Raw genomic sequence first — 72,089 nt, 5'->3', positions numbered from 1 at the left:
TGCGTTGGTGATGGGAACTCCATGCAAACTTTACTAAATTACTAGTCTCGGATTAAATTCAAGACTAGTAAGGGAGGGAGTGAATCTTTGAAATAATTTGTGAATGATTTCAAAAGTGGGTTCCGATTCTATTAAATAAGTCATTTTAAATGCTTACTTATTTATTATTATTCAAAATAACCCATAAATAACTCATGGGGCGGGAGTAGAGGCAGCCGGGCTCCCACTATTGATCAAGTGCAAGAGCCCATGCTGCCCTTGGCTCCATTGCGCAGGTGCCAGTGATATACGTACATATATGTATACATACACACATGCATACATACATATATGAAAACCATGACCCACATGGGGGTCCCCATGGGACCACCGGGCCTACCCAGTGAGCCAGTCCAACTTGGTAGATCCCCGTCAGCCTAATACACAGCCATGCACCAAATGGACGTTTTGGAACAGCACCACCAGGGACCGACTCTCCTCAGTACTCCTACAATCTCATACCCGCCTATGGGCACTCATCCTGGTCATAAAAGCTACCGAAAAAAAGCAGATCCAAAAACCCACCACGTGTGGTCCTTAACTAATGATATATTAACTTTGGTTAAGTCATACCAACTTCATCATTAATTAACAAGAATTAATGACAAATTTATGATAAATGAACGATGAATGAAACATATTATTTAAGCATTAATTAAGCGTTCATTATGTGTATGAATTGGTATGAGCAAGTGTTACCCTAAAACTAAATCTAAATTAGCTGTCAATATTCTTTTAGCACCCTATCATGTGCTTTCCTTAGGTAACACAAAGACACAGTGTAACAACTTTGACCTTACATCTCCATCAACACTCTCAGGGCCTGTAGTGCTCTTTCTTGGCATAAAACCATATTGCTGTTCGCTAATTGCCATCTCTCCTCTTAGCGTAGCTTCTACTATTCCCCCATAGCGTCATGCTGTGGCTAATGAGCTATATTACCTCTATAGTTATACGACTCTGTACATCGGCCCATGTTCTTTGATTGTGTTGAATAATCTTATAGGAACTCAACTCCAGTCTCAATCCTACAGAGCACCATGCAGACTGCTGTTTTTCTGTCTATGGTACTGAAACACTGTTACATGTTTGCTTCAGGTGGGGGCTCTAAAACCAATGCCTTGATCAAGGTCATTGACAGGAGTGTTACGTTATTATCCTAGTCTAATAATAACGAGGCAGAGAGAGAGGTTCTGTTCAGTTTACTTCACATGAAGCCAGCATATAATCACATGACATGTATCTTGTATATCAAGCGTTCTCATTGGCTCTCACACGACACTGGTGCCCTTTACACAACATCTCCCCCTTTTAAGTAAGAAACACTCCTGTTATCTTAGCAATGAACATTCAACAAAATACTAATCTTCTGAAACAGTAAACTTAGAATAATACACGCATGGCAATTACTTCAGCATTTCTTCCTTTTACATTCATTTTATTTTTTTATTTTTTAGTATCACAGCATTGTATCTTTATAAGTCCAGTCTCTTGGGTGGACAGGATGTGTCTCCCTGAGCTTGTGACATAGTGTGGTGTGGCATGTGGATCACCCGCAGTGTTGACAGCACCACCAGAGTCTGCGACAACTGGAGTGTGTGTTTGTGCATCAGATGGTGGCTGATGAGTTGCACGCAGGTGCGTACTGGTTCCTCTCAACAGTCCATTCTCTGTTCTGACGAGGTATAACCTTGGGGCTGCTGTCGGTTGTATGACTGTCCTGTGGGTGTTTTCTGTGGTGATCCACACTCTGACCTGGGTGCAGTTCTGGTTGAGTGTGCACTCTGGGGCAGTTGTTGTAGAGTTGCTCTTGTTTCCTCTTCGCTTGCATCTCCATGCTGCGGAACTGCTTGATGTTGGGCCAGTGTGGAGACAAGGCTTTGGGTACCTGAGGTAGAGTGGTCCTTAGTTGTCTCCCCATGAGGAGCTGTGCTGGAGAATAGCCATGCAGTGGAGTGGCTCGATAACTGAGCAGAGCTTTAGCGTAATCTCCTCCTTCCTTCCACAAGCCCTTGACAGTGGCCACAGCTCACTCCGCTTCCCCATTTGCTTGGGGGTACCGTGGGCTGCTTGTTATGTGAGTGAATCCATACTCACTGGCAAAGTCTTTGAAGAGAGCACATGCATACTGTGGCCCATTATCAGACATAAGGAATTCTGGGACCCCATGCCTGTAAAAGATGTTCTTTAGAGCTGCTATGACTGTGATGGCTGTTGCAACATTGAGGTGGGCAACTTCAATGTAACGGGAGAAATAATCAACTGCTTCAAGATAGGTCTTCTTGTCCCAGATGAATAAATCTGTCCCTACGCGTTGCCATGGTCTCTCAGGTATAGGAGTTGTCAGCAGGGGCTCTCTCGGGGTCGGATGACACATGTGTCTCTGCACTGGGTGAGTCTACACAAGGACTCTGTCTGAGCTGAGTTCTGTCTTCAGCTTCTGAAAAGCCTCTCGCTGCGGTGCTCCCCAACACCATCTTTCAGAGGTTGTGTGAATGATGAGAGGTGAGGGAGGAACTTGCCCAGGTAATTAGCCATGCCCATCACTCGTCTGATGTCAGAAACACAGGTTGGTTCTGGCATTTCCAGAATGGCTTTTACCTTGATTGCGTCCGGGTTGACTCCCTCTGTGGTGATACGATGTCCGAGGAACATGATTTTGCTCCTGGCAAACTCACATTTTTCCATATTTAGATTTAGCCCTTCATGTCTCAGTCTCTTGAGAACTTGGTGCAGTCTGCCATCATGTTCAGCCTGATCCTGGCCAAACACCAATATGTCATCGGCGTGGCATACTGATCCTTCACAGCCCTCCAGCATTTGTGTCATCCGTCGCTGGAAGTGTTCTGGGGCTGAGGAGATCCCAAACGGCAGCCTGTTGAAACAATAGCGACCGAATGGGGTTATGAAAGTGGTTAGTAGGGCACTGTCTTCAGTCAAGGGAATCCTTGACGTGGTGTCCAATTTGGTGAACACTTTTGCTCCTGTGAGCATGGCTAGTGTGTGGTCCACAGCTGGATATGTCTCTCTCGCTTGACCCACTTATTTAGGGGCGTCAAATCCACACACAGCCTCAGTTTGTCCTTTAATTTCCCTTTTGGTACAACCACTAGGCCTGCACACCATGGAGTGGGTTCAGTGACCTTAGATATCACACCCATGACCCATCGCTTCCATGCGATCAAATTCTGTCCTCACTTTATCCCGCAGTGGCTGGGGGACTCGATGTGAGGCAGAAAGAGCATGTGGTGTGGCCCTGGTTCCAGTTCAATTTTGTATGGGGTTTTCAGCTTTCCCAGCCCTTTGAACACCATGGGGTAAGGGTCCTTTCACACGGCAAGCGGCCAACGTGCCTATGTAATTCATTTTCAATGAGAGGCGGGCGATTATTTGGGACGCGCGGAGAAGTTCAGGGGCGGTGAGGCGAGCGGGCGCAGTCCCGTGAAATCTTCGCGCGCGTGCTCGTTTGTGCACACGCGTGTGGGCGGCAAGAGCTGGATTGTGGTGAGATTTTCTTTCTACCGCACCGCACAGGAGGAAAAAAAGAACAATGATCGCGGCGCGATCACCGCTGATCCGAGCGCTACCGCCTGCGTGAACCGCTTCCTTGCACATCCAGGCGCTGTGTGCCCGGACCATTTTTGGTGGCTGTAATGCCCCATGCTTCTTTTTGGAGGATTGGTGGCTCGGAATAGCTGTAACTCCAGCTCCAGTGTCTATTTTGAACTCAATTGTCTCACCATTCAGTTCCAGAGCTTCTCTCCACTCATGTTCCACATTGTCCATGTCAATTATCACCTCTCCTAGAAAGTCAATTTCTTCTCCATAGTCTGAAGATTCCCCTGTGATGTCATTGATGCCACCGGCTGACCAGCACTTTCTCCAGGCTCCTGGTTGCGCCTGTTGAAACGTGCACGCTCAAAAATAATATTCTTCTTGCTCACACAGTGTTTCTTAAAAGCCCTTTTCACTTCTTCATAAGACTTTCTCTGATTATCATCCAAGGGCAGGACATTCAAGATGTCTTCAGCCTCGTCCCCTAGTGTGCATCAATGTGTTCACTTGATACTCTTGTGACTGTTTTTCAGTTGCACACTGCTTACTGAAGTTGCAGCTGCTACTGCTTCTGGTGCTGCGGGGGCCGCCTGGCCGTGTCCGTCCATCTTTTCACTTTTTTTTCTTTCTGACACCATGTTACGTTATTATCCTAGTCTAATAATAACGAGGCAGAGAGAGAGGTTCTGTTCAGTTTACTTCACATGAAGCCAGCATATAATCACATGACATGTACCTTGTATATCAAAAGTTCTCATTGGCTCTCACACGACACTGGTGTTAACCCTTTATACAACAAGGAGGTTCTTCCTCACATGCATGTGTTTTGGTGTGTGAGGAAACCCAAGTGAGCAGTGGGAGAACATACAAACTGCACACTATATAGCTATTATTTACTCCTCCTGATAGATCTGCCAGCATGACATACTGTATACTGTACTTAAAGGACAACTTTGTTTTTTTTTACAACCAAGGTTTATATTTGAGCTTCTAATTAAAGTAAATAAAATAAGATGAGTGTTATTTTTTTTTTTCATTTACTGCTTTCTATAGTTTTAGCAATTTTCACGATATTTTTCTTACAGTGGGAGCGGGGGCATTCTGTCTGATGGCTAAATATGCCTTTTTACACAATAAAAAAGGTCCTGTGGTCTTTGATGGCCAGATGTGAGTTATTGGGGGCTAGAAGAGCTACTGTAAATAATAATAAAGAAAAGGCGGGGTTATTGTGTAAAAAAATACATTTTTAGCCACCGGACAGAATGCCCCCGCCCACTGTAAAAAAAGATCGCAAAAATTGCTAAAACTATAGAAAGCAGTATTTTTCTTATTTTTAACACTCATCTTTAATTTACTTTAATTACAATCTAAAACATAAACCTTGGTTGTAAAAAAACAAAGTTGTCCTTTAATAACAATTGACTTGCTGCAGTAGGTGTATTTTTTTTAATTAATAAATCTCCCATTTTTATATTGTTTCCTTACAGATCAGTCCAACAAGGTGGAGAGAGACCAACTAGTGAACAATTACAACCAAGTACAGGCCAGGAACACCAACCTGACTGAAGACCGAGAACAGTTACAGACCAGTTTTAACCTACTGACTAAACAGAAAGAACAGTTACAGAGCAATTCTGACGACTAAAGACCAGTTTTGACCAGCTGCAGACCAGATACAGATGTGCCACTTCAAAACTTCACATGTCCTGCCATCGCCAAGACAGTACATTTTCAGGGGATTCCCAGGGCAATAAGAGGGACAAAGAAGGGCATTTAAAATGCTGAATTATTTTGATGATCACTGCTTTTATGATGCTAATTAATTTGAGCAACTGGTCAAATCACCTTTCGCCTCATAATGAGTCTGACACCTTATTCAACACACATTCTTTTGTTCTCATGTATATGGATGTCTGTTGAAGGGAAAAATGGGGGTGTGTAGTGACAACTTCTTTTCAGGGGCAAAACAGTGCATTTTAAGGGCAGAAAAGGGAGGAAAACAATGCATTTTCAGGGCACTATCAGGGAAAGAACAGTAACGTGTGAAGTTTTGAAGTGGCACATCTGTATAACCTACTGACTAAACAGGAAGGCCAGTTACAGACCAGACATAACAACTTGACTAAAGAGCGAGATGACATGAAGTTGAGGCTCTGTGGTGAGTGAGAGATCACAGTTTTTATTCATTGTTACATCATGTTTTTGAGAGAGAGAGAAAACAAATAAACAGTGTCCAACTTTATTGTTTTGTTGTTAGAATCACCTGGATGGCAGAAGAAAAGAGGTTGTTATTACATCTCTACTGGGATGAAAACCTGGGAGGAGAGCAGACAGTGGTGTAGAGACAGACAATCTGACCTGATTGTCATAAAGAGCGAAGCAAAACAGGTAGTGTGTGTGTGTGTGCGTGTGCGTGTGCGTGTGCGTGTGCGTGTGCGTGTGCGCGCGCGCGTGTGTGTGTGTGTGTGTGTGTGTGTGTGTGTGTGTGTGCGCGCGCGTGTGCGCATGTGCGTGCGTGTTTGTATGTGTGCATGACTTGGCTTCACACATGTGTGCATTGTATCCTATTCCACTTAGTGGAGACACACATCTACTGTACAGTTTGTAAATCAGTAACAATCAGTTTTTCCGTTCAGGACTTGTTTGCCAGTTTCAACAAGAGAGTGTGGCTGGATTTGACCGACAGAGACAGAGAAGGATCTTTCCAGTGGGTAGATGGAACACGACTGACCACACCAACGTAAGACTTATCATCTTTATTTTACCTTCATAATTCTTAAGGGTATTAAATCTTTACAAAACTACTGCACTGTCACTAATAGTGGCCCTCATTTACTAATGGAGCCTAAAAAACGGCTTATATTTTCCATAAATTCGGCCGTACACCAATGTCAAAGTCACATTTATGAAGCGATCCTATACAGCCAATCCTAGCGTACATTTGGTCAAAGCCTTGATAAATGTCACGGCTGAAAGCAAGAGTCATGTAAATAACACGCCCTTAAATATTCTCGAGGAACCAGAATACGACCAAAAAACGCATGGAAAGCCAATAAGAGAGTTTCCCCCGCTCGCCTTCCTGCCTTTCATGTCCGCATCAGACGTACACACTAGTGTTTAACACGCGGGAATCCCGGGAATTCGGGTTTTTTTACCATCCCGGGAATTCACTTCGGTTCCCGGGCTTCCCGTTTTTTTTTTCTTGTTAAAAATTAATACTAATTAGTAGAAATCCCTATCTACAGCGTGGAGGAATTACTATTATAATTAGGCAAGTTACTTGCCGCGTTGCCGACCAGGGCAGGGTCCCATCGTCCCGTTGTGAACCAATATGGGACGCACTGAATGAATGTAACAGTAATGAACAAAATAAAACACAAGTGGCCGTGATGCCCCATGCCTGCCCTGCGCACGCTGATTTCACTGTTTCCTCTGCTGTCAATATGGTAGACACCAGTTGACTAGTTCAGATTCAACATCATCAAGTGAAACGCTGCATAAACAGTAATTTGATCGAGCCTATATTCCAGCTTAAAATGCGCACAAGCCAAGCAATGCTTTTGATAGAGAGAGGACAGACCGGAGAGCTGGAGAGAGAGAGCGCAAGAGAGAGCGCGTGCGAGAGAGAGAGAGAGAGAGAGAGAGAGAGAGAGAGAGAGAGAGAGAGAGAGAGAGAGAGAGAGAATTAGACCGATGTGGTCCGATTTTTTTATCATTAATGTAGCCTACCCTACCTACACTTGCATTTTAGAACGTTCAAACTACCATTTTACTAGAACTACCCAGTAGAACAAGTGAACTGCACAACAGCTGTCTGTCTCATTGATTGTCAGTGCTGGCAGCGCATGCATGTGCACATCAAAATCACACTACAAAACCCCACATTTGATCAACAACAAAATATAGATTAATAGACAACATACAGCCAACATCCCAAAATGGAGTCTTATAATATCCAGCAAGTAGCCTAATATAAATTAATAACTGCAAACAAATGACAAGTTTAGGCTATCAAATCAATATCCTACAAAAGTAGAGAAAAGCTGTGACCTCACCGGCGCTCTGATGGACAATAAATACATATTCCTTTGCAAATTAAATTCTCTTGTCAATAATGATACAAATGGAACGTTTATTTCAGCAGCTAGAGTTTGACATTGTTTGAGTGCGTTTTGAGCGCAGCTCCTCGTTAAGTTAATTGTCTTCACCCGCTGCGCAACAGGGCAGATCTTCGCCAGGGCAGGGCACTATAGGCTATTATATTTATATATTATATTTATATGATTTAAAAAAATCAAATTAAGTCATTATTAGTGCAAGTTCATAGGTGGACACAATAGGGACATTTGGGCACCTCGGTGTAAAATTGGCTATTTAAGTATCTACATATAATTGCATTTTAGTGGGCACTTTTTTTTTTTTTTACCCTTTAACGGGAATTCCCGGGAAGCCCGGGAAAAGGTCTGAAAATTCCCGGGAATTAAAATTAGCTATTTCCCGGAAAATGTTAAACCCTAGTACACACACACACACACACACACACACACACACACGCGCGCGCGTGTGCACCTACTTGCAACAAGTGTAGCATTGGCACTCTGTGGAAACAGCAGTCTTTCATGTATTATATCTGTAGTATGAAGAATAACCTGCGCTGGTCAAAGATTTGGAGGGTTTATATCCTCAACCCAGCCCAGGTTGTGTAACTCCATATAGGACACACTACTGTAAGTTTGGAGACCACGCTGTCCATGAAAGATTACAGCGGCGCGGCCGCGCCAGTCCCGACTCCCGAAAATGCTCTTGCATAAGCGCTCGTATATTTTTAAAATAGCAGATCTACAAGCTCACAACACGTCGCGCTATGACACGTTTTGAGCTGCTGTTTTCAAATAGCCAATGCAGCCAGATCTGCAAGCTTAACCGAATGACTGTTAAAGCAGTTTGTTTAAATGAGTTTATAAAATGTTATCTTTTCACAGGGATTATTTATTATTGTGTTAGATATACATTTTGGAGTGGATACATGTGTCCAGATGCCTGTCAGACAATCAGACAATGCTGCTCTGCAGGTCTAAGATGGAACGAACGGGGGCAGCCAAAGTCAACAACTGCTCGAGACCTGACGTGAGATTTGAGTGGGCGGTACACTAAAGTCAAAGTCAGGATATATTGATAAATGCCGAAAGTTCTCGCCGTACGCCCATTATTTGGCCTACACCACGTCGATAAATGAGGACCACTGTGTCTGTGTCTATTTCACTATCCAGTTAATTAGCATCTAATATCTAGAACAGTGGTTCTCAAAGGGTGTGTCGAGGTACACTGATATGTACCATCGTGATGCGTTGTGGGCTTGTAGATTGGATATTTTCACCATTTTAAAATGTTTTTAAAATAATAATGAAAAAGAATGGTTTTGACCTGGGTTTCCACCTGACAGCAACGATATGGAATATGAAGAAAAACAGTAAAAGTAATAAGCTAATATAATGTGTAAGTAATATAAAGGCCAACACACACAGGCGGCGAACGGCGCGCGTCAAAACAGCCACCCCCATTATTTTCGATGAACCTACCCCACACCGGCGCAGGCACGCGTTCACGACTCGCCCGGTGCTCCGATACGGCACTGTTTTATTTCCAGGCGTCGCCGTGTATGAAAATAATTAAAAAAATGATTAACACGACTGTTAATGTATTAATTTAAACGACTGCCTGCAGGAAGGGATGGTTCAATATTTTGTGAGTACACGTGTTGGGTATTTAGGCTATCAATAAAACATTTATTTTTTGCTATTAGCCTATAACTACCGCCATCATTTAGATTCTAATACTTCAAAGCCATAATGTTTAAAAAACGAGAGGCTGTTATTTAAAGTAAGAGTGTGTTTACTTGACAATGTGACGTTCATGGTTCAAATTATTTGTTTACTGTGTTGCTGAAACTCGGCGAGGCGACAGGCTGACTTTAATCATTATGCTTAAATCCTGCGTCCCTCATGACTGCAATGGGCTGCACATGTTTGGCCATAAAGACCCCAGTGTTTTAGTTATGAGTTTGATGTGTCTGATAATATCATCTGCTTGAAGACGCTGTATGGGTAGGTGTTCTTTCCTACCCGACTCTCCCCTCCTTGTTCTGTCATCAGACACTGGGAGGATTTCTCCATAAAATGGTAGCCTATATTGAAAGTAGACTATTATAATCCATAACGTGTTAGTTGGACACTGATTGCAAACAGTTTTATCCTCCACGTCTTGTCATTGTCGTCACCCGTCATATAATACTTATTATATTAATATAGTAAGTGAATCCATAAAGTGTAATGATGGTGTCGTTTGCCGATCAAGCACGTGTCGCATTTAATTTAATGACAGACGTATATGTGATATAGTATAAACTTTACGCAGCATGTCACTGCACTGTTATCTAGTAGCCTATCTAGTTAGTTGTCTCATCCAACATCGCACTCCTAGCAGCACAAAAAATGCACACACACACACTCAGACGTGCACTCGCATCAACGTGCACGGTCTCCCGTGCACGGTTATTATTTTTGAGGCATTTGAGCCACGGACCATCATTTGATGAGATTTAGACTCTCAGCCCCAAGATTTAGAATATTTAGTTATCGTTGGATAATAATTTTCTCCACAATTCCATGCTGTATTGATGTTGGTACCATAGGAGAGATAACAGGCAACCGTTGATCAAAATAACAATTATTCTACATTATTACACGGCTTGGTTGAATGCTCGATTCTGATTGGTCAGTCATCGGTCATTATTTCTGGATAATGACCGCTGAGCTCAATAACGGACCGCTGTCTAATCAGAGACTCAGAACACCTGCTCATATCAACCTGCGCTGCTTGATTTTATGCTTTATCCAACATGACAGCCATGTAAACAAACAACCAATGTCATTTACAACTAAACGTTGCTCTCAAGAATGTTTTTGAAAACATTTGAAGTGAGAAATAGACGATGCAATAACCGAAAAGTCATTCTATTTGATCCACTACACTTCCTTGTTTATCGTGGCGCAACAACGGGGGAATACCAAAACGCTCGCCCCAAAACATAGTCGCCCCGGGGCAAATCCGGCGGTATTACAGGCAAATAGAATGGGGGGCGAGTTTTTTTCCATTTCGTCATTTGTTTTTGCGAGGCGAACTTGTCCGCCCAGCCCAATACTTATGGAATACTTTCATTGCCGTAAGCAAGGAAATACTTCGTTTTGTTGTTACTTTTGGGTAAATGTATTTATGTATTTATTAAGTAGCCGTGTAATAAGCGGGATAATGCATGGGGAGGTAGTCATTATTGAAATTTAAAGCCCTTCAGGGCGATTAACCACCTCGGCTGCGCCTCGGTGGTTAATCGCCCTGTCGGGCTTTAAATTTCAATAATGACTACCTCCCCATGCATTATCCCTTGCTTATCTAATTGTGTTAGACTTCTTGTAAATTAAGTAATGCAGATGTTTAACAATAATTGAACTCTTGAGAGCGTAAAATGGAAACGAGTCCATTTGGTTTCATGCAATAATCTCAATAATTGAAGATCTAATAAGGGTCCATTTGGTTACTTTAGCTGTTCCAGAGAGTGGTTGAATTTTGTGGTATTTGATTTTATAATTTTTCTGGAAATATGAAAAGTGAATATTGTTTATTTGGGGTAATATACTGTATTGTATGTGCATGGAGTATGGTGATATAGTGCCTTCCACTGTTCTCTGTGTTGTGGCCTGCTGTAGCAGATATCACGTGACACCAATCATGGCAGCATTGGGTTCACCTGTGTGAGCCTAGGTTCTGGTAATCAGAACAAACAGGGTTTCAGAGCTGTGAGGAGCTCTGTGTCTGTGTCAAGAAGAAAATATATAAAATTATAAAAAGTACTCCTGAGCATATCTGGGCAGAAGGCGCACACGGTATGTCACTGTTTATTACACGGCTTGGTTGAATGCTCGATTCTGATTGGTCAGTCATCGGTCATTATTTCTGGATAATGACCGATGAGCACAATAACGGACCGCTGTCTAATCAGAGACTCAGAACACCTGCTCATATCAACCTGCGCTGCTTGATTTTATGCTTTATCCAACATGACAGCCATGTAAACAAACAACCAATGTCATTTACAACTAAACGTTGCTCTCAAGAATGTTTTTGAAAACATTTGAAGTGAGAAATAGACGATGCAATAACCGAAAAGTCATTCTATTTGATCCACTACACTTCCTTGTTTATCGTGGCGCAACAACGGGGAATACCAAAACGCTCGCCCCAAAACATAGTCGCCCCGGGGCAAATCCGGCGGTATTACAGGCAAATCGGCAGTAAATAGAATGGGGGGCGAGTGTGTTTTGGGGCGAGTTTTTTTCCATTTCGTCATTTGTTTTTGCGAGGCGAACTTGTCCGCCCAGCCCAATACTTATGGAATACTTTCATTGCCGTAAGCAAGGAAATACTTCGTTTTGTTGTTACTTTTGGGTGAATGTATTTATGTATTTATTAAGTAGCCGTGTAATAAGCGGGATAATGCATGGGGAGGTAGTCATTATTGAAATTTAAATTTCAATAATGACTACTTCCCCATGCATTATCCCTTGCTTATTTTGTTGGTCTGTACAATGCTTGTTATTGTTGTTTTGTTGTGTGTGTTTATGCAACTAAAAATGGACATTTCATGTGTTATGTGGACGTTTCATGGACATTTAAAAGGAATACAGCATGGCTGTCAACAAGGACATAATTCATGTTTATAATTCATTGTGGTTAAAAAATATTATTTGTTTTATGTCATTTCATTCACAGTTTTTCACGTTGTCTACATTGGGGTTACAATAAAAAGCCCTCGTGAACATCAGTTGGAGCGTGGGTTACTATGCCTCAGAAAAAGACAGTTTAGGAGCAGTTATAGTTACCAACTCTCCATCATTTAGCTGGGGACCACCTGGAACCCCCTCAAGGACCACTGGTGGTCCCTGGACCACTGGTTGAGAACCACAGCTTTAGTGCATCAGCATTCCCAACAGTGCCATCTACTGGCTTGAAATAGTCAAGACACAGCAAATTCCTGCAGAGCAAGGCACTTCACACACATCAATAGGTTACTGCTCCAGCCTGTTTGATACCAACTAATAACTTATATAATTAGTAAGGAATAATAAGTAACTAGTAATTTATTACTATTCCTGACTAATTATAACCAACACTGGTCATGAGATCCAGGTGAACCTGAAATTTGTATTAGTGAAATATATACAAATAGGCTAATTATAAACTTTATTTTATTGTATTTACTTTATCAGTACTTTGTGTGCACTCATTTCTCAATCCTAAAATAAATATTTGAACTATTTATTCATTCGTTCATCCATGTATCCCACACATTTTTAAAAGTGGCAAAAATAGCCGATCTACAAGCTTACAACACATTGTGATTGCAATGCAACGTGTTGTGAGCTTGTAGATCGGCTAATTTAGCGATGAATACGTTTGAAAACAACTGAATATAAAATGAGGTGATGATTAAAAAACAAACGATTTAGAGTGAAAAACAATCCTTGTAAAAGTATTGTATTAATTATATGTTCCTACTTCTACAGGTACTGGTTCCCTGGTGAGCCTGAAGACAACAACTACCCTAATGCAGAAGAAGACTGTGTTGAGTATTATGATGGGTCTGAGTCTTCTGCTCATAACAGAGGATGGAACGATGCACCGTGTTCTATCACTAAATACTGGATCTGTGAAAGAGCTCTGTGCTGAAACCATCATGTTCACAATGTATCAGTTAGCTGGTGTGTTGGTACAGCTACATGATGGCTGTGTTTACATGTGGTAGTTTGGGTGTTTGCTTTGGTTTGTCTGCCTTGCAGTTCTACCCAATATGCACTGTAAACATTATATTACAATTCATGTTTTCATTATTTAGTTAAAGGGGAGCCAGTAGAATGTGAATAACATTAATCTAACAGCCACCTGTTCCATTTCAATACCATGTTTCATGTAGTTTCATATAGTGTTTGTTCTGTTGTCTTAAAACAGTGCAGTTCTCATCTATTTCTCACCAGTATTAAGCATTGTATTTCATTTCATTTGCCATATTTGCCTTATTGATTATGTGCTTTACATAACCACTTAAGCCCTATTTTATACTTTGGCAATTATAAAATAGCAGATCTACAAGCTCATCGCAATGTGTCGTGAGGTTGTAGATCTACAGGACCGCAATGAAAACAAGCCCCTGGGTTTTTTTGTGTTATCCTTTTAGCATCATTGTAAAATCTTACCACTGTAATATTTGCAAACTCTTAATAAAGTATTCAATAAATCAAATACTATTTTCATTTTTTGGTTAAGATTTTCCTCTTGTAAAGAACTGGCCCGATAAGCGGCTGGAAACAGCACAGAGTCAGGAGGTAGATTGCAACCAAACGTGCTTTTATTCAGCCAAAGTGCACATGCAGGATAAAGGCATCGGCAGCAAAAGGTGGCATGGTGGTGGCATGGTGGTCGGCAGCTACACCATGTCCTAATACTAAAACTAAACTGAGTATGTTTGTTTCTGGCAGCCTTTTATACTCCTGAGCCAATCAAGTGTGAGTCAATCAAGTGTGGGTTCAACCATGTTGCAGGTTACCTCAAACACGCAACACATCTAAACCACACATTCCATTAAACATCTGCATCAATACCCCTGGTAAATACATATAACTTATGCACCACAACCTATTGCAAAACAAACAATATCACATTATTAGCAGCTTCCTATACACAACACAAAACCCCCCTCTCTCTTCTACTGTGGTCCAGTCCAAACCCATATATGGTGCTCGGGCACCCTGGGGACTCTTTTGCCCGAACACCCAAATATAAGTAACGGAGGACTTCTTTGCTACACCTCTTAATCATTATTTTCTATTCTAATATGTTTTAACGTAAAGCACTTCCTACAGGTTCTGTTTTATTTTTATTTTTTATAGCCAAATAAATGTAAAATGACACAGATGCGTTCCCGGATTGAATGGGTTAATGTCCTGCTTTAGACTGATGCTAGTTAACTGAGACACTACACTCTCTGTGTTCTATGTATGTGTTTACCTTGTTTACTGTAAGTCACTCTATAAGATCGTCTGCTAAATGCCTACATTGTACATTGTAATAATATTGTAATAGAGCTAAAGTGGTTAATGTATGTTTTATAATATAATAATGTATATCTGCAAAGTAACTAGTAACTCAAGTTATCAAATAATTGTAGTGGAGTAAGGGCGCGCTCTCACCAAAAGTTGGCTGGCCGCTGTTAAACGCAGGTTGTGCGCGGCCAGTTTTTTGCAGCCAGCGGATTCTAAAAAAACGCTGTGACGCACCTGTCACTCACATTCAAGACCGTCCCCGTAGCCCGCACCGCCACTAGACACTAGCCACTAGACAAAAAAATGTCTTTGCACTTTCACACTTGGGGTTCATACATCTACATACACATTCAAATTTAAAATATAAAGTACTTACTCCATGGCCACGGATGTTACAATCATGTAAGGGCCCTCATAAGTATCCGTATCTTCCGTATTGTTCAATAAAAAGCATTTTAATCCAATCAGTGGTCATTTTCTCCGTATGCTTTCAACTGCGCGATCCTAGCGGTTGAGAGGTGTATTGCACTGTTGGTACATTATAACTATGGGAAAATGGCCACCAATCGGATTAAAATGCTTTTTATTGAACATTACGGAAGATACGGGTACTTCTGAGGGCCCGTACTTGATTGCAAAATCCGTGGCCATGGGGTAAGCACTTTATATTTTAAATCTGAATGTGTATATAGATGTACGAACCCCAAGTGCAAAAGTGAAGACTATTTTTAACTGACAAGGCTATTAAATTTATAGTTAGAGTAATATAATTACACTAAATATATTACATTAACCTGAAGCCTTTGCGACCGCACTGACTCGTAACCAGGCCAGTTCTTTAATGCCAGTCATATGGAACTCTTTCATGGTCAAATCATAAAGTACTGGGTGAGATGCAACAGCTACAACCAGTTGGTCCACTGAGAGCACCGTGTTGCTTCCTGAGTCTTGGGACGGTCCGCCTTCGATTCACCTGATTGGACAGAGGGGGAAAATCAGCTCCTGCCTCCAGCAGTTTTCTGCTTCTTCGTGTAGAGCGGATAAACGCAAGGTCTGCGCGACAAGCGGAAAAATCTGCTCTTGCGTGAATCCACGCATTTGCATTGACAAAGCATTGGCAGATTCTGCCCCAGAGGTAAAATAAAAGTGCGGTGGGAGCGCGCCCTAAAAGTACAATATTTGCCTCTGAGATGTAGTGGAGTAGAAGTAAAAGTATTGTAAATTGGAAATACTCCAGTAAAGTACAAATACCTCAAAATTTGACTTAAGTAAATGTACTTAGTTACTTTACACCACTGCATGCAAGTAGACCCACCTCTTTTAGACTGAGTACCACCTCAGAAGATATTTTCAAAAGATTTGTATACATTTTGAAAACGTGAAAAGGGACATTCTGCATAATTAAGTGCATTTTGATGACAATACTTTTGTACTTGTACCGTACATTTATAATCCCGGACTTTTACTTTTAATGGAGTATTTATACATTGCAGTATTGATACTTTTACTTAAGTAAAACATTTGAGTACTTTTTCCACCACTGACAAAAACCATACAGTGCTGATCCTGTAACCTCGGTGTTAACTCTACATTCAGAACATGTATTTATCAATAGATGTGTTTTAATCCCATCTCTGACTTAAAGTCATTTATTTTCCTCGTTTACATCCCGTTTACATCGAGTGTAATACCGGCTTTCACCTGATGCGCCCCCACCACTACCGCCCAATGAGGAATACAGAGAACTTCTGACAGAATGTGATAGTATAGTAGCATTATATTAATGTTGAATATAGTCTATAGTAAATACAATACAAACACATCACATTGATTGATTAAATCATTTATTAACAACATTATTAGATTAAGGTACAGTTACAGGTTATGCTTGTTTCAATCCTTTAAGCTACGCCCACTTTTATGTTGAATACAATATGACATCCGTCATGTGATGAACTTTACATTGGATATTTACACTATCTTTTTTTTTTCTTCCTTTTTTTTAATAAAAAAGGAACGGTTTTGGACATACAAGGTTTCTACCCGACAACAACAACTTACTTCATGCTCACACACACGCATGGTGACAAAAACTCAAAAAAGTAAAAAAAATAACAACTAAAATCATAATTATACAATATCAACATTAACCAAAAATGAAATAAAATACAAATAATTCTGATATCAAATGTAGACCATACTGACAGGAGAGATGATCAGAGGAGCAGAGTTTGTACCACCATTATTAAGAAAAGGACTGAAGTATGGATATAGTTTCTCAGTGAAGGTGCAGCCAGTAAAAGAGTAGAGTTGAACTCTGACCTTCACATCATAAAAGGAGACCAGGCCCTCCTCATAATCCACAAACACTCCCACTTTCTGGACCTCCTTTCTTACAGGGAGGCGGACAGGAGGGCTAGCATTAGCCTCGTACTCATTTCTATTGCTCAACCCTATAGTCCAGTAACCATTGTTGGGGCTCAGTGTGAACGTTCCCTTCCTGTTGATGGACTCTCTGGCCACTCCTAGATCCCACCCAGTCTTCCCTTTAACCTTAACCTCATAGTAAAACCTTCCTGAGGAGAAGCTTTGTTTTCCTAAGACACAGGGATATCTAGAGAATCTCTCAGTGTTGTCTGGGAGATTATTCATTTTGTCTCCATCACTCACTTGTTTTCCATCCTCAGACAGGATGAGTCTGGGATATGCTGTATCAGGGTCCAGAGTCACATCCACTGCATATCTCTGGATCATCTTCAGCTCAACATCTCTCAGCTGCTTCATCTCTTGACCGAGTGTCTTCACCAGCTGAGCCAAAGCATGTTCCTCCAGTTCTTTAATACGATCCTTTAAATCAATGACATCATAGGTTAACGTGTGATAATCATCATTTACTCTTACTTATTACTCTTACTCAGTGATTCTCAATGTTGTGCATTTCAAGGACCCCCAGTTGGATATACATTAGACCATGGACCCCCATTTGATATGATTTATTTAAATCCCTGGGACCCCAATCTACACTGTAAAATGCTCAGTGTTTATGTAACTCTGAGAGTGTACAAATGGAACCAAATGGACCCATAAGGGTCCATTTGGTTCCATTTGTACACTCTCAGAGTTACAGAGCTGTAAGGGTTCATTTGTAACTCTGGTGGTTCCCAGACCCAACGTTGGGAACCAGTGAAGTAGATAAACATTAAAATCATATTTACTCTTACTTTTTATTAATGACTTTGTGGAAAATAAAAATACCTGCTGCTCTTTGATCTTCTGGTCAGAATCACTCAGCTTCTTCTCCATCTCTTCCTCCAGTTCTTTAAAACGATCCTTTAAATCAATGATATTATAGGTTAATGTGTGATAATCATCATTTACTCTTACTTAGTACTCTTACTCAGTGATTCTCAACGTTGTGCATTTCACTGTACAAATGGAACCAAATGGAGCCATAAGGGTCCATTTGTTTCCATTTGTACACTCTCAGAGTTACAGAGCTGTAAGGGTTCATTTGTAACCCTGGTGGTCCCCAGAACCAACTTTAGGAACCAATGAAGTAGATAAACATTAAAATCATAATTTGTTATTACTTTTTATTAATGACTTTAGGGAAAATAAAAATACCTGCTGCTCTTTGATCTTCTGGTCAGAATCACTCAGCTTCTTCTCCATCTCTTCCTCCAGTTCTTTAAAACGATCCTTTAAATCAAAAATGATATTATAGGTTAATGTGTGATAATCATCATTTACTCTTACTCAGTGATTCTCAATGGTGTGCATTTCAAGGACCCCCAGTTGGATATACATTAGACCACGGACCACCATTCATATGATTTATTTAAATCTCTGGGACCCCAATCTATACTGTAACATGCTCAGTGCTTATTTAACTCTCAGAGTGTACAAATACTAATTTCTACTGACGTCAAGCCAAGGAAGCTGAACAAGATTAATCAGTGATATGCATGGGATTCAATTTGGTGAGCGGAGATGAAAATGTACTGTTGTCATTGACATTCACCAGTACTCTACGAGGCAACCAATGTCACATGTTGTAAGCAACAGACTTTTCTTTCCATAAAAGGACAAAATTGCCTAAAACAATGCCCAACATTGTTCATTGTTCAAATATGTTTGCCCCTCCACCAAAGCCAAAATAAACATTGAGAGGAGCTATTGGCATGAGAAAACATACGTTTGCATTGCCAAAGCAAGTGTCAGAACATAATAAAAACAAATTAAGAAAACAATGGGTTAAGAATGTACAGTTATAGGTGGTAACTAAAGATGTGCTTGTCCTGTCTCTGATTACAGTGTGTGGGCTGTAGCAAGGCAGTTGATCACTGTTGCGTGATTTGGGAGCGTACGGGATTGCTTGGCAGACCACGCCCCCGCAGTGCCGCTGGACACAAGTGTTTTTTAGGGGTATTAAGGTGTGCTGAATCCAAATCTGCTGTGTGTCAAGCTAAAAAATGGAAGCTAAGCCCTCAAAAAGTACGCATGGAGTGCATTGAAGCGTGCAATTGCAAGAAACTTGGCAACACCTGCCAGAACACTGAGGATGACTGGGACTAATAAGTGGCTGCTGTATGCAAATACAAGTCAGAAACACAAATTAAGGCAATTATACATCTTTAAGCAATTATTCATTACCAACCACAAAAAAAAAACATTATTCATTACCAAAGAGGCCAATTTTCACAATATAAATGAAATAAAAGTGGTATGAATGAGAGTAGTGAGAGTATGAATCCCTTCTCCGTTACCTTACCTGTTTTTTGATGGCTTCTTGAGCCTCCTGGAACATCTCTGCGGTGTAGCATCCTCTTCCATTCTCCTTCACCATCTTCTCAACCTTCGTCAGCAGATCACTGACTTGTTTTGGGTTTTCATCACGGTTGTCGAAGACGTGGTACCTTCCTCCACAGTCATCAATCAGCTCCCTAAACGCAACATCACACTCCTTTTTAATGTAGTATTCAATGGACTGACCCTCGTGCTCTAATGTGTCTCCTCTTGTGAAAAGAATGATGGTAAAATTCTTGGAAATGTTTCCAAAGGCTTTCTGGATCAGCTTCAATGACTCTTCATCCTCTGCTGTGTGTCGGCCAATTGGAACCGCCAACAGGAACACATGAGGCCCCGGGGACAGCAGACTGATGCATTCTATCCTCTCCTGATTAACCTCTTCCTTGGACAGACTTGTATCAAACAAACCAGGTGTGTCAACTACAACAACATGACGGCCATCTACCACACCCTCTGCTTTATCGCAACTCTTAATGACTGAAATTTGACTGGATTTGGATTGAAATCTATACTTCTGACCCAGAATAGTGTTTCCTGAGGCACTTTTTCCATTGCCTGTCTTCCCTACCAGCACCATCCTGAGGCAGTCTCTGCTCTGGTTGTCGTTATCACCTGAAATATAAAGAGATATTCAATTACTAGTACAATTGTTACATAGTTAAAACTGAAGTTTTTATTTTGATGTGTCCTTTATTTTTGCCAGGACATGGTCCACATAAAGTCCATATCAAGTCAAGGTTAAAAAGGAACAATGACAGGTTTCTTTTAAGGTGGTTTGTAAAACACCTTTACATTTATGCAAAGGTTATTCTAAAGTAATCTGCAGCTCATTGTATGTTCAATCTGCATAGACAGACAAAGCTGTTTTGATCTAGCACAGTAGTTGCTGGGAAATTTGAAGACTAGAGAGGGAAGGTATGTGCAAAACAAGGCCTATTAAATAATGTGCATTTTTCTCATAAACTACCCGATTTAAATGAAGTGCAGTGGTGAGCCTGTCTGACTTTTTAAACAGATTATCAATATGCATAACAGATGAAATATGACACACAAAAGCCAACAAACTAAATACTCACTTCTGCAGTTTTTTTCTGCCTGTAGCTTGGTGATGAGTTTGTCTTGTTGAATGCGCTTTTCTATCTGGGCCTTGAGCAACATGTCTCTTGTGAAGCAGAGTGGTCTACCCTCCAGGGGTCTCAACTTTTCTACAGCATCTAACAACTTCGGAACGTGTGTACTGTCCTTAATGTTGAAGACAAAGGATTGGATTCCAGGGGTCTGGATGTCTGTGTCTTCATCTGCTGGAGTGGTTGAATCAGACTCTACAGTATGCAGAACCATGGTGAAGTCATTGACCTCAGAGCTGAATACATCCTGGATGCTCTGTAGCTCTCTCTTGTCTTCATCAGTGAGAGGACCCAGAGGAACGGCCATCAGGAAGGCATGGACGCCTTCAGGATCACAGAGAGAGACACATCTGCATGCATTGTTCATAAATGTGTCCTTAGATGTTTCACACAAGGCAGGCAGGTCCACCAGGGTCACCAAGTGCTCACACATCTTTTCCTGTCTCTGCACACACTCTGTAGAAGGACCAGACCCCGGGTCTTTGGTTTGACCCAGAATGGCGTTGGCAGCAGAAGTCTTCTCAGCTCCTCTTCTGCCACACAGCACCAGGTTCACTGTAGGTGAGTCAATATATGAAAAAATGTCACTTAACCCCCAACAAAAATTATTCAAAAGGTTTTAAATGGATTCTGGTAGTATTGGGCATGCTGAATAACATACTAAAAGTTTACCAAAATATACTCCCCAGAAAGACGCCATTTTCAAGATGGCGTCCCAGATGGCTGCGGGGAGCTTAAAATGGCTATATCTCAAATGGAAAAAATGTTACAAAGCATTTTCAACTGATTATGGTACCTCTATGCATGCTTAAGTGCATGCAAAAACTCTAGGCAAGTATACCGTCATGTTTAAGATGCCGTCCAAGATGGATGCCGGGAGATTAAAATGGCTATATCTCAAATGAAAAAAGAAAGTTACAAAGGCTTTTTCAACAGATTCTGGTACCCCTATGCACGCATAAGAACATGCAAAGAATCAGGTAAATATACCTGCTGGAAAGGCGTCCTTTTCAAAATGGCTTTAAATATCGCTGCCTTAATTGCAGAGGCAGCTGCCTTGATGCCAGAGGCAGCTGCCTTGATTGCAGACATACCCCTGTGTTTGGGCATGTCTGGATAGGTGAAACGTAGGTCCATAATGAAACTGATTCACATGGTGAAATCACTCAAATCAGAAGGTATTTTTTCCTAGATTTTTAGTATGTGTAGAGGTACCACAATAAATTGAGATTTTCAGCTCCCGGCTGCCATTTTGGACGCCATCTTGAAAATGAAGCCTTTACGGGAGGTATATTTTCCTAAATTTGTAGTATGTTCTTAAGCATGTCTAGAGGTACCAGAATCTGTTGAAAAATCCTATGCAACATTTTTTTCCATTTCAGATATAGCCATTTTAAGCTCCCCGCAGCCACCTGGGACGCCATCTTGAAAATGGCAGCTTTCCGCTGAGTATATTTTGGTAAACTTTTAGTATGTTACTTAGCATGCCCAATACTACCAGAATCCATTGAAAAACCTTCTGTATACATTTTTGGGGGTTAAACCTATTGACTCTACATTACATTGACATTACATTACATTACAGTCATTTAGCAGACGCTTTTATCCAAAGCGACTTACAATACGTGCATTCAACATAGGTAAGAACGAAGCTACTAATCACCAGAAGTATTAAGTGCATTCTCTTCTAGAACAAGCAACTAAGAGCATACCTAGAGCTAAAGTAAAAGTGCAATATATCAGTTACCTACTTTCATAAACAAAGACAAAATAGGAAAATCAAATGAGCAAGAGCTAAAACAAATAAGTGTATCGAATAAACAATATCCAATAAAACAAGAGTTCGTACAACTAGTTAACTCATTGAGTGCCATTAACGTGTTTCACGTGTTTTACCGCTATGGCGCAACGTGCCAATGACATGTTTGACGTGTTTTTGAAAAAAAAGTTAAAAAAAAAAAAAAAACTTTTTAAAAACATTTTCAGAACCCAAGATATCATTATCTGAAGTTTTGCAGCTCCATCCACTCCTTGTTTAACTTATAACTGAAAAAGGCTGTATCTTGCTTCCTAAGCACTTTTTGTTTTACTTTGAAAAAAATTCTGGCACTGGGACATCATAGCCAGAAATAATTTTGGCAATTCTGGCACTCAATCAACAAGTAGGCAAGGCGAAGAGGAAGGGTAGTGTTTCCTGAAGAGGTGGGTTTTCAACTTAAACTTGGACCAATACAAAATCATAATAAACGGCTGACATTTGTACTTTTAAGGCTACAGTGTGGTTTAAGTTTAACAAAATTAAAATACAAAAAGTGGTGTTTCATTTTGGTGTAGCAAAATGAAAATACCAAAGAAGTCTTTCATTTTTTTATATTATTTCACACCACACGCTACTGCGTCCTAAGCCAAGGGGGCATCATAATTTCACTCAAACGGTAAGAGAACTCCACACTCGCCTCTGTGTGCTTAAATCCTTTGAGAAATCATATCAATACAGATGACCACTGCACAGCAGGGGGCTTACAGGACATGCAGTAGGCACAAGGGTATACTTCAAATAAACTCTATTTAGACTGTTTTGATTTCCATATAGGTCTTATTTAATATTAAACCATGAACAGGGCGTGCCTGCAGAGCGGTGCACACACAGCCATCATGACATTTTGTTCTAATGAGCCATTTATTATGAATGGCTTTGGGCATGTAATGAGCTTTGGCCTCCTCAAAGTAATCCAACTTTATATATCACTTTTCTAGTGATAACAGTCTAGGATAGCGGTCTATCCTGTAGAACGGTTGTCTCATGATTTAGTTGGACTTCTCCTTAGACAAAAACTTATCCAAGAGACAATCGGACAGCTGGTGTTTGAATGAGATGAGCCACACACACACACACACACACACACACACACACACACACACACACACACACACACACACACACACACACACACACACACACACACACACACAGTCACACACTTTACTGGGTCTGCATTTTGAGCACTGTATTCAGACAAAACAAATGTACCGAGAGCATTACCTCCAATTCATTTACGAGCAAAGCTTTACAAATGAGTATTTAGTATTGCCTTACAGTAGTAGACAATCTATTCAGAATTGTAACATCATCAAACAGAACTGGAGCATATTACACAGTGATCCAACTATGAAACAACTGTTGCCTGAACTTCCCACTTTTGTCAAGGGGGGGCCCTACTCTACAGGATAAACTAGTGCACAGCCGTCAAAGACTTCCTGGCTTCACTAACCTGTTGGTAACTTTCCTCGCTGTCACTGTTGTCATTGTAGCTGTTTTTATAAAACAAATATCTAGACTCATTGGTGTGTTTACCAATAAGACATATAAGATGAATCATTTTGCTAACTTTAACACTTATTTTGTAGCATACTGCCTTGAATATCCATGTTGTTGCTTCTATGTAGGAGAACAAAAAGGACATGTTAAGACTCAGTGAGCACAATCCTACCGTTCACACAAACAAATCAAATCATACCATCAAGTCATCTCTAATGACATGAGAGGCAGTGACAGACTAAAAGAAAACTCCCTCTAACAAAAACCTTTTGGTCACTTTAAACTTCAGGACTGAATGATGACGTTTATCCTTTTTTTTTGGCCGTTCCTCTCGTGTCCTTCCTCCCTACAGATCTAGTTAACCACACTGTTAGACCTTGATGGAGACTTAAAGAGTTGCCTTGCTCAAAACAAACTCATGTTTTTTTTCACCTGAAGACTGATTCTTTCCTGGATATTCTGCACCACTGAAGGACAAACACTGCTTCTTGGATATTTCATATATACTGTATAGCTGTTCCACTAAATAGCTCCTGAACCTCTTCAGACTCCACCTCAGCCTGTAGCACTAGTCCTAGCCTTGATGACCTTGCAGTCTTGTGCAAAGGTTAAAATGTTATTCAGATAGCATGTTATGTAGCCAGATGCCAGGTTCACCTGTAGACCTGGAATACTATAGTTTGTATAGTTTCAATGTACATATTTTCTTTTTTAATATAATATACTGTTTAGACTGATGACAGGTTCTTGGTTTATATGATTTTAGATGTATTACCTCATGTTCACCTGATTTACTGTAAATCACTCTGGATTAAGAGCGTCTGATAAATGCCTAAATTGTACATTGTGTTGTATATTAGACCCAAAAAGTGCTTCTTTCCATGGTGTTAAACATAACTTTACAAATTAATTTCATCACGTGAGACCAAGTGTCTTCAGCTGTATCAGAATACATTATTCAAATGATAGGCTATACGGTCATTTGTAATATTCCTGTGGTTGTTGCAAAAATATAAAATCTTTACAAATAGAACACCAAAAGGTTTTACTCACTTAGAATAGGAAAGTCCATGCTGCTGGCCCGTTTCAGAGGTTCCATAGCCTGACCCTCTGTTAACCATATAAAAGTAAGACAAATACAAGTCAATCAATATTCAAAATCACGTCCTATGTCATGTGTCTCTTCTCAATACATTCTGAATATTTTAAACCCTTTCAATCTCAGTTAATTCCTGCACCAGTAGAGCAAATGATTTCACAGATCTGTCTGGTTTCCAGGGTACTGTAGCACCGTCTTTCTTGACTATGTGTTGTAGTTTGCAGGTTTTGCCATGGTGCTGAAAATAGATGTTGGTGCCATGGTTTGATCCTTAAAAAAAAGAAAACCTAAACGTCCTTGTTTCCTTTAAAATGTGTTATTTATCAAAACAATTTTTGTTATTTATTTCTGTTTTAACTTTGAACAATACCCAACCTCAGTGGTTCTCAAAGTGAGGTCCATAGACCCCCAGGGGTCCTTTAGGGGGTTCCAGGGGGTCCCAGGCAAGATTAGTTAACCCATTAAAACCGGGAAAGCGTCTGTGTCATTTTAGATTTTAGCTATATACAGCAACCTACATTTTTCAGATTTTAGAACAGTGGTTTAGACAGGGGTTCTCAAAAATAGCAGATATACAAAACATTTTCAGATGGGGGTCCGCAGCCAAATATATATCAATTTGGGGGTCCTTGGCACGTAAAGGTTTGAGAACCACTTTAACCATATACACATAGGCTATTTGAAAATCTAACAAATGTGAACTTTTTCTTTGCACATTTCGTTCAATGTTGGTTAAGCTATGTCACTGATCACTATTACGTATTTCTCAAAGCTCATTGGTTCACAACCACACAATCCTAGATCGCTGTTCCAGGCAAATGAGTCTGTAATGGGCCCCCCACCAAGTCAGCCTCTAGAGGCCTCCCTAGAAATGTGCAATAGTCCATATTCACACGGCGGCCATTTTGGAATTTAACATTGCGTTGCTGTGGCAACTGGGGTGACATTTCATTGACTTAATGGCAATATGGCAGCCGTGTGAATATGGTCTATAAGTTTGTTTCCCATTTTGTGGACAAAATAGAAGGCATCAGGCAGAGGATCCCTCCTGCTCCCACTGACCGCCCTGACTGCCCCCGTATTAACAGCCAAATTCCCCCAGTTTGAACACATTTGGGAATTCTAGAAGATACAGTCTCTCATATGAACTCCACCTCCTACCCCCTTGACATCATCCCCACCAGATTCTTTAAAGAGATCCTCCATACCGTAGGTCCAGACACATTAGCCATTATAAATTGTTCTCTGTCCACTGGTTCTTTTCCATCAAGTTTTAAGATTGCCCTGATCCAACCGCTGCTGAAAAAACCCTAACTGGACCCCCTGATTTATTTTAGACCAATTTCTAAACTTCCATTTTGATCAAATCTTTTGGAAAAGATTGTGTCAACTGCTTGATTTTATGAATTTTAACAGTATCTTTGAGGTTTTTCAGTCTGGTTTTCGCTCATTTCATAGCACAGAGACGCCTCTTCCCCTCCAGTCCCCCTCACCTGTGGGGTACGGCAGGGATCTATACTAGGCCCCCTCCTGTTCTCTATTTATTTGCTCCCCCTTGGCAATATTATCCGCAAACATCATTCAGTTTCACTGCTATGCAAATGACACAATTATACATCCCACTACCCGGTGTTACAGGAAATATGTCCATTCTCTTGTCCTGTCTCTCTGATATAAAGTGCTGGATGGCAAATAATTTCCTACAATTAAATGAGTCAAAATTAGAAATTGTCATCTTTGGTCCCCCAAATGCTACACAATATTTTGTCTCAGAGCTTGGTAGTCTATCCCCGAACGTGAAGGAGGTGGCCCGTAACTTGGGTGTGCTTTTCGACTCTGGCCTCTCTTTTATTCCGCAAGTGACACACACACACACACACACACACACACACACACACACACACACACACACACACACACACACACACACACACACACACACACATCATTTATATATATATGTATATAATTATACGGCCCGGCCGTATAATTACGGCCGGGCCGGTGCGTAACGTGCCTACCCAAAAAAACAGACATACAAGCTGTCAACGCACTGCGACGTGCCGTGTCGATAGCTTGCAGATCTGTTCTTTTGGGTAGAGCGAGCGGCTGCGGTGCTTCGTCCTCTATGCATGAACCCGAAGTTTACAAATTGTACTCTCACGGATGATCTGATCATCTAATAAAAATATTAAGCATATGCCAAGTTAACTAAAGATATATAAATGATGCTGAGCTAAACATGTTTCCTTCATTTGGAAGTTTTATAGTTATGATGAAAGTCCCTCTCACGAAGTGACAGCTGTTGCGCTCGCCATGTTTCTGAATGGTTAAAACATCTTTTGAAAATAGCAGATCTACAAGCTCACAACGTGTCACAAGCTTGTAGATCTGCTATTTTCAAAAGATTTTTTTGCATAGTAGACATGGGAAGTGGGACCTTCTGGGATCGAACCCGAAGCTCTCACTCGCCAGTCCAACATGTTACCAGTCATGCCAATATATCTGCCCTTTTGGGCAGGGCGAGCGGCTGTTAGGAGGAACTGCTGCGCTGGTTCTATGTGTAGCCCCCACAGTCAAATTAGCCAGAAGTGGCTTGCAACAGACATGGCTATCGGGCAGGTTTATTGGCATGACTGGTAACACGTTGGACTGGCGAGTGGGAGCTTCAGGTTCGATCCCAAAGTGTCCCATTTCAAGTCTACTATGCTTAAAAGTCTTTTGAAAATAGCAGATCTACAAGCTTGTGACACGTTGTGAGCTTGTAGATCTGCTATTTTCAAAAGATGTTTTAACCATTCATAAACATGGCGAGCGCAACAGCTGTCACTTCGTGAGAGGAACTGGGGACTTTCATCATAACTTTAAATATTATACTTCGAAATTAAGGAAACATGTTTAGCTCAGCATCATCTATATATCTTTAGTTAACTTGGCATATGCTTAATATTTTTATTAGATAATCGGATCATCCGTGAGAGTACGATTTGTAAACTTCGGGTTCATGCATAGAGGACGAAGCACCGCAGCCGCTCGCCCTACCCAAAAGAACAAATCTGCAAGTTATCGACACGGCATGTCGCAGTGCGTTGACAGCTTGTATGTCTGTTTTTTTTGGGGTAGGCACGTTACGCACCGGCCCGGCCGTAATATTTTAATATATATATATATATATATATATATATATATATATATATATATATATATATATATATATATATATATATATATATATAATATATATATATATATATATATATATATATATATATATATATATATATATATATATAGTGTGTGTGTGGTATTTTTATGATCCATTTCACTGTATATATTCGCAAAGGGTGTTTAAACTGCTGTGTAGTAGGACAGCACTACGTAGTTTACGTAGGCTTTACGTAGGCTTCGTCCAGGAGGTCTTCACGTGCATGCTGTCTCCCGAATGTATTTTTAGCACAGACGTAACGCCGTGCGCTTGAGAACCTACGACGATGGTGTCTCCCGAACCAGTTTAGATGGCACGTAGGGCACACACAGCTGCTACTAACGAAGATAGTGCGCAGCGGGGTTGCTACTGCGCAGCTGCGTGGAGGCTCTCTACTCAGCTTCTAGGCTACGCATGAGCTGAAATTCGTTTGGGAAACGCGGCCATTAAAAGTGGACTTCTGCACCTGGTTTTTGATGTTAACAGTGTCATACACTCATACTTTGACAAGCCCCCAGCCCCCCAGCTTAAAACCACTTCCACAACACCTTTGATAAAACATCAAGACCATACTGCAATGTAGAAATACTCTGTTAAAAGTAAAAGCCTGGAGTTAAAAATTTACTTGAGTAAAAGTACAAAAGTATTGGTATCAACATGTACTTAAAAGTAGAAAGTACTCATTATAATGTCCCATTTCAAGTTCTTAAAATTAATGAAAATCTTTAGAAAATATCAGATCTACAAGCTCACAATGTGTCGCACCGGTGACGTGTTGTGAGCTTGTAGATCGTCTATTTTCAAATAGCCAAAGCTTAAATAGGGCTGAAGTGATTAATGTATGTTTAATTTGTAATAATAAATAATACAAAAAATAATAGAGTTTTCAAATAATTGTAGTGGAGTAAAAGAAAACAATAATTTGCCTCTGAGATGTAGTGGAGTAGAGGTTAAAGCTCTAAAAAATTGTAAATACTCCAGTAAAGTAAAACAAATTAAAATACTTCAAAATTGTACATAAATACAGTACTTGAGTAAATGTACTTAGTTACTTTACACCACTGGAAATAATAAATATAGGGTGCTTTATGTATGTACACTAGAGAGGATATAATTTATTCTCCCTATACTCCTTATACACTCCTTATAACCCTAATAACATTGTTTTTTATAAGGTATTGGATACATAATACACGTATAGTAATAATAATAAATAATACATTTGGATGCATCCTGCTCCGTATACAATGCACTGCTTTTCAAGTTTGAGCCAATAAAAAATAATGTGATTATTAGGCGATTAGTCACGCAATTAACTACACAAATCATGCGATTAATCACGATTAAAAATGTAATCGCTCGACAGCACACACACACACACACACACACACACACACACACACACACACACACACACACACACACACACACACACTCACACACACACACACACACACACACACACACACACACACACACACACACACACACACACACACACACACACACACACACACACACACACACATAGTAGTTCTATATTTCCACCAAATATAGAAGAATTACAATTTTACTATTCTGTGGAAGTTAGCATTCATGAGGTAATGTCTAACTGGACTCACCATGTTCCAACTGGTTTGGTGGAAGTTGCAAGTTTGCTGAGTCAGCCATAACGTCAGACTGCTGGACTCACAGGAACCATGCAACTGCATGTTGGTTTGTTGGGGGGAAAAAAACATTATTTATATATATATATATATATATATATATATAGAGAGAGAGAGAGAGAGAGAGAGAGAGAGAGAGAGAGAGAGAGAGAGAGAGAGAGAGAGAGAGAGAAATGCAACACCCAAATATAGAACAAACATGGGAAAAGTCTCATTCTACTGCTCTGCTACCATAGTGTGGAATGTCCTGTCCATTAAAAGATGTGTAACACTAGTTTCTTTCAAAATTGGCCTGAAAAAAACATCTATCAGGAGACCACAAGGGGAGGTAAATGTAATTTTCCCATCTATATATATATATATATATTTTTTTTACACATAGTGTTTGTATGTTGATGACATGTATTATTTTGGTAATTTTGTATGCTATGTTGATTAAAGAGCTGGTGCCATGTTTTTGCACTTTTTCTGTTTTTCTGGAAGCATATAGTATTAATGACAATTTTTATTTAGGTATGAAAATCTAGTCTAAAGTTTGTCAAAAACCCTTCCGCTTACAATGAGAGAATATACACCTGCAGGCCACCTACTGGCCATTCGTATGAACTGTCTCTCTTCCGTATCGGCCTCATTGTAAATATGTCAGGCTGGCCCTTTGCTTGTCACTGTTGTAACCTACTGACTCACCTGCCACCTGATCGAGGAGCCCCCACCGTGAGGACGTAGAACCCACAACCTCCGGGAGGGTGTCAGGTACTTTACCACTGCTCCTCCCCTGTTCCTGTTGATGAGACAAATACATTATTAAAACACTGCATAAACACTGCATAAAAATCATAGTTGTGTCACGTTTCATTTCAGCATCAATTAATTCATTAACAGGGTTACTCTCTGCATCATTGTGCAAACAGCTTCTCTACAGTGGTGGAAAAAAGTACTAAAATGTTTAACTTAAGTAAAAGTATCAACACTGGAATATAGAAATACTCTGTTACAAGTAAAAGTCCGGAATTCTACATTTATTTGAGCAAAAGTACAAAAGTATTGGTATCAAAATGTACTTAAAGTACCCAAAGTAGAAAGTACTCATTATGCAGAATGTCCCATTTCAATGTATAACAATCTTTTGAAAATAGCCGATCTACAAGCTCACAATGCGTCGCATCGCGACGCATTGTGAGCTTCAGGAACTCCTGGAGCTATTTTCAAATGGCCGAAATGTACATAGGGCTGAAGTGGTTAATGTATGTTTTGTGATAATAATCAAAATCTACAAAGTAACTAGTAGTTTTCAAATAATTGTAGTGGAGTAAAAGTACAATATTTGTCTCCGCGATGTAGTGGAGTAGAAGTAAAAGCACTGAATATTAGAAATACTCCAGTAAAGTAAAGAATCGTCATAATTGTACAAATAGTAGATGTACTTAGTTACTTTACACCACTGCCTCTCTCACACTTAAGACTCTGCAGGGAATATCTGAGGTCATAGTCACTCTCTGCCAACCTCTGTTCTCTCCTATCACCACAATTTGTGTGATGTGTGTGTGTGTGTGTGTGTGTGTGTGTGTGTGTGTGTGTGTGTGTGTGTGTGTGTGTGTGTGTGTGTGTGTGTGTGTGTGTGTGTGTGTGTGTGTGTGTGTGTGTGTGTGTGTGTGTGTGTGTGTGTGTTGTTATGGTACGTGTTATGTGTCTATATGGACCTGTTAGAAACTGGCCCATGATTACTGATATCTTCATACATACATCAACATGCAATAATAATTGAGGAAGGGAATGGCTTCCAAACTGACCCAAAACTATGAAGGAATATGAAAAAGGAAGCTCCCTGAATGCAGAAATAACATGTAGGCCTCTATGGTATATATCCAGGACTAAAATTATCTATTAAACATGGATTAGGAAGTCTAAATGAACTAACTAAATATACAAACTCATTCTGATTAATTTAATTAAGTTGAAGGGACACAGACGGAGTGGAGCCATGTCTCTGCTATTGATGTGTTGTTCAGTGACACTTCAGGAGTTCCTGACCATTGTGTTAAGTTAGGGAGCCCAGGTAAGAGGTATGAACCACAACAACAAGTCCCCAGAGAGCCTTGAGCCGAATCTATTGTTTTCACTGACTTAATTAAGATGGCTTTGTCTCTCTCTGAGAAACTGCTAGCCACACTCAGGTTCACAGGGTTCTCTCTGTGTCATGAACATAATGTCTGTTTAAACACACATTTAACTGCAGTCTACTCAAGCTAGATTGAATTGATGTATTATTATTATTTCACAGTAAAAACGTATTTTGTAGAAAGTACACAAGAATGAACATTGGTGAAAAGTGGTTGGGAAAGAAACCAGTTAGTTTTATGTAACTTCTCTTCTTGAATCTAAGGAAAATGTAATTGATGTTATATCATATATACAATAATACAACATATAACATTATAATAATATATTATTATATTAAAAAAACTAATATAATAGATTACATCATTAATACAATATTTGTTATATTGTAATATATAGTATACATTCTAATACATATTATTATAATATATAACATTATAATCATTGTATTACAATGATTAATTTAATATATCTCTGCTGTCCAGCAGCAACCAGGTACCTCCAAAACGCTAAATTTTCAGGAAATGAAATAACAAAATATACATTTTTCAGGAAATGAAGAAAACCTTATATTTTTCAAACAAAGCAGTACAGCCTCATCAAAGTTGGTATAGCCTAGTGACTTTATATATTGTCAGATACTTGCATGTGTCATTATATTATCACCACTTTACCCAAATCCAGCTCAAGTGGAGTTAGGAATCCGAAAAGCTGACAATAGCTCCAATCGCTGCTCAGGGAGAGGTTTCAAATGGGGCTAAATTCCTCAAAGCTAACAATCGATCTCCAAGCTCACAATGCATCACAACGTGTGAATTTAATTCCCTGATGCTTCATGACACTTATTATATAGGCCTACAATAATAAACAGGACTTTAAATATTACAATAACGTTTGCAAAGAGGGGTTCACAGAGTTGGAATTTTGCGTAGAACTAGCGAGATGCTCTGAACTCGTTTCTTGTCACATTGCACTCCTCATTAAATACTTCATAGATTTTAGAAATAGAATTACTTGTTTTCTTAAGATTAGCGTCAGTGCTATGTTTGATAAAGATAAAAAGGTACACTGCATAGTTTTAACAGACTACGGGGAGAAAAACCCTGCCGTTTAGTTTGTTTATGTGCTGCTCCTCCTCTGTCTGTGCTCGCTCACTGTGCAGTGCGCTCTGCGCTGTGCAGTGCGCTCTGCGCTGTGCTATGCAACAGCAGCAGGAGAGGAGAGGGGGGGAGTTGTGTGGTTTTGACAAACAGTTTGAGGAATTGGGGAGTTTTTGTCAGAGGCGTGTTTTAATACTTTTCATTAGTTCATTCATTAGTCCATTTTTTTTACACAGACGTAAAGGGTGTTCAATAGCGCTGAAAATGGAGTTAGCTAGTTCCTGCTGGACAGCGACAATATAATAAATGTATATATAATATATAACATATGCATAATAAACTATGTTATAACTACCAATGCCAAACACAACAATCACCTACATAGCAGAAATCACACACCCTCACAAACCCGCATCCTACAAATAACCAGCCACTGCCAACTCTCTGTCCACCATGACATCTACGGTATGTAATTCTTTCTTGTTTTACCACTTTTTCTCCCCAATTTAGTCGTTATGCCAATTAATTCCTCCCCACACGGTTACATGTCATTGTTCCGACATTACTAACCCTAACCCTAACCCTAACCGCACATGGAAGCCACGTAGTCGTAGTAATGGGATGTCGGACTTATGAGCAGTCACCTCCCCACACACATCATCTATGATGTCAGGTACTTTACCACTGCTCCTCCTCTTCCTGCTGATGAGACAAATACATTCTTAAAACACTGCATAAACATCATAGTTGTGCACGTCACGTTACATTTCAGCATGAATTCATTCATTAACAGGCAGGGGTCATCATCATGTCCTTACACGGAAAAACGTGTCCGCGGCACTTTTTTTATTTAGAAAATAAATTCAAAATATAGCCTATATATTTTCTTCATTATAATGTAAAAAAGTATAAAAAATATGTTTGAATAGGCTAACTTTGGTGACTCATAAAGTAACATGCTCATTAATATGTGCAGGAGATTTGTATAGGCTAACTACACACAACTGCATCAGGTGAAGACAACAAGACAGCTAGAATAAATGATTGCTAATAGCTGCCTCAATTCTGTTAAAATATAGCAAAATGTGCTTTCAATCCTTTGTTGGAGAAATAACTTTTTTTCCGTTCTTGTTTTAAGACAACGGAGTGTATGTGTTGTGGTCCGACAATTAAATAATTAAAGTCAACGGCATGCGAGGGACCAAAGTGAAAAAATGGTGCATGAAAAGAGTATAAACAGATTGCTTGTCATCTGTTCAGAAGGAGCTATTTGCTACCAAGGCAAAGGAGGGCAGAACTGGACAAGTAAAGCTGGCTGTCGTTAGTTGAGAGACAGTGTTTCAAAGTGTCACTAATGACAATAACAACTATAATAACACTCAACAAATAATCTATGGAAACCCTCTATCCACAGCCTGGGGCGGCCTCCAACCTAAAAGTTAGCTCACCTCTGATCAAAGTTAGACGCCTTTGCATTAAATGCTCGCCTCTGAAATAAACTTAATTTCTTGCCCAACAATTTGTATATTGTATTGTGTATGTTCAAAAATAATAAATACTAATAAATTGAATAATCATTACACTATCTGTGCGTACTATCTGTTAATATCAGAATACTGATATATTATTGATTTCAGCTGTTACAATTCCAACCATGCAAACATGACCCGCCTTAATTACTTCTGTCTATATTAGTAGCTTAATGACTAGTATTAAAATGATATTGTCTTTTTTATGTCCAATGTATTTGTATTTAAGTTCATAAAATTAGCATAAGTATAACTAAATGCATTTGAAATTAAATACAAATGTTATTTTTCAGGATTCCAATTAAAAAATAGCACAAAAGAATATATAATTCTGTCAGGACTCTTGAAAACCAGGTAAGGACCCAATATGCAGAATAACAGGACTCAGGAAACGAGGAATAAACTTAATGGTACTTTACTGAAGAACTTAGGTTCACCTTACAACAAGGGAAGTGTCATTCGGACACATAAAGCAAACTGATAATACAGAAACCAAACAGGCAAACAGAGGGTCTATATATAGACTAAGCACTGAATGGGGAATGGGAACAGGTGAGGAGAATACACAGGTGAAACCAAGTAGTCATCAGGGCACTGGGCGAATGGGTGTGTTGGCACAGACTATGCAGAGGCAGAGGATGTGACAGGACCCCCCCTCCTACGGACGGCTCCTGACGTCCCCTTAGGCGACTCCGGATGCTGACGGTGCAAGTCAGCAATCAGGGAGGGGTCGAAGATGTTCCAACTAGGAACCCAGCAGCGCTCCTCGGGTCCATACCCCTCCCAGTCAACGAGGTATTGACGGCCCCTGCCCCAGCGACGCACCTTCAACAGGCGGCGGACGGTGTAGGTGGCATGACCATCGAGAAGGCGAGGAGGAGGGGGCGCTTTTGTGGGAGGCACCAGAGGGGAGGAGGAAACTGGCTTGAGTTGAGAGACATGGAACGTAGGGTGCACCCGAAGGGTCTTGGGGAGTTTGAGGCGAACGGCTACAGGGTTGATCTTGAAAGGGCCAACGTAGCATGGGGACAATTTTCGGGACTCCACTCGCTGGGGCAAATCCCGGGTGGAAAGCCAAACCTCCTGTCCGAGTTGGTAGGGAGGAGCAGGCTGCCTGTGCCGGTCAGCTTCTCTCCGGTTCCTTGCAGCTGTCCGCAGGAGAGAGGACCGGGCTCTCCTCCAGGTGCGACGGCAACGACGGACAAAGTCTTGAACTGACGGGAACTCAACCTCTCTCTCCTGCTCCGGAAACAGTGGGGGTTGATAGCCCAGAGCACACTGGAATGGGGACAGACCAGTAGAGGAGCAAGGAAGGGAGTTGTGGGAGTACTCCACCCAGGCGAGTTGACCGCACCAAGAGGAGGGATTATTCGACACCAGGCAGCGGAGTGCGACCTCCAGGTCTTGATTCACACGCTCCGTCTGGCCATTTCACTGGGGATAAAAACCTGGCGAGAGGCTGGCAGAAGCTCCCAAGAGAGAACAGAAGGCCCTCCAGAACCTAGAGGAGAACTGGGGTCCCCGGTCCGAAACCACATCCAGGGGTAACCCGTGCAACCTGAAGACATGGTCGATCATGAGCTGGGCCGTTTCCTTGGCAGAGGGACCGTTTCTCTTCGAGAAACGGTCCACGATGGTGAGGATGACCGTCTTGCCCTCAGAAGGGGGAAGCCCAGAGACAAAGTTAATAGAGATATGGGACTAGGGGCGACGTGGCACCGGCAGGGGTTGGAGTAACCCAGAGGGTCTGAGGTTGGGGGTCTCGTTGAGCACAGACAGCACAAGCCCGGACAAAGGAGTGAGTCCCGGTCACCATGGACGGCCACCAGAAGCGTTGCCGGAGGAGAGCCAGGGTGCGTCGAACGCCAGGGTGGCAAGCGAGGTTGGAAGAATGGGACCACTGGAGTACCTCGGAACGAGCGGCCACAGGGACGAACAGGCAGGATGGCGGGCCACCACCCGGGTCAGGGTCCTGCTGAAGCGCTTGCCGAACGATGGTCTCTATCTCCCAGGTAACGGGCACTATAACCAGAGCACTCGGAATAATGGATCCGGGTCCTTCTCAGAAGGGTCAAACTGGTGGGAGAGTGCATCAGGCTTCAGGTTCTTGGAACCCGGGCAATAGGAAAGGGTGAAGCGGAAACGGTCAAAAAACAGAGCCCACCGGGCCTGTCTGGAATTGAGTCTCTTGGCCGACTGAATATAAGCTAAATTCTTGTGGTAAGTCCAGATCACAAAAGGATGTTCCGCTCCCTCCAACCAGTGCCGCCATTCCTCTAGTGCCTCCTTGACCGCCAGCAGCTCCCGGTTCCCGATGTCATAATTGCGTTCTGCCGAATCCAGCTTCTTAGAGAAAAAGGCACAGGGATGGAGCCTCTTCTCCTTGGGAGGACATTGCGAGAGCACTGCGCCAATCCCCACATCCGAGGCGTCGACCTCTACCACAAAGGGCAAAGAAGGATCCGGGTGGGGCAGAATGGGGGCAGAAGAGAAACGCCGCTTCAGCCCACTGAAGGCCCGTTCCGCCGGTGAGGCGCTGTCACCTTGCTGTAGTCCCGGATAAAACATCTGTAGAAGTTAGCAAAGCCCAATAATCTTTGTAATTGTTTCGGGGTGGTGGGTTGGGGCCAGTCAGCCACTGCCTTGACTTTAGCCGGGTCCATGGTCACCCCATTAGTGGTAATGATGTAGCCCAGGAAGGTGAGGGTGGACACATGGAAGTCGCACTTCTCCGCCTTGACATGGTTCTCGAGGAGACGGCGCAGGACCCGCTGCACATGTTGGATGTGTTCCTCCCGTGACCTAGAAAATATGAGTATGTCATCCAGGTACACAAACACAAAACGATTCAACATGTCCCTCAGTACATCATTAACTAGAGCCCGGAAGACAGCAGGGGCATTAGTGAGGCCGAACGGCATGACCAAATACTCATAATGACCATTAGGGGTGTTGAACGCCGTCTTCCATTTGTCCCCTTCCCTAATGCGTATCAAATTATAAGCATTTCCGAGGTCAAGCTTGGTAAAACTCCGTAAACGGTCAAAAGATGAGGACATAAGGGGTAAGGGGTAACGATTCCTTACTGTGATCCGATTTAGACCTCTATAGTCAATGCAGGGCCTTAATCCGCCGTCCTTCTTTCCGACAAAGAAAAACCCAGCTCCTGCTGGGGACGTGGATGGCCTGATGAACCCTGCTGTGAGGGCCTCGTCAATGTAGCTCTCCATGGCCGCCACCTCAGGACCCGAGAGAGAGTAGAGCCTCCCACGAGGTGGAAACGTCCCTGGCAGCAAGTCAATACCACAGTCATAGGGCCTATGTGGGGGCAGTGTGGACGCCACACGTTGTTTGGAGAAGACCAGGTTGAGGTCAGAGTACTCGGGAGGGACCCCTGAACATTCGGGGGGATCGGGGCCCCCAGACGAAGGACCAGGCCCTGGAGACTGAGGCGCACTAGGTGCAGAGCGTAGACACTGGGAATGACAGGAACGGCCCCACTCCAATATGGTCCCGGACGGCCAGTCGATGTGGGGGTTGTGGTGCACCAGCCAAGGATGCCCCAGAATGAGCGGCAGCTCCGGGGAGTCAATCAGAATCAGAATCAGAATCAGGTTTATTGTCACATCACAGGTTTACAAGGTAAAAAAGTGGGTGAAATTCGTTTTTGTACATCATTCCCATCGTCAATACGGTGAAGTTGAATACTCTCACAGTGGTTCCCAGACAAGCGCAGGCTCAGAGGTTCAGTGAGATGCTGAACCACGCCTCTTCCCAGAGGACGTCCATCCAGTGCAGTGACACGTTGGGGGTGATCTAACTTAAAATAAGGTGTCTTGTGACAGAGAGCAAAATAACTGTCCATAAAACACCCTGCTGAGTCAATGAGCGCAGTGACCGAGTGCTTTTGGCCCCCCCAGGACAAAACAGCAGGCATTTTAAAGCAAGAAGAAGATGGGGAGGATGAAACGATATGGCTCACCAGTAATTCCCCATTTACTGTTGAGCCGCCCCATTTCCCCCTCTCTCTGGGCATGAAATATGGAAATGCCCTGGCTTACTGCAATACAATGCATAACCTCTCTGCTATCCTTCTCTCCCTCTCCCTGGTAGATATCTTGGTGCGTCCCAGTTGCATAGGCTCCTCGGTAGACAGGGAATCGGCAGCTGTTGATGACAGGGAACACTCCGCCCCACTCGGAAACGTTCGGCTGAGCCCGGCGCTCTGCTCCACTGCCTCTGTCTCCTGCGCTCACGGAAGCGATTATCCACTTGAATGGCCAAGGTAACAAGGGAATCCAACCCCTCACTAAACTCACGGGAAACCAGCTCATCCTGGACCTCATCCGAGAGCCTGTGAAGAAAAGTAGGAATTAACGCCACCTCCGTCCACTCACTCTCCGCGGCCAAGACGCGGAACTCGATCCCGTAGTCAGTGACACTGTTGCGTCCTTGTCGGAGATGCAGCAGACGAGTCGCCGCGTCTCTCCCCCTCACTGGGTGATCGAAAATCCTTTTCATCTCCTCAATGAACAGGTCGTAGTCGGCACACAAGGGGGATTGTTTCTCCAGCAGCGCATTAGCCCAGGCGAGTGCTCGGCCAGATAACAAAGTCATAATATATGCCACAATGGCACCGTCAGTGGTGAAGACAGATGGCTGGAGGGTGAAAATCAAAGTGCACTGTGAAATGAAACCACGGCAGGTTTCGGCCTCTCCACTATACCTCTCCGGGTGTTGAACACGCGGCTCCCTGGGTGTGACGACTGGTCCCTGGGGACCCCCGGCCACGGCCTGTGCCTGGACCCCAGGCGGAGCAGCAGCGGGGGGAGTGACGGTGAGGTTCTGGACGGCGGCAATCAGCTGAGTGAGGCGATCGTTCATATGGGTCAGAAGATGTTCGTGCTGGCCCAAAAGCTGTCATTGGAGGGCAACAGCGCCTTGTAGCTGAGTAAAATCCGCTGGGTCCATCTTGAAGGCTGTATTATACTGTCAGGACTCTTGAAAACCAGGTAAGGACCCAATATGCAGAATAACAGGACTCAGGAAACGAGGAATACACTTAATGGTACTTTACTGAAGAACTTAGGTTCACCTTACAACAAGGGAAGTGTCATTCGGACACATAAAGCAAACTGATAATACAGCAACCAAACCGTCAAACACAGGGTCTATATATAGACTAAGCACTGAATGGGGAATGGGAACAGGTGAGGAGAATACACAGGTGAAACCAAGTAGTCATCAGGGCACTGGGCGAATGGGTGTGTTGGCACAGACTATGCAGAGGATGTGACAAATTCCAATTAATCTAAATCTACAAGCTCAAAACGCGTCGCACTGCGACGCGCTTTGACCTTGTAGATCTGCTATTTTTGCTACTTTTGTTTGACATAGAATGGCTCGACAGTATATGCAATGTGGCCCTCTGGAGTGAGTGTGGACATATAGTCTCTCCATCATCAAAGTTGCATCACCCCTGCCTTAATTAGACGATCTTTGAAAAGCACATATTTGTCACTCAGTAAATGTTGTTTACGCACCAATTGATTTATGTAATGCAACCTTGAGTCACCACATGTACGTGTACTGGGTCATGCAGATAAAGGCTGCTGCCTGTAACACAGGCAGCAGCGTGCTGCGGGCGAGTCGCGCGACTGACTGTGCCAGGATTCGAGGCCACAATCACGTGCAGCATGCGTCCCCTCCCCCTCCGCCTAATGGCTGTACATGGGGCCGACCATAGATATAGAAACCTAGATACCTCATTGGCCTCTGCAGTTTGTTGGAGCAACTCGTATCGCGGCCGCCATTTTCGCGTAGGAAAAGCGCTCACAGCGCGTTGACTACTGGCCAATCACAGTGCGTCTTTTCTAAGACCTGTCAGAATCTAGTTGTCCCGCCCCCACCTGCCTCTGATTGGCCTACCGAACGCCCCCTTCTGTGACACACGCGGAAGCTTCAGGGAAGCCTTCCTAAGCTAAAATGGCCCCCGTGATACCAATGCCTCAGAGCCGAAGGAGGCGTCTACCTTTATATATCTATGGGGCCGACACAAACTGCTTTAGCGTGATTGTGTGAGTGTGGCTTCAGGAAGTAAATTCCTGTCCCAGCTGTTGGTGCGCAAAAGCGCTTCCCTTCGTCTGATGTGCCGCGCAGCATGCACGGCACAGGGGTGCACCAGTTATGTGCACCCCTCGTCATAAATCATGACAGGTGCCTTCACATTAAACTAAAGTGACACTGCATTCAATAAAAAATCCTGGCATGTCCTTCACTAATCACTCATCATGTTGGCCTACATATCTTTTTTGTCTCTCAAGTTTCCTTGTTCTGGTGTTCCATTGGCATTTTATCCTTGACGTTTCCGTGAGAAGCATTTAACATGTAATTATTACTGGTAGAGGTGTAGCTGGTAGAACTTGTTTTGATAGCCTTCTGCCCTCAAGTACTAGCCATATGATATATAATACCTTTTGCAATGGAACCACTGTCTGTACTGATGAGACTTCTTTAATGTCTCTCATTTGTATCTCCTTTTTTTCTTTTTGTTACTCACTTTTGATCAGTATTCTCTACCACTCTTATCTCATTGTTGTCTAAGTCATATGTATCTGTAGTAAAAGCAGGTTCATTGTCAATGTCAGTGATAGTCAAGAATGTTATATCCATGTATCTTGATTTCTGCTTTTGTACAGTATGTGACTCTGTTGTTGACTCAATTTATTTTTTGCCTATAATGGCATGCACTAAAATTGGGATGTCAGGTTTATAGAGATTGGCTTGTCAAAGGACAGAGTTACTTGAGGACAGGAGGATATCAAGTTCTACCAGCGATGCTATTTTTTTGTTCCGCACGGTACCTTCAATAATTGTGTTTTCCATTCAGGTGAACAGGTTTCTGTTGATGAGAAAATCTACTCTAAGGTATGCCCCACATACCAGTACATGATGAGTGATTCATGAAGGGCATGACAGGGCTTTTATTGAATGCAGTGTCACAATAGCCGTATGCGAAGGCACCTAACTTTGATCAGAGGTGAACACTCTGGTTACACTTTCTGTGGTTAAAGCATTTGGAACAGACCGACTTCAACTTTAATACATGTGGAAATCAACAAACTCCTGGCAAACATCCAACACATTTCTAGAACACTCTAGGGGAACACAGTGTAAATAAGTCTATGACAATACTGATTGTTGTTTATCCTTGATTGTCTTTTTGACCTTGTTGGTTGCAATGAAATCAAATCAAATCACCACTGAGATTACAAGAGTCTGCTTCCCACACCCTGAAGCTGAAGACTTGTAAGCTGGCATTTAAATAAAACTGTTCTGATTTGTATCAATATTTGTGTATTTGTAAATGTATCACTTGTAAATCTGCAACCTTGCGTGTGAAGTGTTGATTGTGCATTTGTTAGAAACTAAACTACTACTGTTTTCAATGTCAAGTTCATTTATCCATTGTTTCTTTTTGGTGGTTAAGCGGCTCAGTAGTTAATGCAGACATACTATTGTTTTAAAATGTGCAGCACATTGGAATAGACCCTATACACATTATGAGTCCATTAGTATACATTTAGGGCTAGGCCAATGTGTTTTTGGTAAAATGATTATTTTGCATGTCCGTGGCAAAAAGGAAATATTGATGAAAATGTACATAACAAGCTGCCATGGTGATGACTCCTGGGTGTTATGCATATGTTGTTGTTGTTGTTGTTGTTGTTGTTTTTTTACCCCTTTTTCTCCCCAATTTAATCGTTATGCCAACTGATTCCTCTCCACACACATCTCTGTGTTGTCACTGTTGTAACCTACTGACTCGCCTGCCAGCTGAGGCACCGGGAGGACGTAGAACCCACAACCTCCGGGGATGTACCACTGCTCCTCCTGTTCCTGCTGATGAGACAAATACATTCTTAATATATTGCATACTGCACATCATCATTTCAGCATTAATTGACTCATTAACACTCGCGTGACTAGCCGGTCAATCTGAACGATTTTGAGAATGTAAAGTGGATTATCTTCTCTCATGAGGCTCAGAGAAAGTTCCCCTTTCATGACTTTTCCTAACTATTTGATTCAAATCATCTCTGTTTTTTTTTCTTCTGAAACATATAATAAATATGAAATTAGCCCCATATATACCATCCCAGCCGTTATATTTCGGCTAAATTGACCGCTCTCACCCTCTCTCCCCCAGGGAAGAGCAGTTGACACCTCGAGACCCCTCGAGACCCCCCGCAGACCGCGCAGCCAGCGCTCTGTCTACAGCTAGCGCTCTGTCTATGTTTCCATGTCTGCTTATTATAAGCAACTTTGGGCTTGTTTTTCACGTCCTTTCATTATTATTATTATAATTATATATATATAATTACATTATAATGGTAATCATTTTCTACTCCACTACATCTCAGAGGCAAATCTTGTACTTTTACTTCACTAAAATTATTTGAAAACTTTAGTTACTAGTTACTTTGCAGATATAAATATATTTCCGTACTTGTTTAGATTAGAGCTTCATGCATGTCCTTTTGTAAATTATTTTTTTATTAGGTCAACATTTATAGAAAGGTCTAACCAGGGACTGGGGTTGCAAATTAGCCTCGGCTATAAACCCCATCTACAATGCAACGGTTTCATGTTTTTATAACTTGACTCATTGTTTTTGTATTGTCCATGTCAAATAAACATAAATAATAATAATAAAAAGGACTGAAACGTTTGCTTTTTTTAAATAAGCAGCTAAAAATGCGATCCCCACATTCACAACTCATGATGACATATAGGAAACAGACAGAAATACACACAACTGCTTCATGCCTCACTATTTTCTCAGGGGACAACGCATGCAGTAACATTTTCATAGACCTGACTGCTTATTTCTCTCGCGGCGGAAAAAGATCAGATCTACAAGCATACAGCTTGTCACGAAGCAACTGTTTTATGCTTGAAGATCAGATAGTTTGCGCAGGATTGAGCACATGTGTGAAGCATACTGATGTGTTCGCTACAGATCGTGCTGTTCTATAATGCTGATCTACAGATCTGATCTACAAGCAGAGGGCGTTCCCGGCAGGGGGTCATGCCTATGTTCCCTCAGCCCTATGTTCCCTCAGCCCTATGTTCCCTCAATCCCTAACAAATTTATTTTATCCAAATTAGTCTCTATGTTCCCTCAGCCCTATGTTCCCTCAACCCTATGTTCCCTCATCCCAAATTAGACCCTATGTTCCCTCAGCCCTATGTTCCCTCATCCCAAATCATACCCTATGTTCCCTCAGCCCTATGTTCCCTCATCCCAAATTAGACCCTATCTTCCCTCATCCCTATGTTCCTTCAGCGTCACATATGGCCCTTCCATAATGTGCTGTTGGGGTCACCTGTTGGGTTCCCCCGGGCTCCCCAAGGTATCCCCCAAAGGTATAAGACTATATATAGATATATTATTAGTAAGTTATAAGTTATAAGACTTCATAAAGTTTTCTTTACACCGATGATGATGGTGACCACAACATTAAATTGTGGCTACGTGGTGCAGCTCCGACGGCCCGCTGCTCCGAAAGCCCACCAGTCCAACAGCCGTCCCTGGGCGCGGAGGTGGACCGGGGACCCCCGGGGGTCCCTGGCTCCGGAGGCTTAACCCGACCGGTCTGTCGGTCGGGTCAGGCCTCTACAGCCAGGGACCCCTGGGGACCCCCGGGGAGGCCTCGACGGACACCCGGCTCTCCAGGCGGTCCCGTGGACCCACTCTTAACACATCGGGTGCCAGCGTTTTTTCATAACAACTTACGTTGGGTGCCAGCATTCTCCCCATTGACTGCGCTTTACTGTTTAAATCTGTAGACTCCGCGATGAGCAAATCCACACGAAAAAAAGCATTGATTCATGTTGAGCCATGAGCCTGGCTACAGCCTGGAACCATAACATTACCCTTGCGAGTTACAACGGGGGGGGATCGCGCATCGCGCATGACCGGTTTTCCCCACAGGAAACAGATTCGGAGATATAGGCGTTTCAAAGTAGGAAATAGACAGGAAGCGGATGTGAATTTTTTGTTTGTTTCCGGTGAGCGATCTGGCACTTCCTTCGCAGGATTACAATGGGTGCTCCCAGAGCTGCTCTAGCCCCGCCCGCGCGGAGAAAAACAAAAAAAAACAAAAAGACCAAACTCACGGTTCAGACCGTGTTCGGCACCGAACCGCCACTATGTAAACACACGGTTCAGACCGTGTTTGGTACCCGATGTGTTAAGCACCCCTCAGCGGGCGTTAAGTGAAGTTACAGACCGTGGCCCAGGCACCGCGGGGACCTGGTGGTACAAACCAGAATAGTCGCCCCTGGGACTATTCTGAACTTAGCGCGTCGGGCCCGGCTCACCGGCCGGTCCCGCGTACCCACGATTAAGCACCCCTCGGCGGGCGATAAGTCGGGGGGGGTCCCGCGGCCTACAGACCGCAGGTACCTGGTGGTACAAGGGGTGCCGCAATAGTTATCACGCCCATTAGCAGGGTCTTGTTTCCTCGCTGAAGATTGTCTTCTTTCCTCTATGGTCTGAGCTGATTTCATTTCTCTTGGCTATGGTTTCGCTAGGTAGCTGGTAGGGACAGTGGGAATCTCGTTCGATTAACTCGGGTGCAGCCACTGCTGAGTTGCGGGACAACCGCGGCGCCGGGCACAACCCACATAGATACGTAGCTGCTCGCAGGTTCATGTCAAGTTCCCCCGCCCCCAACCCCATCAAGGTAACTTGCCTTGTGGGTCCACAATCGGGAACTTTGGTTTACTCAACTCCTGCGTGCGCCACCTATGTTGTCTACACCCATATCAGTTACTGTCCCGGCGTGGTCACTTGGCAGTGACTGCACGCCCAACTCAGACGAGTCTGCAGCGCCCTTTAAGACAAGCATATGCTACAGGATCAACCAGGTAGGCCTCCTGTTCCACCACAGAGACAGCGCGACACGTGCGCACCCCCGGCCCGGACTGGGGAGGGCGCCGCCTTGTGGACACGGCCGGTATTGCGCCCCGCGGCCACCACAGGCCTATCCAGGCTTGTGGATCTGCTCTTTTTCCACGGCAGGACTTTGTCCCTTTTCCAGACCCACGACCGGGGACCCCCAGGGGTCCGCGCCGGCCGCCCTTACCCGCCTCGGGAGCCACCGTCTCTGGGCATGGAGGTGGACCGGGGACCCCCGGGGGTCCCTGGCTCCATGTGGACACTTAGCCCCATCGCTTCCCCCAGGAAGGTGCCTCTTTCTGGGCATGGTCCCTACCTAATCGATGGCACCAGTCGGCCCTTCTCCCTGGCTTCCCCCTTCACACAGGGGAAGGGCCAGGGCGTCGGAGCCGCGCCACGTAACCTTAAATTGTACGTGTTGAAAGCATGTTCTGGGGGTACGTATACGTGTACATTATGTCACAAGGAAAACTTGACCATGATGACCATGACCATGACTGACCATGATGCTGACCATGCTACTGACCATGATACTGACCATGATGCTGACCATGATGCTTGGGCAACATGATTGGTCAAACTTAATTGCTTTGACCTGGTCAGCTGAGACACATTAAACTATATGTATAGTTTCTCTCATCAATTCAAATTCAGACAGCTGTGAAACTGACTGATGTTAAATTATATTGATAATTTCTCATCAATTCAAATTCAAACAGCTTTGAAACCTATAGGTTCCTATAACAACAGCTGCAAAGAATTACTGATCATTGCAGTGAACTATTGAACTTTTATCACAGCTAATAAAGTAAAATATTAATAATAATAATGATACATGTCTATACTAATATCGAGCTTTTGTAGATATCCAAAACAACTATATTACAAAAAAATGAGTTTAAAGGTATAATAAGCTATGTAAAACTTAGCTTATTATAAAAAATAAAAAAAATAGAGGGGGATTTAAATGAGTACAAACAAAGTTTTCTGGGGTCCTCCCCCAGAAACGTTTTAACACAGTAGATACTGTATTAAAAAGGGAGTTTAATACTTTTATCAGTCATAGGAAAATTATGGGTAAATTATTTTATTTTATCCATTACAACCCTAAACTTATAGAAATCGTTTTGATGACTAAAGCAAATAACCACTCCTGATATTGACATAATTCTGACATGATACTGACCACCATGATACTGACATGATACTGACCACCATGATACTGACCATGATACTGACATAATACTGACATAATACTGACCATGATACTGACATGATACTGACCATGATACTGACCATGATACTGACATGATACTGACATGATACTGACCATGATACTGACATGATACTGACATGATACTGACCATGATACTGACATGATACTGACATGATACTGACCATGATACTGACATGATACTGACCATGATACTGACATGATACTGACATGATACTGACCATGATACTGACATGATACTGACCATGATACTGACATGATACTGACAGACAGACAGACAGACAAGACAAAACATTAGAATATTATGGGCTGATGGAACATAAGGCTGAAGGAACATAGGGCTGAGGGAACATAGGGCTGAGGGAACATAGGGTCTATTTTGGGATGAGGGAACATAGGGCTGAGGGAACATAGGGTCTAATTTGGGATGAGGGAACATAGGGCTGAGGGAACATAGGGATGAGGGAACATAGGGCTGAGGGAACATAGGGCTGAGGGAACATAGGGTTGAGGGAACTTGAGTACGCTCCCTCAGGCAGTGACTGTTTTTTGTTTGCAGATCAGATATTTAGCGCAGGAATAGAGCAGGAATGAGCACATTTGTGGAACATACCGATGTGTTCACTTGTTGCGCTGACATGGGGAGGAGAGGAGACGCTTTTGTCAGCAACGTGGACAGCTGATAGAAGGAGACGCTTTACGCTCAGGCAATAATGTGAATATTATTATGAATAATAATAATAATAATATTGGTTTGTCAAGAGATATCCATGTGTTTTGGACAATGGAGATAGTCACCTAATTAGACAGTGGCTTCAGCGGTTCATATCCATGTTTCCCTTAAGAGTTTAATTTAATGCTACAGATCGCGCTGTTTTATACGCTTTTTTTATATAAAGATTTTACATACAGAATCTGCAGTTACCATTACAAGTTAGCCTATTTTATAATGTTTCTGCCTGCCTACAACAACATATGTGAGCTCACTGACGGAGCAGAGTGCAGTTGAAATGTTAATAGCTATTTAAAAGACAATGGAACCCCCACTGTGTGGGGGAGAAGGTGTCAGCTTGTCTGGAGCACAGAGGGGAGACATTGACCAATAGAATAGCTGGAAAAACTGTCTTTTTGATCCCCAAATCAGGCAGTGTATGGGATGGTGAAACCCCAGTCATGTAAGTGTTAACAGGCAGAGGTCATCAACATGTCCGTAGGCCTACACGGACAAACGTGTCTGTGGCACATCTTTTATTTAGAAAAATCAAGGTATAGACTATATATTCTCTTCATTATAACGTAAACAAATATTAAAATCTGTTTGAATAGGCTAACTTTGGTGACTCGTAAAGTAACATGCTCATTAACACTCTCATGACTGGGGTTTCACCATCCCATATGCTGCCTGACTTTCAGGTCAAAAAGGCAGTTTTTTCCAGCTATTCTATAGGCCACTGTCTCCCCTCTGTGCTCCAGACAAGCTGACACCTTCTCCCCCACACAGTGGGGGTTCCATTGTCTTTTAAATAGCTATTAACATTTCAATTGCACTCTGCTCCGTCAGTGAGCTCACATATGTTGTTGTAGGCAGGCAGAAACATAATAAAATAGGATAACTTGTAATGGTAACTGCAGATTCTGTATGTAAAATCTTTATGAAAAAAGCGTATAAAACAGCGCGATCTGTAGCGTTACATTAAACTCTTGAGGGAAACATGGAAAGCCTATATGAACCACTGAAGCCACTGTCTAATTACGTGACTATCTCCATTGTCCAAAACACATGGATCTCTCTTGACAAACGTATATTATTATTATTATAATAATAATAATAATAATAATAATAATAATAATAATAATAATAATAATAATAATAATATTCACATTATTGCCCGAGCGTAAAGCGTCTCCTTCTATCAGCTGTCCACACTGACAAAAGCGTCTCCTCTCCTCCCCGTCAGCGCAACAAGTGAACACATCGGTATGTGTTCCACAAATGTGCTCATTCCTGCTCTACTCCTGCGCTAAATATCTGATCTGCAAACAGAAAACAGTCGCTGCCTGGCGTGCCCTCTGCTTGTAGATCAGATCTGTCGGCGCAGCATTAGTTACATGCAGGCAGCGTTGCCAAACGTGTTTGCATGCGGTGTGTTTGTCTGAGTATGTGTGAGCGAGCGAGCGAGAGAGAGAGAGAGAGAGAGAGAGAGAGATGCCCTGATGTCAAAAGCAAGCGAGTTGTCCGCACAAGTTTATGCAATGGATAATCCACTTTACATTCTCAAAATCGGCCAGATTGACGGGTTAGACACGCAAGTGTAAATTATGTGCAGAAGAAGCTAGAAGATAGAAGAAATGATAATCACAAAGCAAAAATATCTTTCCCAAAAATAATTTAGTCTTGTTTTAAAATGTGTAGTGCAGTGAAATAGAGTAGACACTATGGCACATCAAGAGTCCATTAGTACTGTATACATGTGGGGTAGGCCTATGTGTTTTTGCTCGTTTTGCATGTCCGTGGCAAAAAAATAATATTGATGGAAATATCCATCACAAGCTGACCTGGCGATCACCCCTGCATATTGTAGATATTACATATTGCACATCCTGTATTGAATTGCTTGGCCCTCGTATTGCTGCTTGCTGTTATATCTTTTAAATTAAACTGGTAGTTACACAATGTACATATGCTCACCTCTTCTGTCTGCTGTGTTTAAGGAGGAAACAATCCAAACGGCTGTAGAACGCACCAGCTTCCTGCCACACAGTGAAAAAAACAAAAAGGTCAATTTTCCTTTCACGCACACACGCGCGCACACACACACACACACACACACACACACACACACACACACACACACACACACACACACACACACACACACACACACACACACACACACACACACACACACACACCCATTGGTTGAGAAACAGTGGGATGCATAACAAGTGTTACCTAAACATAAACATCTTAGCCCAACGGAACAGTGGTCCCCAGGTTGATTCTTTGTCAGTGTGGTTGTCCCTGATTCACAATCAATTGAAAACCCCTGATCTATGTTGTCTAGATGAAGTGAATTGCAGATCTACAAGCTCACAACGCGTCCTATATCGGGTTGTTGTGAGCTGGTAAATCTGAGATTTTAGTTCCTTATCTATTTTTCTCAGTTCTGTCTGCTAAGGCCTAGTTGTTGTTTTTTTTTATTGATTGATTGATTGATTGATTGATTGATTGATTGATTGATTGATTTAATAATGAGTCATAAATGTAAACAGTGTGTGGTACAGTAAGACATTAAGTATAAAAGTCAACACATGTGTTTTTTCCGCAAGTGTCGTTCCAAGTTACTTAGTTAGTTGTAGTTGAACAAACTGTAGCAGCTTACTAAAGAAGTCACACACATTGATGTGCTGCCAGGGTCATTCCTGTGTTAATTCACACTGTGCCACTGTGCTGGTTCACATTGATGATGGTGGAAGATATGAGGTTCTACATGATTACTGTCTGGTTGTTTAAGACCCTGTATGGCTGTGATGCAGTGTCAGGCCCAGGGGCCCAATAATCAATCATATTTGAACTGAGGTATTACATTTAGTTGTATTGCAAGGTGTTGTGAGCTTGTAGATCGACCATTTAAAGCCACTTTCTTAGTTTTTTTTGGTATAGTTTGTTGGTTACTTTTGACCTAGCAATGGTCTTATTATTTGTTTTTTGCAGGTATTTTTTTGAGGTATTAAAAAGGTCTTAAAAGTCCTTAAATTGTAACTTTTGAAATGTGCAGATACCCTGTATACACTTATACTGTATGTTGGTTTGTTTACTGTTGAGTGAGAAAACAATGTTGCACATTAAGATAATCATCTGGGGACCCCCCCCCCCAAAAAAAAAAATATATTTGGGGAGCCCCCTGGGGGCCCTGACCCCCAGTTTGTGGACCCTTGACCTATAGTACATGTTGTCAGTGCTGCATGTTTGTAATGTTCTGAATCTAGTGAAGCATCAAGATGTTATCTGTCCAGCTTTAAAGTTAGAGACATTAAGATGTCTCGTCTGCAAGCATGAATTCATTGCCTACATCGATTTATTTTACCACCTAGTAGTGATAGTGAGTAAGTGATATTCTTTGGTTATATGATGATAGTAATCATTACTATAGAGTGTTTGTTCAGTAACAGTGTTAAATAGATCTATATTGTGATAGTAATCATTACTATAGAGTGTGTTCAGTAACAGTGTTAACTAGATCTATATTATGATATTTATCATTACTATAGAGTGTGTGTTCAGTAACAGTGTTAAATAGATCTATATTATGATATTTATCATTACTATAGAGTTTCAAAATGTCACTTGTTTAATCTGTATCCTGTATGAGTTCTCTCTCCTGATTGGATAAGATTAAAATAGAGAAACAGCCCATGCAGGTTCACATGACTATACTGGCAGGACATAAATGATACATTTAAGCCGCAGGTCATATCAAATCTGATTGGCCCCCGGGCCGGACATTTCTGTTAAGTGTAACTTAATAATTTTGTGTTTAATGTACTAGTGAGTTTTCATGAACATATCTAAATTAGAAATGAGTTCATGTGTTTCTAAACATCCTCTCTCTTCCTCTCTCTCCCGCTTTTTCTCTCTCTCTCCCGCTTTCTCTCTCTCTCACACACACACACACACACACACACACACACACACACACACACACACACACACACACACACACACACACACACACACGCACACACACACACACACACACACACACACACACACACACACACACACACACACACACAGCTCAACCAGACAGTTGTTTCTACAGTAATAAATAGTTTTAACGTTGCTCTCTAACAGATACTGGTGAGACAGAGTTTAAATTATTTGTATTGTTGATCATAGATGTTTGCTTATTAAGAGGTGTTTTGTTCAGTTCATTCATTTTGGTTTCTGTTGTTTTTACTTACTGTACCAACGTAGTGTCTCTGTGCCACTCACTGAAGGATATGAGAGGTCATCTGAACATGATGAGAGGTCACTGAAACAGATCATAGACAACAAGTATAAGGACATCTCTCATGTCATTGGATTAGTTTGATTATTTTACTCAAAATAAATATTTTTTAATTTACCAAATCAAGCAAGACCAAATTGAACCAATTGTAGAGAGTTATATAATGAGTTATATAATATAATGTAGTACCCTGCAAAATGTGTTTACATTTTGAGAACCCTGCTACAGATGTGTTTACATTTTATTTCTAATTATTTTCAATCTACTGCTGTTGTTCATGGAAGAAATGTTATTGGGGGATGGAGGTGTCAATCAACCTGAGCCAACCTACTGAGAGAGAGAGGGGGTGGGACTTAAAAGCAGAAAGAAGGAAGTCACTGTGGTGTTTTTAAGTGGGAAAAAACGAGTGGACAAAAAGGGACATTAAGTGTTAAAATACATTCGGATTTTGGTCAAATCCAATTGCATTTCAGTTAAGAGCAACAGGGTTTGCATCAGTGTGTTTTGTACCAGTTTAGCCTGTAAGGAAAAACGGGAGAGTGTGTGTTACAGTCAGATGTCTAGCATCACCAGTTGCTGACAGTGTAACCTAGCTAATGCTAAGCTAAAGCATAAATAAACACAAGTTGAGCTGTCCACTAACACTTGTGACTGCAGGAGGAGAAGACAGTGTGTGGGTTTCTTTTTGCACCAAGTTTTGAGTGAGTATGAATACTACAGTATGTGAGAATTGATAAAAAAGACATTGTTGTAAAGGATAGAAAGTCATTTAGTGTGTGGGTTTTCCTTTTGGATATAGTGTGCTTCAGGACATTGCTGCACCAGCTGTAGCAATAGAAGTGCTCAGAGCTTGCCACTGCATACTGAGGGTCCACGTGCACACAGAGTGGTGCACTTGGGTTTGCCTACAGCACAGCCACTACACACCTGGAACTGACCCTGCGTTTTAACAGCGGGCAACTCCGGGCGATGCCGGGCGATATCGCCCAAAAAGATAAAGAAAATCCATCTTTCATCGCCCCCCCGCCCACTTCGCCCGATCGCCGGTTCTCATAGACTTTCATTATATTTTTGGGCGACGTCGCCCAGAGTTGCCCGCTGTTAAAACGCACCGTAACCCTGCGTTTTAACAGCGGGCAATACTGGGCGACGTCGCCCAAAAATATAATGAAAGTCTATGAGAGCCGGCGATCGGGCGATGCCGGGCGATGCCGGGCGACATCGTCCAAAAGATGGATTTTCTTTATCTTTTTGGGCGATGTCGCCCGGCATCGCCCAGAGTTGCCCGCTGTTAAAACGTACCGTAAGAGTGTGGACACTGCAGCTCCTGTACAGGGTTTCTAAGGAACTGTGAGTACAGACCATAGTCTACCTCACTGTGAGGATTCTTCCTATGAGCTCCAACGATACTGGTACCATAAACTGAGTCAAACAAACCCCGGGGTATTTTCTTTATTTGGTTTGGGGAATTATTGTATTTTATTTTGTTTTATTCTATCAGGGTCAGAAGGATTTTGAGGCAGGGTCAGTTCACCTCTTCTGAAATACATACCATTCTCTTTGTTATAAAATGCAATTCTTGTGTTGGGTGATTTATGAGTAATGTGAGTTTTCTGGTGAATGTATAAAATAATAGTATAGCTACAATAAGCTAACCGAGCCTCTTTGCACCTGAACCCAGTTATATGCAACATTAACTAGCCACAGTAGACATATCCTGATATTGTATTTTGTTGCCATTACCAATTGAGAATTGAGTGAGGGGGCTACATATATAATAATTGTTCTTATTGAATAATGTCCTATAGACAGTATAGACTCACTATGTAAAATATATGTTTGGTTTAAGAATACATTTTATATTTAGGTAACACTTTCTATCATACCCCTGTTTAGATTATAAACTGTTTAGCTTATAAAACTATAATTATAGCACTCGTAATTATAAAATACAATAATAATAGCATTTTAGATGAACCTGCAGTTTGTCAGTCAGCTGATGATCACATTTATGCTTCATAAAACAACTGATGGCATCAGGACATGTTTATGTGTGATGTAATAATATACTGGGACTGAAATTCAACCCTGAACTTTATGCAAGCAACAATAAATATATATTTATATATATATAGTATATATATTGTTGGGCTTTTCTACCTTTATTTTGGATAATACAGTAGAGACAGACAGGACACAGGGAGAGAGAGAGAGACAGGGAGTGACATGCAGCAAAGGCCGTTGGGCTTGGGAATCGAGCCTGTGACTTGCTGTCAGGCGACATTAGATCCTATATGTGGTACTGTACGCACCGCTAGGCCATCGGCACCCCATATAATTATATTCACACTGTATATGTAGTATGTTGTTGCTGTCTGGTGGAAACCTTGTATGTCCATTTTGTATTATTATATTTATATATTGTATTATTTGCCTCTTCTCTTGGCCAGTGCACACTCGTAAAAGAGACCATGGTCTCAATGTGATTATACTGGTTAAATAAAGGTTAAAAAATATACAACAACAAAAGAAAGAAATGTGAGCTTTTTTCACTACTTTTGTGTGACACTCTTGTATGATGAAGGTTATTGATTTATGGGTCAGGGTTTCAACATAAAAGGTTTTTGCACGACAACAATGATGCACTGACTATGTACACATGACAGTGTTAGGAGAGGAGATCAAGATCTACCAACTAAACTAGTTTTTAGTTTGGCAAGGAAGCTTTAACAGGAATTTTGTTGATGAGATGTTGTCACGTTACTGTGATGCCATGCATGAGATATGCTTATGAAACAAAGGGTTCATAACCTTCAGCATGACAACAGATACTTAATGTGGTTAATGAGAGGCAGGATTGAATGGAATGCAGTGTAACAGATACAATACTTTGATGACTGTCTTTACAGTCAGCAGAGACACAGACACAGAGTTTCTATTGTTGAGCTCTACCATTATTTTATGCCTTTTAGAATAACACCTTCCAGCCCACCACTCCGTATACAGTATACAGCATTGTCTTGTCCTGTATATTTATCATTTAGATTTATTTTTGTTTGTTTGTTTTAGTTTGTTTTTTAATCACAGCCAAAAACTAAACTGGTTCAGCCTGACGTGGAATCTTCCTGAACGTCCTGCCTCTCTCTGTCTGTTTCCTGTCTCTCTAAACTCTGCATTCTAAATGGAGCAAAAATTGCCAAACAACACATTAGGGCATTAAGTTCATAAACAGTATATTTTCAATGCATTTCATTGATTCCTTGTTTATGTAGATAAACTGTTTCTTAATCCTTTTGTAACTTCAGGTATCAACGAGGTGTCATTAACATATCAGCGCCGACAAATCAGAATGAAGTAACATGTTATGTAATACCCCCCCCCCCCCCCCCCCCCACACACACACACACACACACACACACACACACGGTCGCGTTAGGCCGGTAATTGTCGGTTTTGACCGAATTATTATGACAAAGACTGGAAAATATGAATCTCTCTGGACATCCTGACAGGTCGACAATGACACGGCAGTTCATTATAATAATTATCACTGCAAATCAGACACATTTCATGTCCTCTGGTTTGCAAGCTCTCTCTCTCGCTCTCTCTCTCCCCCAAACACACACGCAATAAGTTACACCTATTTCCTGTTAATAATAACCTGTGTAAAATGGGCTGCATTGGGGGGTAAATGGGAGACACTATTGTGAAGGTAAGAATGGAACAAGAGAGTTGTTGTTGCTGCCAAGTTATCACATATAGAGTTATGAGTTGTTGGCAGTCGAAATGTGCCGGCCCCGGTTATAAAGTTGTGTATTGAACAGACAAAACACGTTGTATAATTATGAGTTAGAATACGTCACAGACACTTTCAAAGGAGAGGGCACTTGTGAGTAAAGTTGTCAAGTTGTCCTAGCACACATTAACAACAATGCACACACATTTGAAGATGAAGATGACGTGTGTTCTTTCTTTGTTTGCATGTATCAGACAAAGCCAGTGAGCACACATCAGAGTTGAGCGCAGCATGCAAAAGATAACGACATCAATTTGATGTTGGACTCAGGTAGGACTTGGGGTGATGAAGTGCAGACCCTTGTTGGGTTGCATGGGCCGGGCCGGGCTCTAACACCACGGGCTATAACCAGGGGTCTCGGGTGGTGCAGTGGTAAAGTCACTGCCCACCACCACGGAGGTTCAAATCCACCTTGGTGCATCCGGCTTTGTCCAGCGTTTACACGAACACAATTGGGCCGTGTTCAGGGGAGGGAAGCCAGGTGGGGAGGAGGAAGAGGAGGGTGATATCAGTCATTGTACGTACTCCTACGGGCTGGGGGGGCACATGTCAGCGGGGAGTGTTGGACGGGAGGAGTAGTAAGTCACATTTTATTCTATAGTAGAGATGACAATGTCTCATTATGTGTGAGAACATTTAATTTGAGAAACCTCCAACTAAAAGTAACACGTAAGAAGAGATCATACAGTAGATAACTATTCATTCTCCTTTAAGCTGCAGGCCATAATGGACTGTCACACACATGATCAACTGTTGACAGCTTTAAGCATCTCTTTGTCTCTCTGCTTGAGTCACTATCATAACATGATGGTCACACACACACACACACACACACACACACACACACACACACACACACACACACACACACACACACACACACACACACACACACACACACACACACACAGAGATTATGATTTTAGTCTAAATCATAATGTGAAAGTATTGTCTTCGTTGTAGGATAATATCCCACACAGAAGACAATACTTTCACATACAGCACCAGTAGTGTCATTAGTAGGCCTATACATGCTTTTAATGGCATTTCACTAGTTTGTCACTGAATGATATTATCATTCAGTGACAAACTAGTGAAATGTCATTACAATATGCATGTATAGGCCTACTAATGACACTTAGTTTTTTTTCCCCATAATTATATGATATTATATTCCCTTATATTGTTGAAAGAAAAAAGAGAATATTCAACATGTCAATGTGTTCTTGCTGTTCTTCTCCTGTGACATTGGAGGATGTGATATATTAGGTGTGCAACACTTAATCAAACTAATCCATTTAATCTATTAAGAGCTTATATTCTATTTCCTCTATGTTTGTGTGTCACTGATAATCAACTCACACTTTTTGCTTCTACTCCAACAGTAGAAGCAAAACTCACTCAAATCAGTGCACATTATCTCTGGTGTCATGTGATCAACATGTAATAAGTCATAGTTTTTATGACTACCTTCTAAATTGTGCGGTCCCTGTGTAGTGAACCCAACCTCTGAGGAACACATTAATATGTGAGTATTTTTGTCGGTGGAACTTGTAGTTATGTTTAATAAAACTACAACAAGTTTACCTCTTAGTAGCTTATGTGACGTGTCGTGTGTTCTTTATGTGTTTGCATGCATCAGGAATACAGGAAGGGTGGGCATTAGGGAAGAGTGGGCACCAAGACGAGTGGGCACCAGGCCTCGAAGACTGGGCACTAGGCCGGGCTCTAACACCACGGGCCAATGAAGGCCGGGTTCAGGCTGGAGTCTATTTGTTTATTTGAACGGTAAAACAATTCATATATGTCAATTAACTTCTTCTATTTAACTCAAAGAGCTCTGATGAGTTTTGGATTGTTATCCTACATTTATGAGTTAACTGTAGGCAGCATTAGTCTCACTGGGGTCTACATGAAAACACTTTACAAAACACATTGCATTAAAAAAAACATTCAATTACATGAATATACATGCATTTGCATCAACATACGTTAATATAAAAACGATTTTAAAACAGCACTCTCCCTCCTCTCTCTCCCTCTCTCTTTGTCTTATGCGCGTGCACACACACACATTTAACATCTTTATTTGAGTTCACATTTTAACAATAAAACACACACACACACACACACACACACACACACACACACACACACACACACACACACACACACACACACACTAAAGTTTAAATGGAAAGTATAAAATAATGTTCCTCCTATTGTTGATCATAGATGTATTAAAAGGTTTGTTTTTACTTACTGTACCAACGTAGTGTCTCTGTGCCACTCACTGAAGGATATAAGAGGTCATCTGAACATGATGAGAGGTCACTGAAACAGATCATAGACAAAAAGTATAAGGATCTCTCTCTCTCTCAGGAGAACAGAGAAAAGGTGCATTTTAGATGAACCTGCAGTTAGCTGATGATCACATTTATGCTTCATAAAACAACTGATGGCATCAGGACATGTTTATGTGTGATGTAATAATATACTGGGACTGAAATTCAACCCTGAACTTTATGCAAGCAAAAATAAATATATATTTTGGGGCTAGGAGAGCAGGATGAGTCACCAGAACCAGCTAACTTTTAAACGGTGTGGGGGGCTCACAAAAGCCTGAGCTTTAAACGTTTTTTAAAGTGAAATATCCCTTTAACTCAAAGAGCTCTGACGAGTTTTGGATTTTTAACATAAATGTATAAGTTAGCTGAGCAATAGTCTTACTGGGGTCCACACAAACACACTTTACAAAACACATTGAATTACATGAGTATACATGTGTCGTGTCAGATGAGGCATTAAGCTGCGGTTAGCAGGCTGGTAGATGTTATAAAAGTAGAGGAGAAAAGACGTCAGGACCAAGGTTTGTTTCCACAGCATTCATTTATTCGGCCTAAGCAGCATCATAACAGCAGCAGAGAGCCAGGGCAGAGCCCCTGTCCCACACAGCCTAACGGCGTGTGAGACTGTTCCAGTTTAACAAGTCACATATCAGTCACCTTTATACTGTCCATTCGCACTTGAATACAAACAAACGGGTGGGGTGTGGGGTCACCCTGTAGGTGACGAGATCCCCCTTTGATCAGTCGAAGATCAAACATTGTCTCTTTGAACACATACAAATGGTACTGTCTCCCTATCTGCTTCCTGGCGTCTCCAGGTTAAACGGGAGGCATGCGTTAATCCGACAGACCTTTTCTCCGACTATGTGGCATCCGCGTGTGGTTAGGGTTAGGGTGCGGGTTTGGTTCGGGTTTAGTATTGGAAACGTCGGAGCGCTGCGCTGTCGGAGGAATGCGCTGTCAGACTAACGTACTGCACCCAGGTTAAACAATGGAGCTGTGATTGCATCTCACACCAGGGCAGAGTCCTTGATTAGATATGCAAACACCAGTCTGTGTCACTCATGATTCTTACTTAGCAAGATTACTTTTCTATCTGACGTTTTACCTGAATACTGTTTCATAACTATAAGCCATACAGGCTAATATACGACACATGCATTTACATCAATATAGAACAGATTTTTAAAACTAAGAACTCTCCCTCCTCTCTCTCTTTGTCACACACACGCGCACACACACACACACACACACACACACACACACACACACACACACACACACACACACACACACACACACACACACACACACACAGGTGCTGTTGCACCATAAAACCTTAAAATCCATCCAAAATCACAATTTTACATAAATATTCTAAAGTACTTTAAAAAATATGCCTTTCTAAATATCAGGAATAATTTAAAATAACGTTTGGCTACTGTTGAGACAAATAGGTTAATGTCACCAATAAGAGATTAAATAGTTGAATGAATAACATTCCCAGTTTTCTTCTTGAGTGATTACTATTACTGATCAAACGTGTTTGTCTATTAACACATTTAATCTGGGAACGCATCGGTGTCACTTTAGATTTATTTGGCTATTAAAAAATAGCAGATATACAAGCTTGTAGCACGGCACTGCTATTTTTTTTTTTTTAAACAATCGTGAAAATGTGTAAAAAATATTTGAATATATATACTGTAAGTACAGTTTTTACTCAAATCTTTGCTTCTGGGGGTCCCTGGAACAACATATTTTGAGATGGGGGTCCGTGGCCAAATATATATCATTTCGGGGGTCCTTTACATGAAAAAGTTTGAGAACCACTGACATATATAGCAACATATATTATTTTTAACTGTTAGGATTTAGAAGACATTTGTAGAATCCCCCAGAAGCAAATATTTGAGTTACAAATGTTGCCTTTAAAAATATATAGATTCAAAGATTTGCACAAATTTTCATGATTACAAAAATAAATAAAATAGTACATCTATAAGCTCCTAGTGCGGCACTTGCGGCGCTAGGAGCTTATAGATCTACTATTTTTGAATGGCCAAAAGTATAAAATAATGGTTATAGCTAAAAATCTAAAATGACACAGTATGCGTACCCGGTCTTAAAGGGTTAACATGTATTGTGTTCAGTTCATGTATTCAGTGTTGTGTTTACTTACCAGCGTTGTCTTGCTGCCTCTGAAGGATGAAGGAACAGCAGGAGAAGTAGCATGACTTTACACACTGTAGACCCGCCCTCAACACCTGACTGGGTGTGGCCTACAACAGACTGTAGACCCGCCCTCAACACCTGACTGGGTGTGGCCTACAACAGACTGTAGACCTGCCCTCAACACCTGACTGCCTACAACAGTGGTTCTCAACCTGTGGGTCGGGATCCCCGGGGGGGTCCCCACATGATTTTTTTTGGGGGGGTCCCCCAGATGACATTGAAGTTACAATTTAAGGACTTTTAAGACCTTTTTAATACCTAAAAAATATAAAACTAGTCAAACTTTGGCCAAATTGTCAAGTAAATTAAAACATTTAAAATAGCCGATCTACACGATCACAGCACCTCACAATGCAAGGTGTTGTGAGCTTGTAGATCTGCAATGTTCACACTATATATTTGTTAAGTGACTCAAACAAAATCTAATGCCTCAAGTCCTACAATTCCAAGTGCTTGTCAGGGGGGCCCCCAGATGACATTGAAGTTACAATTGAAGGACTTTTAAGACCTTTTTAATACCTAAAAAATCACACCCAGTGTGAAGTGGGCGGTGTGTGGTCATCACAACATGACTCACTTTAAAAAAAGGATAATGACTTTTTTTAAAGTCCATACTGCTATTCATAGGGCTGCACATGTGTCATGTGTTTCGCTAGCCAATCACAGTCCTGAATTTGCAAAGTCAGCCAATCACATTACAGTTAGTGGTGATGACACTAGCTGTAATGTGATTGGCTGATATGAAAAAAGTATCGATTTGCATTAACAATGGAAGGGTTAGGGGGTACACACATTTTTTGGTCGGTGTCCAAAACTCACTTATAGGGGGCGGCTACACCGCCCCAAAAATATAAAAACTGGGCAAAGTGTTCCTTTCCAATACTGTACTGTGGTGGGAGCATGTGCCTATGTTCCCTCAGCCATATTATGTTCCCTCAACCCTTAACAACCCCTATAAACTGAGGGAATATCGTGCTGACCCCACTGTGATAGTAGACCAGGGTTTCTCAAAGTGGGTGACGTGGCACCCTAGGGTGCCCATGACGCGAGTGCAGGGGTGCCGCGGAACACTTTGATCATATTTGACTTTGTAAACCGGAACCTGAGTTGCACTGTACTTGGTGCGTTCTTTTTCAGTCTACTCCAAATCTCTGTGCCAAAAATGTACAAGCTCACACAACGCGTCATGTTGTGAGCTGGTAGATCAGCTATTTTTGGTGAATGTGTCCCCTCAGAATGGGGGATGCTGGGGTTAAACGTCAAGTAGTATTTTCAATCTGTCCTTTAATGGAAACGGACATTCTCTCCAGTTTTCCTTGTGAGGCTACTGGATCTCAGGGGGAAAGATTTACATATTTACGTATACCGCAAGACATACACTAAATGGAACAGAGCCTTCATTAGTATCATTGGTAACACCTCTGAAGGAAGTAAGGAAGAGGCCCAATTTCCATCCAATATGGCTGCTGTGCATGTATCTGTAAAGCACATTTCAACAACAAGGCAATTCAATGTGATTTACACAAAACATCAAGCAAGTTCTGAATCACCTGCAGTCGTCTGATGGACTCTTTAGGGAGATCTGTAAAGATGAATGTTTAGATATGTAAAGACACCGTTACAGTAGTCACGGTAAAGCTCTATTAGAGGACTGGAATCCTGACGTTGCTTCCGCTACCCCTGGGTCACAAAAGTATTTTTTTTCTATTGAAAATATCCATAGAGGAATCTTAGATTGCGTCATATATAAGATCTGTGTTCCAAATATAATAAATAACAAAATAAATGTGACTCTGTGTTGTTATTGTCTCCGCCAGGCCGAAAGGCATGGCGAGAGAGTATGTTTTACCCCCTGTCCGTCCGTCCGTGTGTGTGTGTGTCCGTCCGTCCGTGTGTCATTCTGTCATTTTGTGGACAGCTAATCTCTGGCACTGTTGGCTTGATCGCAACGAAACTGTGCACACACACTCCCTGGATGCCAAAGCCAAACCTCTGCTCCAAATTTTTCACATGGGCCTTTTATAGCGCCACCAGGAGGCCGATTTGTGCAAAACACATTTTTGAACAGTACTCCTACAGATTTTGGCCAAAAATCCCCCAAATCGGTACACAGTATCTCTATAGTCATTAAAAGAAACGGCTCATTTCAGATTTTTCATATTCCATCCTGATTGGCAAAAATTGTCTTTCAAAGTTTGCAGGAGTACTCCGTTTCGAACAAAATGCCTCAAATCATGAACACAGCATGCAATTTCTGTGACATTTTGCACACACATTCCCATTAGGCCGAGGAAGAAATGCCATTTGAAAATGTTCAAATCAGCCTCATGGTGGCGCTGTAACAGGCCGATATGTGTTTTTACCTATAACTGCACCGATCAGTGTAAAACTTTGTATGCACACTCTCTAGAGGCCAAGGAAAAACCTTTGATCTGCATTTTTCACATTTGCCTTTTATAGCGCCACCAGGAGGCCGACTTATGTAAAACACATTTTTTTAAAGTAAGCCTTCATATTTTATCCAAATTTCACGCAAATCGGTACACTTGATCTCTATAGCCATGTGATCAAGACGGATCTGTTTGATTTTTCATAATCCATCCTGATTGGCTAACATTGACATGTAATGTTTTCAGGAGTGGCCCATTTTGAACAAAATGCCGCAAATCATGAACGCAGCGTCCGATTGCGGTGAAACTTTGAACGCACATTCACACTATGTTGAGGAACAAATGCCACCCTTTTAACATTGGCCTGTTATAGCGCCACCAGCAGGTCAAATTTAGCAAAACACATTTTTAGAACAAAATGCCTCAAATCATGCATGCAGTGTCCGATTGCCGTGCACGGCCTAGGAATAAATGGCACCCTTTTCACATTAGCCTATTATAGCGCCACCAGGAGGCCATAATAACCTACCTGACCTGGCGGAGACTTGTGCTCCGAGGAGCACTTTTTCTAGTTGACAGTGGTTCTCAAACTTTTTCATTTCAAGGACAGCCACATTCATACTGTATGTATTTGGCCGCGAACCCCCATCTGAAAAATGTTTTGTGCCAGGGACCCCTGGGCTTAATTTGTGCCGGATTCATGAGCTCTGGCAGCTAATAATTTACGAATTAAGCACTGGACGGAGCTGTGAGTGATATTTATGGGCTTTTAAACAAAATGCTTTTTTTGGTAAACGGTTAAAGCTCTATATTGCGATAGTAATCATTGCTATAGAGTGTTTGTTCAGTAACAGGAATCTCCACGTCTCTCCAGCTCTTCAGAAAATACATTTTCAGGTCAGGATACCCCGGCTAAATGATTGATAGTTAGGAAAAAGGAACCAAATGGACCTTTTACAGGGACTGCAACTCCGAGAGTTTTTTGTTGTTATTGATTGTAGTTTCTAGGTCTTGTATTTTATATGTATTTTGTTCCCTGGTCTAGTATTCTTGGTTCTATGTTTCCGTTTGCCCCAGCTGTATCTGATTTGTGATCACCCCTCATGTATATCAGTCTCGTTCCCCAGCAGTGGTGGAAAGTGGTGGCAGCGGTGGAAAAAGTACTCACATCTACATGTTAGAGGCATACGAATAATTTTCATAAAACTGGAATATTCATTGGCTCATAAAAGCATAATTTTTTCACGTACAAACTTCTCTTCCACTGGGATTTTAGATATTGGTAGTTCTTGTGTAAAAAGTTTCGTGCAGATTGTTCAAAAATCCTAGCCTGGGATCCAACCAGACTGCTTCGCTACGTTCGTCGGATTTTGTTTCTCACTCGCTATACAGTCTGGAAAGCCTCCTATCTCCGTGCACAGCACAGGTGAAAACGACCTGCGGCTTCTGATTGGTCTGTAGGGGGGTTTACATCATAGATATAGAAACCTAGATACCTCATTGGCCTCTGCAGTTCGTTGGAGCAACTGGTATCGCGGCCGCCATTTTAGAGTAGGCAAACTGACACTCAAAGTGACTACTGGCCAATCACAGCGCTCACAGCGTGCTGACTACTGGCCAATCACAGCGCGTTGACTACTGACCAATCACAGCGCGTCTAACTGACTTTTGCTGCGCAGCTGCCTCTTACAAAAAGACCCGCCTCCATCTGCCTCTGATTGGCCTACCGAACGCCCCCTTCTGTGACACACGCGGAAGCTTTCCTACTCTAAAATGGCGCCCGAGAAACCAATGCCTCAGAGCCGAAGGAGGCGTCTACCTTTATATGTCTATGGTTTACATTGGTGTTGTCCAATGTAAAACTCGAGTCACTTCCTGACTTGCCTACGTCATTAAAATACGACTCAAATGGAGACTGGCCAGAATGATAAGCGAAGTAAGATCCAGGCTGGATCCCAGGCTACAAAAATCCCAGGAGATGATAGGTTTTACTAACTGTTTTTCATCTAATTCAAAATTGTGGGAGATCTAAAGGTCAGAGGTCAAAAGTCAGACCACGAAAGTTGTTCGGCATGAGGAGAAGCATAATTATGTGTATTGAAGTTTCATGGCTGTAGGTCAAACAGGGCATGAGTTATTGCGAACGCGGAAGGAGGCGCGCCTCCGCCCAAGTGGAGCTTACTATGAAATCCTGCTCGGCTTGTGTGTGTGTGTGTCTGTCTGTGTGCGTGCACTGCCTGTGTGCAGCCTCCAGAGTGCGCCAGAGTGCCGAGCAGGGTTTCATACACACACACACACACACACACACACACAGACGCCTGCACTACAGTGTGGCCATGAAGAACGCAGGAATATAGACAATGCTCTGATTAAAATGCACACACCTGCAACAGATTTCGAGCTGCGTTCGCTTCCAGCGTTCGCGCGTCTTACTTGTAGTTATATGAGTGTGTGTGTGTGTGTGTGTGTGTGTGTGTGTGTGTGTGTGTGTGTGTGTGTGTGTGTGTGTGTGTGTGTGTGTGTGTGTGTGTGTGCGTGTGTGTGTGTGTGCGTGTGTGCGGGTGGGTGGGGCGGGCGGGCGGGCGATGCAGTCCATTTCATTTCATGAAAAAATATATAAATGTAATATTCTCTTTTTCAGTGGACATTGCATATTCACTTTTAATGGGCACAGTTTTAGCCAAATATGCATTTTTTCAAGACATATTGATTCTGAATATTTGAAACTCATTTGTTGCACTATTGATACGCACTTCCCTCGACATGTCTTCTTGTTTCTGCATAGGACACACACACACACACACACACACACACACACACACACACACACACACACACACGGCATGTACAGTGGCGGATGTACAGTAGCGTCCCCGCCTCACTCTGTGGCTTTCGAACTCTTCCCATGTGACTTGTCTTGTTTCCTCCACTTGAAAACTGGTCTCAGTGTTATAATAATAGTTTTTGGGCGTTAACCACTGTGAAAAGTAGGCTACCGTCAAATGATTGTGCTTCCTCTTTCCATCTCTCTGTAGCATGATTTGACTTGACAGAAATTCACAGAAAGCAGCATGAGTACTGTTACTGTTACTGTTTACTGTTAAATACGTCACATTTGAAGTGTTCTGTTTATTTTCGTATATTGGACACATTACATAAAAAGTGGTCAATTGCCAGTAATTCACATGCTACTACTGCAGCATTGTCCAAGAGCCCGAAAAATGCATAGGGAGAAGCATTGACCTTGTCAGGCCCTACACCTATCTTGTGTCTGTCTGTCTGTGTGTTTCTATGTGCAGGGTGTTGCTAAAAATGAGCACTTGTGCTCAGCTACTACCCTGGGAGAACAAAAAAAAAACTGTTTTTTCACATTACCTTTTGAAAAGGAACAGGTTACTATAGACAAAAAATGCTATCACGCACACTGTTTTGAATGCTCCCAAAGTCAATTTAATAATGAAACATTATACAATTTACTTTGGGAGCATTCAAAACAGTGTGACAATGTGAATTTTCCCTTTGGGAGTTCATAAAATATTGCCATCATCATCATATCTCAAGGAAACAATACAATATATATATATATATATATATATATATATATATATATATATATATATATATATATATATATATATATATATATATATATATATATATATATAATTTCCCATTTGTACACTCTCAGAGTTACAGACCCATAAGGGTCCATTTGGTGCCTAATCTATCATTTAGCTGGGGACCCCCTGGAACTCCCCCAGGGACTCCTGGGGGTCCCCAGACCCCACTTTGAGAACCAATGGACTACTGTATATGCCCTTCGGGGAAAAAAGCCTCCCCATATTATCAAGAATATTAAATATTCAAGGTATTGATTAAAAGCGTCTTTCTTTTTTTCTTTATTTCTTTCTTTCTTTCTTTCTTTCTTTCTTTCTTTCTTTCTTTCTTTCTTTCTTTCTTTTCTTTTTAGGTTATACTTGATGGTAGAGCACATTACATCTGTGGCTAATCCAATCGCAAAAAATGCTAATGCTCCAAAACAGCCAGTGAAGTAATGATGTGATTCTCTCTTCTTCGTTGGTCATTTAGAAAGATACATTATTTCAGTAAGAATTTAGCTAATTATAGCCGGCCTGCTTGCTCAGGGGATAAATTTAATCTTGACATTCAGGTCAAATTTCATGTCAGATCCTGTGTCTATGTGAGGCATGACCTTTGACACGATCTAAATGTCTCAATTGAAGAGCAGGGAGACACAATTATATTGTTATTATAAGTTATATTGTATTAACATACTCTACCATACAGATTTAGTAGGGCAGTTTCGAGGCTCCGTGAGCACCCCAAAAACACATCTCTTAAACCTGTTTTTTTAGGACCCTAAAGGTGTCTAGTTATGATTTCTGCTTGTTGCCCATGTCAACTAATGTCCCATGGGATTTATTTTTAACCCTTTCTGACACCTACCCCCAACCCAAACCATAACATGGAGATAACAGAGAATACCATAACTCTTGAAGTAAACAACATACAGCAACAAATGAACACATTTTTCTATATCATTTTGACCCAAGGAATGCATTAAAGTGGTTATTATAAAGATTCAAGCACATCTTGACTCTATTTCAGGACATAAACAGACAAAAACAAGAAGAAAACGTTCAAATCACAAATATCACATATATATTTCTCTTTGTACTAAACTTTTAAGGTGTATTCTTTTTTACCATATGTTTTTTAGGACCTTTATGGTGTCTAGTTAAGCTTTATCCTTGTTGCCCTGGTCAAATAATGGCCAATGGGGTTCATTTTAACCCTTTCTGACACCTATTGCCAATCAAACCATAAAATTGAGATAACAGAAAATACCATAACTCTTGAAGTAAACAACCTACAGAGACAAATTAATACATTTTTCTATATCATTTTGACCCAAGGAATTCATTGAAGTGGTTATTATAAAGATTCAAGCACATCTTGACTCTATTTCAGGACATAAACAGCCAAAAACAAGCAGAAAACACTCAAATCACATCTATATTTCTCTTTTTACTACATTTTTAAGGTGTATTCTTTTTTTTACCATATGTCTTTTCGGACCCTAAAGGTGTCTAGTTAAGTTTTAATCTTGTTGCCCTGGTCAAATAAGGTCCCATGGGGTTTATTTTAACCCTTTGTTACACCTATTCCCAACCCGAACCATACAATGGAGACAATAGAAAATACCATAACTCTTGAAGTAAACATACTATGGAGTCCATAACATACATAGACAAATTAACACATTTCTATACATAATTCTGACCCAAGGAATTAATTAAAGTGGTTATTATTAAGATTCAAGCAGGTCTTGACTCTATTTCAGGACAGAAACTGCAAAAAACTAACAGAAAATGTTCAAATCACATCTATATTAATCCTTGTATTAAATACTTAAGGTGTATTCTACTTTACCCCATGTTTTTTTGGACCCTTATGGTGTCTAGTTAAGATTTCTTCTTGTTGCCCAGGTCAACTAATGTCCCATGGGGTTCATTTGGTGACCATTTTAAATCGATGTCCACAGGAGTGGCGTTTTCATATCTGAACCAGACAACGTACAAAGACAAATAAACCCACTTTTTCATAGAATGTTTACACCAGGAACCTAATGGAAAGGTTACTGACATGGTCCAACCATTCTTTATTGGTGAAAAACACACAAATATCAAATTCTGGCTTATATTTAGGCATAATATAACTTTCTTGAATAATCAAAACATAATGTCACTGATCGATATCATCCATCTCAACCTCTTCCCTCTTATCATCATCATCATCATCATCATCATCATCATCATCATCATCATCATCATCATCATCATTAAATATTGTTAGGATGATCATACACCAACCTGAAAGCCTTTTGAAATTTGGGGTTCTTCTGGAGCTTTTTGAGTGGTGCCACCTTGCCCTTGAAGGAACTAGTACAGCCCTGATCACTGAATACATGTATGGTACCCAAGCAAGGTGCTACAGTATGGCTGCCCAAGAGAGGTTGCTAGCTCCGTGACATTTACCAGCTGACGGTGCCTGCCTGTGCCAGTGTCAAGGTAGATGAGCAGGTTGATGTCGTCATTAACATCAACAATCATTCAAATCTGCTAACACAAGAACTCACCAAAGTTATATAGGTATTGATCAATCAACTCACTTCTCAATCTAATGCCACAAGTTTATGAGCTGTTCCTTCCACGATGAGAGCAGCTGTTTCACATTTTGCCAGCCGGGATGCTGCCTCCTTACTCCCCCAGACCTTGAGCATCAACTGGCAGAGCTGTGGCATATTTTCCGCATTGCCCAGAAAGAACTTAAAGTCCTGGGGTTTCCTGGTGGCTTGACCTTGCACTATGAATTTCTCAGAAAGTCCACGCCTCAGCCTCTATTGCGCCCTTGATGGAATCAAGAGTGGTCTTGATTCCATCAAGGCGCAGTAGAGGCTGAGGCGTGGACCAGCTCGCTTGCCCCCATGCCAGGACACACTCATCCCCCACATCCAGTGGGTGAACTATAGAGTGACCTGTTACAAGCGAGCAGCTGAGCCAATCTTTTGGAGGCATAAATCCTATGATGATGGTCAGGGGTGGCAGAAGACAGAAGGAGGGATTTTGGAGCCTGTCTGGTCTTGTGGGCCAATTCTGCCCCTATCTCTCATTGACCTCTTGGCTGCTGGTGTCATCAGTGATGATGTGAGGGAAGAGGAGGAGTTTGATGATGAGATGGATGATACTGATCAGTGAAATTGTGTTTTGATATAAGCCAGAATTTGATATTTGTGTGTTTTTCACCAATAAAGAATGGTTGTACCATGTCAGTGACCTTTCCATTAGATTCCTGGTGTAAACATTCTATGAAAAAGTGGGTTTATTTGTCTTTGTACGTTGTCTGGTTCAGATATGAAAACGCCACTCCTGTGGACATCGATTTAAAATGGTCACCAAATGAACCCCATGTGACATTAGTTGACCTGGGCAACAAGAAGAAATCTTAACTAGACACCATAAGGGTCCTAAAAACATGGGGTAAAGTAGAATACACCTTAAGTATTTAATACAAGGATTAATATAGTGATTTGAACATTTTCTGTTAGTTTTTTTGCAGTTTCTGTCCTGAAATAGAGTCAAGACCTGCTTGAATCTTAATAATAACCACTTTAATGAATTCCTTGGGTCAAAATTATATATAGAAATGTGTTAATTTGTATATGTTTACTTCAAGAGTTATGGTATTTTCTATTGTCTCCATTGTATGGTTCGGGTTGGAAATAGGTGTAACAAAGGGTTAAAATAAACCCCATGGGACCTTACTTGACCAGGGCAACAAGATTAAAACTTAACTAGACACCTTTAGGGTCCTAAAAGACATATGGTAGAAAAGAATACACCTTAAAAATGTAGTACAAAGAGAAATATAAATGTGATTTCAAAATATTCTGCTATCTTTTGCTGTTTCTGTCCTGAAATAGAGTCAAATGTGCTTGAATCTTAATATCAACCACTTTAATGCATTCCTTGGGTCCAAATGATATAGAAAAATGTATTAATTTGTCTCTGTAGGTTGTTTACTTCAAGAGTTATGGTATTTTCTGTTATCTCCATTTTATGGTTTGATTGGGAATAGGTGTCAGAAAGGGTTAAAATGAACCCCATGGGCCATTATTTGACCAGGGCAACAAGAATAAATCTTAACTAGACACCATAAAGGTCCTAAAAAACATATGGTAAAAAAGAATACACCTTAAAAGTTTAGTACAAAGAGAAATATAGATGTGATCATTATGATTTCAACATTTTCTGCTAGTTTTTGGCTGTTTCTCTCCTGAAATAGACTCAATATGTGTTTGAATCTTAATAAAAACTACTTTAATGAATTCCTTGGGTCAAAATGATATAGAAAAATGTGTTCATTTGTTGCTGTATGTTGTTTACTTCAAGAGTTATGGTATTCTCTGTTATCTCCATGTTATGGTTTGGGTTGGGGGTAGGTGTCAGAAAGGGTTAAAAATAAACCCCATGGGACATTAGTTGACATGGGCAACAAGCAGAAATCATAACTAGACACCTTTAGGGTCCTAAAAAAACAGGTTTAAGAGATGTGTTTTTGGGGTGCTCACGGAGCCTCGAAACTGCCCTACTAATTGGACAATACTACATTGTATTCCTAAAAAAATGTACACAATGCTGCTTTATGTATGGAGCGTTATGAAGCAAACATTTAGCCGCAGCAGAAGTGAAGGGACTTTGCATACACTAGATCATACACTTCTGTACAGTATATACAGAAACATGATCACATGTTATTTTGAGTACACTATCCATTTGGCCTGCAAATATGATAATTTTCGTTAGCGCTCAGAATACATGTCACTGTTTCTGAGAACGTTCTACACAGGATGCTGCTCCTTTACGTCACAGGCTATTTTAAATGTGATGGCAGAACATATATAATATATACATATATAATACCCAAATAAAAGAGGAAGAGCAGAACAGAGATAAAAGAAAGACCACGCTTCTCAATCGTTCAGTGTGTTGTGAAGGCGTCAAATACATGCAAGAAGAATTCAAGTCATAAATGTAGAAATGGCTGTGGCTGGACTTTGTGAAAACATTGAGCTCCAAGAGTGGGACGGCGACTATATGACCATGAGGCCTATAGTTCAGGAGAAAGATCCACAGCAGATACTACAGTCTGGTAAGAAACATTACTAAAACTATAGGTATAGAACATCAACGATGGGATAAACCTCTTACCTGCATGGGGTATTGTTTAGGGGTGTATCGATTTAACCCATTAAGAGACCTAAGGCGATTCTTAAAAATCTCTACAGTTTTTTGAAAACAAACAAAAAAATCAAGAATTTTCAAAAATAGCAGATCTACAAGCTCATAGCGCGGCACTCGGTGCCGCGCTATGAGCTTGTAGATCTGAGATGTAGAGCTTGTAGAGCTGTAAAGCTGTAGAGCTTGTAGATCTGCTATTTTTGAATAGCCAAAGAAATCTAAAGTGACACAGATGCGTTCCAGGTCTTAAAGGGTTGTTAATCATATAAAAAATCTATAAGAATTTATTTTGTTGTGATATATAAAAAAAAAAAAAAAAATGTGCTTCTCGATTATTCAATTAATAATAAATAATATACAATAATCAATAGCTTCAGCCCTAATTGTTTACATTTCCCATGCACCAATGGGCAGTACTATAATATGTGTCTGTGCAATGCCTAAAACTGTTTACTAAAACTACCAAAGAGACCAAGTGAGGATGTACGTTACTTTACACACAATATAAAGTACAGTACGTAAACCAGTGGTTGGTCCCCAAACAGTGTGTCAACCACTGTTGCCAG

At 41.4% G+C, this 72,089-nt stretch overlaps 1 protein-coding gene across 1 annotated transcript; it reads right to left on the bottom strand.

Moving 5' to 3' along the window:
- Positions 1–16,627: 16,627 nt before the first annotated feature.
- LOC311035479 (uncharacterized protein) lies at positions 16,628–60,282 on the bottom strand. Its single transcript, XM_084043715.1, has 13 exons — positions 60,259–60,282; positions 57,992–58,062; positions 51,886–51,956; positions 49,610–49,671; positions 42,542–42,622; positions 30,661–30,754; positions 29,929–30,012; positions 25,056–25,112; positions 20,633–21,238; positions 19,519–20,168; positions 18,372–18,446; positions 18,003–18,077; positions 16,628–17,594 (listed from the first exon to the last, which is right to left on the bottom strand). Exons 7-13 carry the CDS (start codon positions 29,975–29,977, stop codon positions 16,932–16,934), a joined length of 2,175 nt encoding a protein of 724 aa, XP_083899841.1. The 5' UTR covers positions 29,978–30,012; positions 30,661–30,754; positions 42,542–42,622; positions 49,610–49,671; positions 51,886–51,956; positions 57,992–58,062; positions 60,259–60,282; the 3' UTR covers positions 16,628–16,931.
- Positions 60,283–72,089: the final 11,807 nt, after the last annotated feature.

This window comes from Gymnoscopelus microlampas (genome assembly GCF_963454915.1).
Source record: "Gymnoscopelus microlampas genome assembly, chromosome: 19".
Classification (NCBI taxonomy): Eukaryota; Metazoa; Chordata; class Actinopteri; order Myctophiformes; family Myctophidae; genus Gymnoscopelus; species Gymnoscopelus microlampas.
Note: the sequence above shows the minus strand (reverse complement) of the source record. Positions and strands in the feature narration are given on the sequence as shown.

Coding starts and splice junctions, on each gene's coding strand:
- LOC311035479 (XM_084043715.1), bottom strand. CDS start 29,977: ATGGCTGACTCAGCAAACTTGCAACTTCCACCAAACCAGTTGGAACAT. Junction 18,078..18,371: donor AGAAGATCAAAGAGCAGCAG/GTATTTTTATTT, acceptor ATTGATTTAAAG/GATCGTTTTAAAGAACTGGA. Junction 17,595..18,002: donor AGAAGATCAAAGAGCAGCAG/GTATTTTTATTT, acceptor ATTGATTTAAAG/GATCGTATTAAAGAACTGGA.